The 71,720-nt window shown below is 46.3% G+C and overlaps 4 protein-coding genes across 16 annotated transcripts; 2 read left to right on the forward strand and 2 right to left on the reverse strand.

Annotated features, from left to right (window-relative positions):
• The first annotated feature begins 16,213 nt into the window (after positions 1-16,213).
• Positions 16,214-29,899, forward strand: LOC119960915 (gastrula zinc finger protein XlCGF57.1-like). 6 transcript variants are annotated; one of them, XM_038788492.1, is made up of 2 exons: positions 16,214-16,277; positions 22,149-24,136. In XM_038788492.1, the coding sequence occupies exon 2, from the start codon at positions 22,501-22,503 to the stop codon at positions 23,422-23,424; it is 924 nt and encodes a 307-aa protein (XP_038644420.1). In that variant the 5' UTR covers positions 16,214-16,277; positions 22,149-22,500; the 3' UTR covers positions 23,425-24,136. The 6 variants fall into 6 exon arrangements, 2 of the variants coding, with proteins under 2 accessions (XP_038644420.1, XP_038644421.1); XM_038788493.1 differs by having other exon boundaries at positions 16,216-16,277; positions 22,157-24,136; XR_005459552.1 differs by lacking the exon at positions 22,149-24,136 and adding an exon at positions 28,872-29,899 and having other exon boundaries at positions 16,228-16,277.
• LOC119960916 (zinc finger protein 239-like) lies at positions 25,744-38,494 on the reverse strand. Of its 4 annotated transcripts, XR_005459553.1 has the most exons (3): positions 38,258-38,494; positions 35,631-37,087; positions 25,744-25,771 (listed from the first exon to the last, which is right to left on the reverse strand). XR_005459553.1 is itself a non-coding variant. In XM_038788494.1 (2 exons), exon 2 carries the CDS (start codon positions 36,681-36,683, stop codon positions 35,772-35,774), a length of 912 nt encoding a protein of 303 aa, XP_038644422.1. In that variant the 5' UTR covers positions 36,684-37,087; positions 38,258-38,493; the 3' UTR covers positions 33,490-35,771. The 4 variants fall into 4 exon arrangements, 3 of the variants coding, with proteins under 3 accessions (XP_038644422.1, XP_038644425.1, XP_038644423.1); XM_038788494.1 differs by lacking the exon at positions 25,744-25,771 and having other exon boundaries at positions 33,490-37,087; positions 38,258-38,493; XM_038788497.1 differs by lacking the exon at positions 25,744-25,771 and having other exon boundaries at positions 33,490-37,087; positions 38,374-38,390.
• Positions 38,495-45,447: 6,953 nt separating this feature from the next.
• On the reverse strand, positions 45,448-53,949 carry LOC119960921 (zinc finger protein 774-like). Of its 5 annotated transcripts, XM_038788508.1 has the most exons (4): positions 49,458-49,479; positions 48,449-48,606; positions 48,271-48,348; positions 45,448-48,102 (listed from the first exon to the last, which is right to left on the reverse strand). In XM_038788508.1, exon 4 carries the CDS (start codon positions 47,787-47,789, stop codon positions 46,956-46,958), a length of 834 nt encoding a protein of 277 aa, XP_038644436.1. In that variant the 5' UTR covers positions 47,790-48,102; positions 48,271-48,348; positions 48,449-48,606; positions 49,458-49,479; the 3' UTR covers positions 45,448-46,955. The 5 variants fall into 5 exon arrangements, with proteins under 5 accessions (XP_038644436.1, XP_038644437.1, XP_038644433.1 ...); XM_038788509.1 differs by lacking the exons at positions 48,449-48,606; positions 49,458-49,479 and adding an exon at positions 53,934-53,949; XM_038788505.1 differs by lacking the exon at positions 48,449-48,606 and having other exon boundaries at positions 49,324-49,512.
• Positions 53,950-68,022: 14,073 nt separating this feature from the next.
• LOC119960922 (zinc finger protein 229-like) lies at positions 68,023-69,465 on the forward strand (the record flags this gene model as incomplete). The annotated part of the gene is made up of 1 exon (XM_038788510.1): positions 68,023-69,465. A coding segment is annotated over one exon (1,257 nt), but the record flags the coding sequence as incomplete, so codon positions are not given.
• Between the last annotated feature and the right edge of the window lie 2,255 nt (positions 69,466-71,720).

The following is a 71,720-nucleotide window of genomic DNA, read 5'->3' on the forward strand; positions in this document are numbered from 1 at the left end:
TATTTTGCTTCAGTGACCCCCTTGTTCCAGATTCTCCCACAAGAGGAAACAGCCTCTCCACATCCACCCTGTCAAGACCCCTCGGGATCGTGTATCGTTCAATCCAGGTTTTACCCAAAACTTCAGATCTGTGTCCTGACTGCTTGTGCGATCAGTGAATGGAAACAGAGTTTCTTTGTCCACCCGATGGAAATCTGGCATAATCTTGTGTCCCTGAATCAAATCTCCCCTCAACCTCCTTTGCTGGAACCATTCTGGTAAATCTCCTCAGCACCTTCTCCAAGAACCTTCACATCCTTCCTGAAGAGTGGTGACCAGAGCTTTAGAAAGATTCATAGAATAGAATTAGAACCATAGAATTCCTGCAGTGCAGAAAGAGGCCATTCGGCAAATCGACCCTGCACCTATCGTCTGAAAGGGCACCCTGCCGAGGCCCACAGCTCTATCCTCTCCCTGTAACCCCTTAAACCCACATAACCTGAAAATGAAATGAAATGAAAATCACTTATTGTCACGAGTAGGCTTCAATGAAGTCACTGTGAAAAGCCCCTAGTCGCCACATTCCGGCGCCTGTCCGGGGAGACTGGTACGGGAATCGAACCGTACTGCTGGCCTGCTTGGTCTGCTTTAAAAGCCAGCGATTTAGCCCACTGAGCTAAACCAGCCCCTAACCTGCACCTGCCTGGACATTAAGGGACAATTTATCAAGGCAAATCCACCTAACTTTCCCTTCTTTAGACTGTGGGAGGAAACCTGAGCGCCAGGTGGAAACCCACGCAGACATGGGGAGAAAGTGCAAACTCCACAGACAGTCACCAAGGCCGGAATTGAACCCGGGTTCCTGGCGCTGTGAGGCAGCAGTGCTAATCACTGTGCCACAAGAAGCCTCGCTTCCCTGTTTCGGTGTCAATACAGTATTACTGTTTATGAAGCTCAAGATCGAATTTGTTTTGCCAGCTACTCTTAATATGACCTGTAGATATACAAAATACCTCTTCACCTCTTTCTCTCTCCTCCCAAAGACGTCAATTGGGTTTTGAAACAATCCAGCAGTTTTCATGGTCACTTTTCCCAGTGCCGGCCCCACAATTGACCAGATTGATTCAGCTCAATTTCACAACCTGTTTTTGTGGGTTCTCTCTCACTCCCTATTTTCTGTTTTCCAATCAGTTTCACAGGGTGTTCGAAGGGGAGGCTTCAAAGTCCAGAAACTCAAATTTATCACATCCTGAATATCATGGGATTTTGAACATGGAAGGAAAAAGCATTGTTCACAGTGGGGAGAAACCGTACACGTGTTGTGTGTGTGGACGAGGATTCAGTCGATCATCAGGCCTCAGAAGCCACAAATGCAGTAACACTGAGGAGAAACCATGGAAATGTGCGGACTGTGGGAAAGGATTCACTTACCCATCCAAGCTGGAAACTCATCGACGCAGTCACACTGGGGAGAGACCATTCACCTGCTCCAAGTGTGCGATGGGATTCACTGAGTCATCGGCCCTGCAGAAACACCAACGTGTTCACACTGGAGAGAGACCATTCACCTGCACCAAATGTGGGAAGGGATTTAGTTTTTCAGCCAACCTGCAGAGACACCAACGAGTTCACACTGGGAAGCCATTGAGCTGCTCCAAGTGTGGGAAGGGATTCAGTGATTCATCCATCCTGCAGAAACATCAGCGTGTTCACACTAAAGAGAGACCATTCACCTGCTCCAAATGTGGGAAGGGATTCAGTCAGTCATCCAACTTGCTGATTCACCAGCGAGTTCACACTGATGAGAGACCGTTTCAATGTTCAGATTGCGGGAAATGCTATAAAAGTTCTGGGGAACTGATGCGCCATCAAAGTGTTCACACTGACGAGAGACCGTTCAGATGCTCTCACTGCGGGACTGGGTTCAGACGATCATCTCAGCTCACTGAACATCAGCGAATCCACACTGGGGAGAGGCCATTTGCCTGCGCCAAGTGTGGGAAGGGATTCACTCAGTCATCCAACCTGCAGAAGCACCAGCGAATTCACACTGGGGCGAGGCCGTTTGCCTGCACCCAGTGTGGGAAGAGATTCACTCAGTCATCTGCCCTGCTGAGTCACCAGCGAATTCACACTGGGGAGAGACCATTCACCTGCTCCAAGTGTGGGACGGGATTCACTCAGTCATCCAACCTGCTGAGACACCAACGAGGCCATAAGTAACCACAGTGATTGGATTTTTCTGTTCCTCACATTCAGGACTGAACCATGTTCATTTGGATCTTCCTGCTGATAACAAACTCCAGCCCATTTACAGGGACTAATATTTTGGCGAAAAGGCAAATTAAGTTGATTTGTGTTAAATATACCGAGTGCTGAAACGTTTTAATATCTCTGACACAAGTTAGCTCCTTTTGAAGTACTCTCGCTCTCCCCTGTCTCTTCGATCCTCACCTCCAACAAGAAGTGTGAGGAGCTTGTGGAGCTTCTTTGTGACTGAGATTGAGTCAATCCGATCAGCTGCCTCTGCTGCTTCCCTCCCTTCCATGAGCCCACCAGACCAAACTGTATCTAAGTTTCATCCTTTCCCGAGCCCTGAACCCACATCTTTCTCCAGTTTCTCTCCCATCTCCCCTCGTGCCCTCTCAGAGCTCATTTTGTCCATGAGACCCAGCTCCTGCTTCATCGACCCTATTCCCACTGAGCTACTGATCAGCCAACTCCCCTGTGTCCATGGATATTGTCAACATTTCTCTCTCTTCAGGTACTTTGTTATGGGCCAGAGTTTACCTGAGATCACCTGACATATAACTGTTTATTGATTTTGGTTACAAGAGCTTGCCTATCAGGTGTTATTCAACAGAGTCCTGAGGCGCTTTTTTTTTTTTTTTTTTTTTTTTTTATAAATTTAGAGTACCCAATTATTTTTTCCAATTAAGGGGCAATTTAGCACGGCCAATCCACCTACCCTGCACATCTTTTGGGTTGTGGGGGTGAAACCCACGCAGACACGGGGAGAATGTGCAAACTCCACACGGACAGTGACCCAGGGCCGGGATTCGAACCCGGGTCCTCAGCGCCGTAGGCAGCAATGCTAACCACTGTGCCACCGTGCTGCCCCTGAGGCGCTTTTAATCAAAAACACAAGCTTTATTCTAAGAAGTTAGTTAACATTTGTATAAACACACACAGTAAGAATTATTATCAATACAAACAAAGACCCCACACAGCTACAGTAATCTATGTATAACTCTTAATGAATTCCCCCTTAACGGTTCCAATTCAATAACGTAAGATCACATAAACCAAAAACCCCTTTGTACAAAATCAGCAGGTAACTATAATCATTACGTTTCTTCCTTGGAATAACTCTTTAAAATTGAAAATAGAGAGACAGGCCAAAATATTTCTCAGTCTGAGTCTACAGCAGCCACATGTGAAAAGGAAAGTAAAAATTCACAGAGCCACAAACCATCTCCAAAACCCAAAGCGAAAGTCAAACCCAGAGCCACAGCCTAGCTCCATCCATACAATGACATTACTGAAGCCATGTAATAAGACAAAATCATTTCTTAAAGGGACACTCACATGAGAACTGTCCTTCAAATCTGCCATCATCACCCCCTCCTCAGTAAAACAAACCCTTGACCCTGCCATCCTTACAAATTATGGCCCCACCCTCAACCCCCCTCTCCTCTCCAAACTCTTTGAACATGTTGTCACCTCCCAAATCCTTGCCCATCTTTCTCCAAACTCCCATGTTTGAATCTTTCAATCAGGTCTCTGCCCTGTCACAGTGAAGTACAAGAGACAAACAGAATCTCACCCGGAGAGAAAGACAGACAATCCGGGAGCTTGGATCCAACACGGATATGTCCATAAGATCAGAAGACAAGGGTAGCAGCACAGTCATTATCGAGAGACAATACCTGCTGGTGACAGACAGACAACTAAACAACACGAATCACAACAAACTACCTAGACCCATATACCCGAGACAGGAAGGAGAATTGGTGACAGACTGGAAGAACTCAGACTCCAGACACATTAACCAAAAACAGATGGAATATCTGAGGGGGCAACTGGTTGAACCAAGGAAGTTCTACCTGCTCCTTAATATACCAAACACCCCAACACATAAAGATTATTATTATTATCACAAAAGGCTTACATTAACTCTGCTATGAAGTTACTGTGAAAAGCCCATCGTCGCCACACTCTGGTGCCTGTTTAGGTACAGAGGGAGAATTCAGATTGTCCAATTCACCTAACAAATACGTCTTTCGGGACTGGTGGGAGGAAACCGGAGGAAACCCAAGCAGACACGGGGAGAATCCGCACAGACAGTGACCCAAGCGGGATTGGAACTCGGGATCCTGGCGCTATGAAGAGTGCTAACCACTGTGATACCGTCAGGGAAATATTACCAGACAGACCCATTGGATCAGACTGAGAGAGAAAATCATATTGAGTCATAGAATTTATAGTGCAGAAGGAGGCCATTTGGCCCATCGAGCCTGCACTGGCCCTTGGAAAGAGTACCCTAATTAAGCCCACGCCTCCACCCAATCCCCGTAACCCAGTAACTCCACCTAACTTTTTTTTGGACACAAAGGGGCAATTTAGCACAGCCAATCCACCAAGATCCCACAAACAGAAATATGACTGTGACCAGAGAATCTGGTCAGTGATGTTTGTTGAGGGATGAATATTAAGCAGTAAACCAGGGAGATCTCCCCTGTTCTTTGGAATAACATCATGGGAACCTTTACACCCAACCGAGGGCAGATGGGACCAGAGTTGAAGGTCAGATCTGGAAGATGGGACCTCTGACAGTGCAGTGCTCCCTCAGGACTGCATCAGAATATCAACCTGGATTTGATGCTCATGTTTCTGGAGGTGGATTTGAACCCACAACCTCCTGACTCAGGGATAAGAATGTAACCACTGAGCCACAACTAACACATGCAAAATAAAATGGGAAGAATGTCATTTGAAACATGAAGGTCTGATGATCAACCTGAAGGAATATGAGAAAATGCAATGCTTAAAATGATAAAGAGAAGTTAAAGCAGAAGCCTCTCAAAGGGTTAACAGCAGCAGAAAGTTTCAGACTGCAGACAGTTATTATCACACAGGCTTTGAGATAACACTTCCAAACAACTCCTGCTGTAACCCAATACCTTTCTTTCAATTAGAGAAATTCTAGCAAAGTTAAGTTTTAAGTTACATAAAGGGAACAAGTTCTCCACCGTTTGATAGAAGTTAATTATTTTAGCCAGCAATTGATTGGAGTTGCCAGAATGTTAAGTTTGAATTACTTGAAATAATGTTTATTTGTGAATGATAGAAACTTAATGACACCAGTTAAATGACAACAGTTGCCTTTGCTACGGTACAATTCATCGCAGCTAACTGCTTCTTCCCAAAAAGCAGTGAAAACTTCACTTTTGTAAAACTGTAAAATGGGAAGAATGTCATTCGAAACATTTGAAAGATATATGAGAAAATGGAATGCTTAAAAATGATAAAGGATTAAAAGGCTGAAATACAACAAAATAATTAGCAGGAAGCTTCCCTGTCAGTGTTCTGACAAGCTAAGGTCATGTTAACATTAAAGCATTATCATGTTAGACACCACGGCAACCAGATGTGTCATTCTTTAAGTAAAAGTCTGACAAGCTAAGGTCATGTTAACACATTAAAAAGAGTTGTACTTACGCTTTCGCAGAATTTTTATTTATTTATTTATTTTTCCTTTTTTATTTTTTATGAATGTTTTTTTATTGGGTTTTTGAATAAAGTATATTCACCATTATGTACACAGGATAAGAAACATATATAGATATATATATACACATATATTGAAGAGAAGGGCACACCCAAACATACCAAAGAAAAGAAAATAGTAAATAATAAAAAAAATACAATAAAAAATAAAATAGAATAACTGGTAGGGTATTGTGCACCAGCTCAACAGCAGCAACTCTGTACAACTGGCAAAATTATTTACAATACATAAGTGGGCGACTGTGGGGAGGAGGGAGGGAGGGAGGGGGGGGGGGGGGGGGGCAGTGTGGAGACTGGGGAGGTAAATATACATTCGGGTGCCGGAGAAACAATTACAGTGGACGATACTCGAATGGGTTTGGTGTTGCTGTTGTCGCTTGCTTCACCCAGACGGATCTTGCTGCCGTCTCGCGCTCACCTCCGCTTTTGCCGTTCCTCCCGTCTTTCATCTTTATTCTCCTCGTTCCCTACTCCAGGAGATACCATGTTCGTTATTGTATCCCGTGCCTTCCTTCTGGCTCTCACTTCCCTGCCTCCCGCCCCACCTCCCTGGTTCTCCTCTCTTGTTCCCTGTCTCTTCCCCCCCCCCCCCCACTCCTGTGGTTTGCCTTTCTTTCCAGTTAGGTTTAGCTGCCCCCCCCCCCCCTCTCCCGGTATATCCCTCTCTCTCATGCTTTGGCTACTTTCCCCTGATTCTTGGCTACCCGGCTATTCTTCCGCTTGTTCGTTGGCCACAAACAGGTCCCGGAACAATTGCATGAATGGCTCCCACGTTCTGTGGAAGCCGTCATCCGACCCTCGGATGGCGAATTTGATTTTCTCCATTTGGAGAGATTCCGAGAGGTCGGACAGCCAGTCTGCAGCTCTGGGTGGTGCTGCTGACCGCCAGCTGAACAGGATTCTATGGTGGGTGATCAGGGAGGCAAAGGCAAGGGCGTCCGCCCTCCCCAGGAATAGGTCTGGTTGGTCTGAAACCCCGAAGACCGCCACTATCGGGCATGGCTCCACCCTCACCCCCACCACTTTGGACATTGCCTCAAAGAAGGCTGTCCAGTACTCCACTAGTTTGGGGCAAGACCAGAACATGTGGGCATGGTTGGCCGGGCCTCCTTGGGGCTTTAGCAGAATTAAACATATGAAATGAAAATGAAAATGAAAATCGCTTATTGTCACGAGTAGGCTTCAATGAAGTTACTGTGAAAAGCCCCTAGTCGCCACATTCCGGCGCCTGTCCGGGGAGGCTGGTACGGGAATCGAAACGTGCTGCTGGCCTGCTTGGTCTGCTTTATAAGCCAGCGATTTAGCCTTGTGAGCTAAACCAGCCCCTAGATGCATATGTTAACAAATGGACAAAATATATACGTCAATAAGCAGAAGATATTACTTCAGTAGAAGGCCATGTAAACAGTAAGGCTGCTAGAAGGGTAATAAATATCCTGAATCACTAGTTGCCAGCATGAGCTTTTACAGCTACTTCGGTGCATGGGGACTGCAGTACTGAGGAGCCGATCAGAGAATCAAAACTACTGAGAACATCCACAGATAAAAATGGAGATTGTGAAGGGGGTCACGAAGGTCTGATCAACTCAAACGGAACATCAGAAGCAAGATCTTTTACTTGTTGTAAAAACTGTGATTTTATCTTTTGAAACAAAATAAAGTAAGTTAAAAATGTACTCTAACCTGAAATAGTGGTTATTACAAAATAGTCAAAATCTACTTTACTATACCTCAGCAAAGCAGGACCCAGGATCGAAGCTACTGAGTAGTAAGTATACAATATCTTTGTAGATATAGGTTACACCAGGAATAACTTGAAATATTAGTTTGACCCTGAATAGCACCGACTTCAGTCTGCATTAAGGAGTCAAGGAGTGAAAACCTTGTTCACTATTTAAAGAATCTTTTTGACCCTTTTTGGTTTAGGGGGAGATTTCTAAGAAAAGTGGTGATAACAATGCCCACCTGATCATTACTCTGGATTATTTCAGTTCTCAGACCTTTCTTTACTCTCATGGACAAGTGTCCAGGGTAACAGATTATCCAAAAAGGGGGTCGAAATCATAGATGATTTTGAAGCAGTTGATTAAGAAGCAACAGTTTAGATATAATGCATCAGCTGAATAGACAGAAAAGACGTATGATCCTGGATCAGGTGGGAACAGTTTACTGGACCCACATCAGGGAGATGCTGATCTCTGTGGCTGGAGGTGAGATTCCTCGGAATGGTTTACTGATCCCGAATCAGGGAGATGCTGATCTCTGGGGCTGGGGGTGAGATTCCTCGGAATGGTTTACTGATCCCGAATCAGGGAGATGCTGATCTCTGGGGCTGGAGGTGAGATTCCTCGGAATGGTTTACTGATCCCGGATCAGGGGGATGCTGCTGTTTGGGGCTGGAGGTGAATTTCCTCAGAATGGTTTACTGATCCCAAATCAGGGAGATGCTGATCTCCGGGACTGGAGGTGAGATTCCTCGGAATGGTTTACTGGTCCTGGATTGGGCGGTACCTTTATGAATAATCTCAGCTGGGACATGAATTGAACCCACGCTGTTGGCCTCCCCACACACGGAGCAGGTTAACAGTCTCAGCCCAGTATGAACTCGCTGGTGTGTCCACAGATTGGATGAATTAATGAATCAATCTTAAGTCAGGTCACTGCCCAGCCTTTCCCCAGTTTGAACAAGTTGGTGATTCATCAGGTCAGTTGAAACATTTCCACACACAGGGCAAGTGAAAGACAGTCCAACAGGAGACTGTGTAACTGACTGAATCCCTACACACACGGCCGTCCCTATTATGAACTCACCGGTGACTCAGCACCTGAATGGTCTCTCGTCAGTGTGAACACGTTGATGGCACATCAGTTCCTCAGAACATTTATAGAACTTCTCACAGTCTGGACATTTAAAAGGTCTGTCCTCACTGTGAACCCACTGGTATCTCAGCAGGTTGGACGAATGAGCAAATCCCTTCTCTCACTTGGAGCAGATAAACGCCTTCTCTAGTGTGAATGTGCTGGGTGTGTGAATGAGAGAAGCGCTTCCCACATTTGGAGCAGGTGAATGTGCTCCCCAGTGTGAACCCGCTGGTGTTTCCGTAAGTAGGCTGTACAAATGAATCCTTTCCCACACTCAGAGCAGGTGAATGGTTTATCCCCAGAGTGAATGCGTTGGTGTGTCACCAAGTTGGACGACTGAGTGAATCCCTTCCCATGTTTGGAGCAGATGAACGGTCTCTCTCCAGTGTGAACTCGTTGATGTGTCTGCAGGTGGGATGACTGAGTGACTCCCTTCCTACACACAGAGTAGGTGAATGGCCTCTCCCCAGTGTGAATGCACCGGTGTGTTAGCAGGTAGGATGATGTAATGAATCAGTGTGAACAAGTTGTTGGGACATCAGTTCCCCAGAACCTCCACAATGTTTCCCGCAGTCTGGGTATTTAAAAGGTCTCTCGTGAACGTGAACTCGCTGGTGTCTCAGCGGGTTGGCTGAGTGAGCTAATCCCACACTCGGAGCAGCTGAACGGTCTCTTCCCAGTGTGGACTCATTGGGGTCAATCGGTGGGATGAGGTAGTGAATGTCTTCGAATCTCCGATTGTCTGTAATCAGCTCCAGCCTCACAACCTCCAATGTCTCTGCACTCCTCTCATTCCAGCTTCCTGACCATTCCTAGTGTTATTCACTCCATGTTTGGTATCCATGCCTCGAGCTGAGGTCACAAACTCTGAAATTTCCTCCCCAAACCTCTTGACTTCTCTATCTTCCTATTCTCTTTTAAGATACTCGTTAAATCCTACCTCTAACCATCTGCCCTGCCCTCTTAACTCCTTACATCACTGCGTCAAATATTGCTTTTTAACCCACCTATGGAGCACTCAGAATGATCCATTGCATGAAAGGCGCTATATAAATACACAGTGTTAGTGATTTGTTAGTGTGGGTGGAGCTGGGCTGTCTGTCTTCACTGCAGCTATTTGATAAACACTCATTTCTTAAAAGTAGATCCACTGCAGCTATTTGATAAACACCCATTTCTTAAAGGTACTCTCACGTGACAATTCTGAATTCTCCCTCTGTGTACCTGAACAGGCACCGGAATGTGCTGACTGGGGGCTTTTCACAGTAACTTCATTGCAGTGTGAATGTAAGACTACTTGTGACAATAAAAATTAGAATTATATAAACAATGTTCCGGCAAATTTCCATCCCACCCGCGATGATTCGCACAGCCGGAAATATGACCCCAACAAATGGGATGAAGCCAAATCTTTAAAAGTCAAAGTCTTTATTTCAAATTGTTGCCGTGCTGTCAGGGAAAGGGTTAACTTCGCTGCTTGTTTACAAAAGGGAAGAGGAAACATTCACAAAGCTTCCCACAGCTTGTGAGCTCCGAAACATAACTTCAAGGCTGAAGTTTATCTTCAGAGATTGAAACATTTTGGTGCCTTTTCCAATTGTCCCAGTAAATTGTGATTCACACTGAAAGGTTTACTTTCACTCAGTAATTAGAACATTTCACTTTCTCAGCACACTTTAGATCAAATCCCAATTGTTCTCTTCCCTTGTAGCTGGTGTGTGGAGAAGATCATGTTCACTGTAGATCTGTCAGCACAGAAACCGCACTGTGCTTCTGGATAAACTCAGTCTGCAAGTAGATTAATCTTTTAAACATCACCCAAGTGAAGGTCTTCCCCTGACTCTAAGGAGTGAGATGTCCCTGTAGTTGATGCTGTCTCCTCTGTCACTGCTGTTTTTATTGCATCACACATGTTCCGTGGACCAGTCTCACTGCCAGTCTCACTCTCTCAGCATGACTGACACTGAGCATGCTCAAAGCACACACCCACACTGCACCTGCACACTGGCCTCGTACACTCACTGATGGGGAACTTTCTGCAGCACGGGGGATTCTGGGTAACACAGCCGCCACAGAGCAATTAGTAAACAGGAAGATTCTTTTTCCCAGTCAGCAAAACAGAAGATCCACAGTTAGTCAAGATGCTGGGCATGAAGCACAATGAGAGGTTGGATACTTTATTTAATACAGAAGCACATTATTCTGATAAGATATGACTTAGACATGGGCAGCAAGCAGGCTGATCTACAGTATGTGCAGTATTTACAACACCTGGGACATGGTATATCATCTCATCAAATCAGTGATAGGTTTGTTTACTGTTCATAATTGTGACTGGCTCACACTCACACAAACCTGCCTCCCATCCATTGACTCTATCTACACCTCCCGCTGCCTGGGGAAAGCGGGCAGCATAATTAAAGACCCCTCCCACCCAGCTTACTCACTCTTCCAACTTCTTCCATTGGGCAGGAGATACAAAAGTCTGAGACCATGCACGATCAGATTCAAAACAGCTTCTTCCCCACTATTACCAGACTCCTAAACAACCCTCTTATGGACTGACCTGATTAATACTACACTCCTGTATGCTTCACCCAATGCCATTGTCTATATATTTACATTGTGTACCTTGTCTTGCCCTATTATATATTTTCTTTTTAGTTTAATTTCTTTTCATGTACAAAATGATCTGTTTGAGCTGCTCGCAGAATAATAATTTTCACTGTACCTCGGTACACGTGACAATAAACAAATCCAATCCATATCAAGGGAGCAATCTGCTTCTCTTGCATTGGTGCACTGCATTTCCCTCATAACACTGATAAGTGCGAGGTGATTCATTTTGGTAGGAGAAATTTGTATGCAGATTACAGGGTCAATAGCAGGGTTCTGAGGAATGTGGAGGAACAGAGAGATCTTGGGGTTCATGTCCACAGATCTCTGAAGGTTGCCACTCAAGTGGATAGAACCGTGAAGAAGGCTTATAGTGTGTTTGCATTTATTAACGGGGGGCTTGAGTTTAAGAGCCGCAACTATACATGACCCTGTTGAGACCACATTTGGAGTATTGTGTGCAGTTCTGGTCACCTCATTATAGGAAGCATGTTGAAGCATTGGAAAGGGTGCAAAGGAGATTTACCAGGATGCTGCCTGGTTTGCAGGATAGGTCTTCTGAGGAAAGGTTGAGCGAGCTACGGCTTTTCTCTTTGGAGCGGAGGCGGATGAGAGGCGACTTAATAGTGGTTTATAAGTTGGTGAGGGGGATAGATAGAGTGGACGTTCAGAGACTATTTCCTCAGGTGGATGTAGCTGTTACAAGGGGGCATAACTATAAGATACAGGGTGGGAGATGTAGATATAGAATTTACAGCGCAGAAGGAGGCCATTCAGCACATTGAGTCTGCACCGGCTCTTGGAAACTGCACCCTACCCAAGCCCACACCCCCACCTTATCCCCATAACCCAGTAACCCCACCCTACACTAAAGGCAATTTTGAACTAAGGGCAATTTAGCCTAGCCAATCCACCTAACCTGCACATCTTTGGACTGTGGGAGGAAACCGGAGCACCAGGAGGAGACCCACGCACACACGGGGAGAACGTGCAGACTCCACACAGACAGTGACCCAGCGGGGAATCGAACCTGGGACCATGGAGCTGTGAAGCAATTGTGCTAACAACTATGCTACCGTGCTGCCCTCGAAATATAGGAGGGATATCCGAGGTAGGTTCTTTACTCAGAGAGTGGTTAGAGTGCGGAATGGACTGCCTGCTGAGATAGTGGAGTCAGACACTTTAAGAACTTTCAAGCGGTTATTGGAGAGGCACATGGATCACACCAGAATGACAGGGAGTGGGATATCTTGATCTTGGTTTCGGACAATACTCGGCACAACATCGAGGGCCGAAGGGCCTGTTCTGTGCTGTACTGTTCTATGTTCTATGTAACACAGCGGCATAGAAAGGTGACAGCACAAAACAAAGGCACTCAACAAATTGTATCTGTGCCAACTTTCTGCAACAGTCACAATCCCCTGTCATTGGCCCTGAACTCTGTAGATATTTTTCTTCTCAAAAGATACGAACAGATGAGCAAGGAGCTGGAGTTGGCTATTCAGCCCAGTCTGCTCCACCATTTAATATGGTCATGGCTGATCTGATAGCAACAGATAGTTGTCCAATTCTGTTTTCAAGGCATCAATTGAATCTGCCTCTACCACATTTTCGAGCAGTGCAATCATGATCCCACATGCAGCACAGAATGTTTTTCTTCAAATCATAAGACATAGGGGCAGAATTAGGCCACTCGGCCCATCGAATTTGCTCCTCCATTCAATCATGGCTGATATTTTCTCATCTCCATTCACCTGCCTTCTCCCCATAACCCCTGATCCCCTTCTTAATCAAGAACCTATCTATCTCTATCTTAAAGACACTCAGTGATTTTGCCTCCATGACATTCTGTGGCAAAGAGTTCCGCAGATTCACCACCCTCTGAAGAAACTCCTCCTCATCACCTGAGGAAGGAACTGTGCCGCTAAAGATAGTGATGCGAAACAAACCTGTTGGACTTTAACCTGGTGTTGTAAGACTTCTTACTCTGTTTTAAAGGATCGCCCATTTAGTCTGAGATTGTGACCTCTGCTTCTAGTTTTTCCTACAAGTGGAAACATCTTCTGCATGTCTACTCTACCCAGACCTAACAGTATCCGATAAGTTTTAATAAGATCCCCCCATATCCTTCTAAACTCCAATGAGTACAGACCCAGAGTCCTCAACCGTTCCTCACACGACAAGCTCTTCATTCCAGGGATCATTCTTGTAAAATTCCTATGGACCCTTTCCAAGGCCAACACATCCTTCCTTAGATACGGAGCCCAAAACTGCTCATAATACTCCAAATGGGGTCTGATAAGGGCCTTATGTAGCCTCAGAAGTACATGTATTCTAGCCATGGATACGTTGCATTTGCCTTCCTAACTGCCGACCGAACCTGCACATTAACCTTTTGTTTTTACATTAAAACATTTTCTTTTAGAGAACCCAATTCATTTTTCGAATTAAGGGGCAATTTAGCATGGCCAATCTACGTACCCTGCACATCTTTGGGTTGTGGGGGCGAAACCCACCCAAACACGGGGAGAATGTGCAAACTCCACATGGACAGTGACCCGGAGCTGGGATCGAACCTGGGACCTCGGCGCCGTGAGGCTGCAGTGCACCTGCACGTTAACCTGAAGAGAATCTTGAACAAGGATTCCCAAGTCCCTTTCTGCTTCTGATTTCCTCAGCATTTTCCCATTTAGAAAATAGTCTATGCCTCGATTTCTCCTTCCAAAGTGCATAACCTCACACTTTTCCACATTGTATTCCATCTGCCACTTCTTTGCCCACTCTCCTAGCCTTGCTCAGCATTGCTTCTTTTTCTAATCCCTTTTCAATGAATGCGATCTGTTTGTAATGTCCTCAATATGACTTGCTCGATCAAACGTCTATTGCAGATCCTTAGTTTTAATGTGGTCAAGTGCCTTTCCATTTGAGAACTGTTCAATAAAGTTATTAGAATTATTTGTAGCTGGGGCAACACGTGGAGCAGTGGTTAGCACTGGGACTACAGCACGGAGGACCCGGGTTTGAATCCCGGCCCTGGAACATTTTTTCCTCTCTTGTTCCCCCAAAGCTGTAAATCCCTGTCCCACACACTCTCCCTCTCCCTGGGCTGAAATCCAAACCCATCTCACCATCTGCACCATTTCTTTCCTCCACTCCCAGTTTTCTCCCTCCCTCTCCTCTGCCTGGGTTCAGTTCTCCAGCTCCTGTCTGCAGTCTGACAATAAAATCAATGGGTCTTATTGGGGGTTTGGGGCCTCCAGCGGGTGTTTGTGAATCCTCCCCGCCCACCTGCCAGGGTTTCCTTCCTTGCCAGATTTCTCATTGATTTGAGTGCAAAGTGTAAGCTCTTATTTATTATCCCCCCACCCCGTCCTGTTATGTGAACCACCCTCCAGTGTGTGAAGCAGGATGGTGCCCGTTAACCTGGGCCTGTTCCCGGGAGTTATCCCGGATAACTGAGTGAATCCTTTCCCACACTTAGAGCAGGTGAACGGCCTCTCCCCAGTGTGAATGCGTTGATGAATCTTCAGCTTAGATGGGACTCTGAATCTCTTCCCACATTTCCACGGTTTCTCCATGTTTTGGGTTTCCTCGTGTCTCTCCAGATTGAACAATCAGTGGAAGCCTTGTCTACACAAAGAACATGTTCACTGTCTCTCACTGTGAATGTTGTGATGTTTTTTCAGGGTGTATATCTGGTTGAAGCTCTTTCCATAATCAATTCACTGGAACACTCTCACTCGGGTGTGTGTTGTGTGGGTCTCGGTGCATTTCCAGTTACACTCACGTTTAAAATCTCCTTCTCGCCGATGATATTCAGAGCCCGATGATATTCAGATCAGAAGGAATCAAGTGAGTTTGTCACATCAAGACGTGATGTTTGAGATTCTGTCTATAATCCCACCGAATCTGCTCAACCATTCAATGAGATCCTTGGCCGATCTACCTCAGCACCATTTTCCCACACGATCCCCATATCCCTCGATATCTTCAATATCTAGAAACCTATCAATATTTGTCTTGAACATACTTGATGACTCAGGTTCCACATTCTTCTGGGATAGAGAATTCCAAAGCTTCACCACATCCTTGAGTGAAGAAATCCCTCCTCATCTCAGCTTTCTCTCTATTTTCCTGCCTGAACCCCATAACCCTGAACTCCATTTTCCATCAAATATCTGTCGAACCTGTGTTTGAATATAATCAATGACCCCCAGACTTCGCTGCTCCCCGTGGCAGAGAAATCCAAAGACTAACCTTCAGTGTTTCCATGAGTGACTCTGTGGTGAGGTTCCCGTACCAGCCTCCCCGGACAGGCGCCAGAATGTGGCGACTAGAGACTTTTCACAGTAACTTCATTGAAGCCTACTCGTGACAATAAGCCATTTTCATTTAATTTTTTCATTTCATATTCTTTTTTATTGTCACAAGTAGGCTCACATTAACACTGCAATGAAGTTACTGTGAAAAGCCGCTAGTCGCCACATTCCGGCGCCTGTTTGGGTACACAGGGAGAATTCTGAATGTCCAGATTACCTAACAGCACGTGTTTCGGGACTTGTGGGCGGAAACCGGAGCACCGGGAGGAAACCACGCAGACACGGGGAGAACGTGCAGACTCCACACAGAGTTAACCATGTGGGAATCAAACCCAGGTCCCTGGCGATGTGAAGTAACAGTGCTAACCACTGTGCGACCATGCCGCTACATTAGATATACCTCTGCCCAATATTAATTTACTGTCCCTGAAACGTCAGCCATCTCCTGCGGAAACCAGCCCTTTAGTTGGGAACATTAGGAAAGAGACCATCCTTTTAACTTAACAAATAAATGAATCAAGCTGAGGGACACTGCAGCCTCGGTATTAGTTGCCTTGGGCACTAGGACCTGGCCTGGAATAGACTATGAAGCCCCGCCCATTAATGACGTCACCGCGCATGCGCATTGCTCCATCTGAATCAAGATGGCGGCCGTTAAACTGGGCCTGTTATCGGGAAAAAGACCCGAAGCTGGAAATGCAGGACCTACAGGTACGTATTCCTGGTTTAGGACCTTCACGCGGTGTTTAAAAATTCTCTCCCTCCAGAGCTGGCTCTATCGCTTCGTTCGGATTTCCACATCCTTACCCTCTGCCCAGGAGACAAAGAAGCGTCTCTTTCCCAGGCGCCATCACACACTGCGAATGCTCTAACTACTCCCACGCAATGCGCCTGCGCACTGCTGTCCTGCGGTGTCGATCGGGGAGATTCACCACCGCGGGGAATGCCGGGTAATAAACACGCCATTCATCATCCCAATTAGTGAATAGTGATTTTTGTTTGCTATGATGTGAAAATTGGATGGATGGGATGAAAATTATACAGAAACCCAAATGTGCAGGCCCTCAATTATAAACCAGAACGAAGGGGAACATAAATTAATTTTCATTGAGGTACAATGATAAGTATTGGGCTGGACCAAGTTCCCACACCAGTGTGCAAGTGTTGGCGTTTTACGCCAGGAAAATTGGCACAAAACAGCCACCGATTCCCTGCTCCGGGGGAGGGGGGCTGGGGGCTGGCAGCGTATTGGTCCCATCTCTAGTTTTTGATACGGCCTGGAGGATTGCAAGATCTGTGGCCACGCATGCGCAGGGTGAGGCCAGCAGCGGCCTCGCCGTGCTTCAAGGCAGACGATGCCCGCGGACCCGGACCGCAAAAGTAGTATCCACTTTGGCTGCTCGCATGCTGCAGACCCCCCCCCCCCCCCCCCCCCAGTGCTCCCAATCCCAATTGAAGCCCCCCCTGCCCGCGGATCGGCCCTCCCCTGACTGAATAGGATGCAAGGTTCCCGAGCGGCTGGAACCATGAGAATCCGACGTTGTTGGGAACTCGGCCAGTCGGAGACGGAGCATCGCGGGGCGGTCCTCAGGCAATGGCCTCAGGCCATGCGGCATACTCCGAGAATACACCGATTTTCAGGGGCAGAGCATCAGAAAACCGGTGCCGACCCCGAATTCGGCGTCAAAAGAGATTCTCCTCCCTGTCGCCGAACGCGATTTCGGTGTCAGGGATCGGAGAATCCAACCCCTTGTTCTGCGTACAATCCAGACAGATCATTCCTTAGTTGAAAAACAGAGGATATACAACAGATACACAATGTAAATACATAGACACAAACATCGGGTGAAGCATACGGAGTGCAGCACTACTCAGTCGAGAAGTTCGTGGAGAGATCAGATCAGTCCATAAGAGGGTCATTTAGGAGTGTGATCACAGCGTTCAAGAAGCTGTTTTTGGATCTGTTAATACGTGATCTCAGACCTTTGTATCTCTTGCCCAAAGGGAGTAATCTTTGATGATGCTGCCCACTTTCCCCGGGCAGCGGGGGATGTAGACAGAGTCAATGGATTGGAGGCTTGTTTGCATGATGGACTGGGTTGTGGTCATGGCTCTCTGTAGTTTCTGGTGGTGTGCTGAGCAGTTGTCACAGCAGGCTGTGATGCAGCCAGAAGGATGTTTTCTATGCTGCATCTGTAAAAACCAGTGAGAGTCAACGTGGACATGCTGAATTTCCATAGTTGAGAGAGCTGAGATTCTCCAGTATTATCTGTTTTGTATTAAACACAGTGTGAGTGCGTTGTGTCTTTTTAAATATGTGAAGACAAGTTAGTTCCTTTCAAAAAGCTCTCTGTTGTTTCACAGCAACTAGTGTGTGCACAACAAGATCCAAACAGCAAGGAGACAAGCGACCGATTGATCCAGTTTTATTGGTGCTGTCAGATATGAATGTTGGTCCCACTGGACCAGGAGATCTCCCCTGTGGACAGTGTGTGGAGCTGCTGAGCTCTCCTGAGATGAGAGTGGAGCTGATTGAGCTGTCAGGCTGCAGTGAACCTGGGAGACCCGCTGTCTGGGATCTTTCCTCTTCATTCAGACTCCCAGCTGAAGATGTTTCCGCAGTAAAAACGTTAACTTTGAATATCAATCCCAATTTAATCTTTGGAGCAAATTTATAACTTTTTAAACAATGTACAGTGTTACAGGGGAAGGCAGGAGAACGGCACTGGGTGAAAGGCTCATTCAGAGAGACAGTGCAGACACGAGGGGCCGAATGGCTTCCTTCTGTGCTGTAACAGTCTGTGATTCTGTTGTGCTCATGCAGAACCTTTCACACCCTCAGAATATCCGATTTGGTTCACAGCCAATGATGGATTCTGGAAAGAATAATAAGGAGAGACAGTATAAACTGAACAGTAGAATTTTAAACAGAGCAGGAACAGAGTGGCCTGGAGTTTATGGACACATATGTTAGAAGGTGGCAGGACAAGTGGATGAGGTGTCAAAAATGTGCAACGGATCCTTGTTGTCATTAAAATGGGCAGGAGTACAAAGGACGTTATTGTAAACGTTTATTAAACCACTGATGGGACTTCAGCTGGGTCTCGGGACCAGTTGTGGGCAGCACGATTTAGAAAGGAGGCCAATGTCTCAGAGACGGAGCAGGGGAGAATCACCAGAACGGTACCAAGGTTGAGGGGTTTCAGTTTTGTAGACAGACTGGAGACGTTGGGATTTCCTTCCTCACAGCAGAGAAGGTTAGAGGGAAAGTTATTGCTGGTGATCAAAATGATGAGAGGTTTCTGCGGGTAGATCGGAAGAAAACGTTTCCACTGTGAGGAGAGTCAGTAAACTCTGGAATTCCTTCCCTAAATACCTCCACCTCATTTTCCTCCTTTGGATACTCCTTAATTCCTACTTCTTTGACCAGGTTTTTGGTCACATTTGCTCTATAAAATCCTTCCAGTGTTAAATGATAGCCTCTCCCATGAAATGTTTTGGGATGTCAGACAAAATATACAGGCTTGGACTGACTAGTGCCGAGTAAATGTGTGCCACACAAGTGCCATCTCCAATCAGAGACAATCTAACCATCATGCCTTGACATGCAATGGCATTACCATCACTGAATCCCCCACTATCAACATCCTGGGGGTGGGTGACCATTGACCTGAAACTGAACTGGACTAGCCATATAAATACTGTGGCTACAAGAGCAGATCAGAAGATAGGAATTCAGTGGCGAGTAACTCACCTCCTGACTCCCCAAAGCCTGTCCACCATCGACAAGGTATAAGTCAGGAGTGTGATGGAATGCTCACCACTTACCTGGATGAGTGCAGCTCCAACAACACTCAAGAAGCTCAACACCATCCAGGACAAGGCAGCATACTTGGTTGGCACCCCTTCCACAAACATTCACTCCCTCCACCACTGATGCTCAGTAGGGGCAGTGGATGTACAATCTACAAGATGCACTGCGGGAACTCACTAAGACTCCTGAGACAGCACCTTCCAAATCAACAACTATCTAGAAGAACAGAATCAGCAGACACCCTGACATCAAGAACACACCAGACACTCCCACACACACTGACTGACACACCCACACAGACACACACACTCAGGCATGCAGCTACAGGGACAGGAGCAGACTGACTGACACACCCACACAGACACACACACTCAGACATGCAGCCACTACCATCTAGAGGGACAGGAGCAGACTGACTGACACACCCACACAGACACACACGCTCAGGCATGTAGCCGCTACCATCTAGAGGGACAGGGTCAGACTGACTGACACACACACACACACACACACACTCAGGCATGTAGCCGCTACCATCTAGAGGGACAGGAGCAGACTGACTGACACACACACACACACTCAGGCATGTAGCCGCTACCATCTAGAGGGACAGGAGCAAACTGACTGACACACACACACACTCAGGCATGTAGCCGCTACTATCTAGAGGGACAGGAGCAGACTGACTGACACACACGCACAGACACACACACTCAGGCATGTAGCCGCTACCATCTAGAGGGACAGGAGCAGACTGACTGACACACACACACACACTCAGGCATGTAGCCGCTACCATCTAGAGGGACAGGAGCAAACTGACTGACACACACACACACTCAGGCATGTAGCCGCTACTATCTAGAGGGACAGGAGCAAACTGACTGATACACACACACACTCAGGCATGTAGCCGCTACTATCTAGAGGGACAGGAGCAAACTGACTGACACACACAAACACTCAGGCATGTAGCCGCTACTATCTAGAGGGACAGGAGCAGACTGACTGACACACACACACACACTCAGGCATGTAGCCGCTACCATCTAGAGGGACAGGGTCAGACTGACTGACACACCCACACAGACACACACACTCAGGCATGTAGCCGCTACCATCTAGAGGGACAGGAGCAGACTGACTGACACACACACACACACTCAGGCATGTAGCCGCTACCATCTAGAGGGACAGGGTCAGACTGACTGACACACCCACACAGACACACACACTCAGGCATGTAGCCGCTACCATCTAGAGGGACAGGAGCAAACTGACTGACACACACACACACTCAGGCATGTAGCCGCTACTATCTAGAGGGACAGGAGCAGACTCACTGACACACACACACAGACACACACACTCAGGCATGTAGCCGCTACCATCTAGAGGGACAGGAGCAGACTGACTGACACACACACACACACTCAGGCATGTAGCCGCTACCATCTAGAGGGACAGGAGCAAACTGACTGACACACACACACACTCAGGCATGTAGCCGCTACTATCTAGAGGGACAGGAGCAAACTGACTGATACACACACACACTCAGGCATGTAGCCGCTACTATCTAGAGGGACAGGAGCAAACTGACTGACACACACAAACACTCAGGCATGTAGCCGCTACTATCTAGAGGGACAGGAGCAGACTGACTGACACACACACACAGACACACACACTCAGGCATGTAGCCGCTACCATCTAGAGGGACAGGAGCAGACTGACTGACACACACACACACACTCAGGCATGTAGCCGCTACCATCTAGAGGGACAGGGTCAGACTGACTGACACACCCACACAGACACACACACTCAGGCATGTAGCCGCTACCATCTAGAGGGACAGGAACAGACTGACTGACACACCCACACAGACACACACACTCAGGCATGTAGCCGCTACCATCTAGACTGACAGGAGCAGACTGACTGACACACACACACACACACACTCAGGCATGCAGCCACTACCATCTAGAAGGACAGGAGCAGCGGATATATATTTTTTATTACATTTTTATGGGATGTGGGCGTCGCTGGCTAGGCCAGCTTTTATTACCCATTCCTAGTTGCCCATCAGACGGTGATGGTGAGTTGCCTTCTTGAACCGCTGCTGTCAATTTGGTGTAGGTACACCCACTGTGCTGTCAGGGAGGTAGTTCCATGATGTTGCTCCAGCGACAGTGAAGGAGCGGTGATATATTTCAATATCAAGGCACTGAATGACTTGGTGAACCTCCAGGTGATGGGTTTCCCAGTGTCTGTTGCTCATGTCCTTCTAGAATCTAGATGGTAGTGGTTGTGGGTTTGGAAGGTGCTGTCTAAGGAACCTTGGTGAGTTACTGCAATGCATCTTGTTGATCGTACACACGGCTGATGGATTGATCGATTGATTCTCACATGTCACAAAGTACAGTCAAAAGTATATTTCTGTGTCCAAGAGAACATACATAGTGAGTACACAGTAGACAAGAAGAATAATTGACAAAGAAAATAATTGATTTTATTGTCCGTCTGCAGACAGGAGCTGGAGAACTGAACCCAGACTGAGGAGAGGGAGGGAGAAAACTGGGAGTGGGGGAAAGAGATGGTGAGATGGGTTTGGATTTCAGCCCAGGGAGGAGGGTGTGTGGGTCGGGGATTTACAGCTTTGGGGGAACAAGAGAGGAAAAAATGTTCCAGAGGAACTCGAATTGTCTGTTCAGAATTTCTATCCTAGACTGCCCGATGGCTTTTGTAAACTCCTTTTACAGGATATTAGAAAGGAGGATTTACAGATGTGAGACTGAAACCAAATGTCATCTGACAGTCACTCAATTCATCAAGACCTGAAAATCCTCAGACTTTGAATGTTGAAGGAGAAATGTTTGTCTCTTCTGTCTGTGAGAAACAATGTTAAACATCAGTGAGACTGGAAAGATATCGAGACAAACACACCTGAGTGAGAGCGTTCCAGTGAATTGATGAGGAAAGAGCTCTAACCATTTACACAGCCTGAAGAAATATCACACCATTCACAGCGAGGAGAACCCATACACATGTCCTGTATGTGGAGAAGACTTCAACTGATCTTCCAACTTGGAGAGACACAAGGACACAGGCACCATGGAGAAACAGTGGAAATGTGAGGACTGTGGGAAGGGATTCAGTTATCCTTGCCTGCTGGAAAACCATCGGCACAGTCACACTGAGGAGAGACCGTTCACCTGCTCTGTGTGTGGGGAGGGATTCATTCAGTCATCTGGCCTTTGGTCTCACCAGCGGATTCACACTGAGGAAAAGCTATTCATCTGCACCTCCTGTGGAAAGAGGTTCAGGCATTCTTCAGCACTCACTGTGCATCAACGCACTCACACTGGGGAGAGGCCGTTCGTCTGCTCCGAGTGTGGGAAGGGATTCACTCAGTCGTTTCACCTGCTGTCGCACCAGCGTGTTCATAGAGGTGAGAGGCCGTTCACCTGCTCTGTGTGTGGGAAGGGATTCACTGGATCATCCCACTTGCTGTCACACCAGCGAGTTCACATTCAGGAGAAACCATTCACCTGCACTTCCTGTGGAAAGAGTTTCAGACAGGCATCCTCCCTCATTGCACACCAGCGGCTCCATACTGGGGAAAGACCGTTTACTTGCTTTGTGTGTGGGAAGGGATTCACAGTTTTACCCACCCTTCTGAGACGCCAGCAAATTCACACTGAAGAGAAACCATTCAGCTGCACCTCCTGTGGAAAGAGTTTCAGGCAGTCATCCAACCTCACTGCTCACCGACGCACTCACACTGCGGAGAGACCATTCACATGCTCCGTGTGTGGGAAGGGATTCAATCGGTCGTCCAACCTCACTGCTCACCAGCGCGTTCACACTGGGGAGAAACCGTTTCCCTGCTTAGTGTGTGGAAAGGGATTCGCGAAGTCTTTCAACTTGCTGGCACACCAACGCACTCACACTGAGAGACCATTCAACTGCTGTGTGTGTGGGAAGGGATTCGCTCAGTCACGATGCCTCCAGAGACATCAGCAAGTTCATCAATGACTGCAGGGGTTGGATTCTGCTGTTGTTGCTGTTGTTTAGTTTTGATCGTCTGACAATATTTTCTGCTGATATTAACCTCATAACTGCTGAAACTTAATACGCTGAAAATTGCATGTATTTTTGGGGCTAGTGTCTATTTTTAAAAGCACCATCTGTGATCTTTCCCCTTAATCCAGGAACTCTCAATAGAAACATGTTTAGAATAAATTTCTGAACTTTTGCTTCAATTCTGAATCAATCTTTGGTGCATAATCTACAATTCAGTGTCTGAAAGATCTGACTGCAGAGTTTAAAATATATTTTTTTCAATGCCTTTTCTTCAGATTTTCTCGCGAGATGCTTAATGAAATGAAAATCGCTTTTTGTCACAAGTAGGCTTCCAATGAAGTTACTGTGAAAAGCCCCTAGTCGCCACATACCGCGCCTGTTCGGGGAGGCTGGTATGGGAATTGAACCGTGCTGCTTGGCCTGCTGTGGTCTGTTTTAAAAGCCAGCGATTTAGCCCTGTGTGCTAACCTGATTTTCAGGTGTTAAATTTAGGTTTCCAGGATCTCCTTTTCCACTCTGACACCTTTATTAAGTGATGTAGTCACGTAATCACATTACCGTCTGTATTTGTGTTGAATATTTTTTGAGTTTACTTATTTTTGTGGATAAGATAGCACAAATATCAAAGACTGTGTACATATTAAATCTTTTAAATTGGAATCTGTAAATAAGATGTTTTTGTTAATTTATTTAAAAAGGAAAACCCCCTTACTCCATTTCCAAAATGAGAATTCAAACTATTTGACTCAAGGTAACTGAACAGGTGCCGAGTGTTTATTGGATCAGACGGTGGAGCAGGAAAAACTCACCCGATTCTGATCTTCATTGTGTGGATTTACATTCAAAACCCATCAATAACCTCACTCCACCCACTGAGATCAGCTCAGACCGGGGGTTCTGTATATTGTCTGTGAGCGTTCAACTGCAAATAACAGCAGTGAAGAATGAAACCTGGATCTCAACTTCTAATTTGACAGATGTGATCAGTGAGTAAGTTCACAATCCCCGATAACTCCAATTCCTGAGCTGTGCACCCCACCTCCTGGGATATATAAAAATAATGAAATCTTGCTCAGCAGAATGGGGAAAGCTCTACACGTCTGCGATGGTTGGATCATGACGAGACTCCCACTGCTATGAAATCCTTCAGTTCTGTCCCAGAGAGACACGGCTCCTCCACACAGCACTGACTCAGGCAGCACGTCAGGCAGCTTCCTTCCTCAAAATGGGTGACAAAGCTGTTCCTCCAATCACAGATTCTGTCTCTGCAGAAGCAACGGCATTGGGAGAGACAGAATCTGAGATTGGAGGAGCTGTTCCTCACAGAGTCTGTCGTTCCCACATACAGAGGGGCAAATATTCTTCCAGTGGATGCTCTCATGATAGAACTTTTGTGGTCCTTTTGAGGATGAAATCATGCTTCACACCTGGTTCTGAAATACTATCACTCTGGGTGTAAGGCTTCCTGGGATAAAATATGGATCTACATCTTGTCACCTAACACAAATTCATATCGTCACCTGAGTCCCAGGTTTAAATGTGATTGTCCAGTCCAGAAAACATCTAGAAATTGACCCCGTTAAATCTGATTCAACAAGCTACAAGAGATAGTTTGTGTTGTTCACAATGATGACAGTATCAACCTTCTCCCTAACCTAGCCTAACCCTTCTGCTGACCAGGGAGACTCCTTGTTCAGATGGTGACATTTCCTGTCAGCCCAGTTAGAGAATCATAGAATTTACAGTGCAGAAGGAGACCATTCGGTCCATTGAGTCTGCACTGGCCCTTGGACAGAGCACTCTACTTAAGCCCACACCTCCACCCCATCCCAGTAACCCCACCTACCCTTTTTCTGGACACTAAGGGCAATTTATCATGGCCAGTCCACCTAACCTGTACATCTTTGGACTGTGGGAGGAAACCAGAGCACCCGGAGGAAACCCACGCAGACACAGCGAGTACGTGCAAACTCCACACAGACAGTGACCCAAGTCGGGAATCGAACCTGGGACCCTGGAGTTGTGAAGTGACAGTGCTAACCACTGTGCTACGTGCTGCCCATATTCCTTTAAGCCCTTGAACCGTTTATGAATTGTGTCACATGTAGACCTGACTGGGTAAGGACGCCACTTTTCCTTCCCAAAAGGACATGAAAACCAGATGTGTTTTTACGACAATTGATCCATGATCACAATATTTTGATTGAAATTAAATTCAGCCATGGTAGGATTCAAACTCCGGTACCATTATAATAAAAAAAGATGATTCGTGGCATTAACTCAGCGGGTCTGGCAGTATCTGTGGAGAGAGAAAAATAATGAACGTTTTGAATCTCCTTCGGTACTTTCTGATTTTATTAGATTTCTAGCATCTGCAGTATTTTGCTTTTATTATCCCAAAATCATATCCCTGGCTGTGTGGATTGCTTGTCCACTGCCTCCCCGGGGAGGCTGCTCCCGAAGAGTCTGCTGCCCTTGTCTTTCACCTGAGGAGGGAGCAGTGCTGTAAAAGCTAGTGATTTGAAACAAACCTGTTGGACTTTAACCTGGTGTTGTCAGACTCCTTACTGTGCTCATCCCAGTCCAAGTCCGTCACATCTTGTCTTTACAGACGGTGGTGGCCTGGGGTTGGAAGCTCCTGCTTGGTGACTTGCCTCATTTCAGTGACAAATGTTGAAACGTTTTCTCCAGACCCACAGGGTGTCATCTGTTTAAAGCCACAAACAGAAAGGTCCAGTTTTCTCCTGGAGTTTGAGACAAATCAGATTCAAAATGATGCAGAGTGTCAGCCAATGAGAGAGATCCGAGCTCAGCCCCGCCCCTCATTCACTTTGATTGATTGGAGGGTCAGCCGCTCCCGTTCAGTCTTCCAGACTCGCCCCCTCTTCCCATTGGTCCAGAGCTGCCGTCAATCACTTACCGACATTGTGATCTGGCGTATGGGCATCGCAGTTGCTTGAATTTAGTGCGCAGGTGCAGTTTGGAGCAAAGGTGACGTCGGCGCTTGTTTGTCCCGGAGAAGCGTCAGGCGGTGGATTGACCAATAAGAGTAGAGGCTGTACTGGAGGACCGACCGAGAGCGGCTGGTCCTCCAACCAATCGGAGTGAATGCGGGGCCGGACTGTGATTGAAGCATGCGCAGTGTGGGTAATGGTGATGATCATCTGAAATCGGTCAGAGGCGATTGACGGGGCGGAGGGAGCGAAGAAGCCGCGCGGTGGGCGGAAACGCTCCGTGAAAATGTTGTTTGAGCCGCAAATCTAGGAAAAGAGGTTACCGGACCCAATTTGTACCGAGCGGAGTTGCAGCTCCTCATGTTCGGTCTCGGCGAACGGCGGGGTGTAGCGCACCAGGGCGCATGCGGAGCCACCATCTTTGTAGGGGGTGCCATCCAGAATGCTACCGTGCTGCCCCTTTTGGGATGTTTTGAAGAAGGAGAATGTTTTGAAGAAGGAGAATGTTTTGGGAGGAGCCAAAAAGAAAATGCTGGAAACTCTCAGCAGGTCTGGCAGCATCTGTAGGGAGAGAAGAGGGCAGCATGGTAGCACAAGTGGATAGCACTGTGGCTTCACAACACCCGGATCCCAGGTTTGATTCCCTGCTGGGTCACTGTTCGGAGTCTGCACGTTCTCCCCATATCTGTGTGGGTTTCCTCCGGGTGCTCCGGTTTCCTCCCACAGTCTAAAGACGCGCAGGTTAGGTGGATTGGCCATGAAAAATTGCCTTTAGTGACCAAAAAGGTTCAGAGGGGTTATTGGGTTACGGGAATAGGGTGGAAGTGAGGGTTTAAGTGGGTCGGTGCAGACTCGATTGGCTGAATGGCATCCTCCTGAACTGTATGTTCTATGTTCTAAACGAGCTAATGTTTTGAGTGGTAATCTGGACTCAAAACGTCAGCTCTTTGCTCCCCTACAGATGCTGCCAGATATGCTGAGATTTTCCAGCATTTTCTTTTTGGTTTCAAATTCCAGCATCCACAGTAATTTGATTTTATCCAATGGTTTGGGAAGGGTTTGTTACCCAAGACAACCATCAAACCTTTGAGTCCCAATGTCTTATTGTTGAGGTAGAGATGGAAAAGAAGAGAAAGACGTTCTGCTTTTCAGTTCTCACTACCTCTTGGAACATCCTCCTCCATGTGTCTAAAGATCTACTACCGTGTCCAGTCATATCAAGAACCACCTCAGAAACTCACAACCTTGAGTAAAGGTCATCCTGAAATTGAGGTATGGCTGATGACAACGAGGGTAAAGTGCAGCTGGGAGTAAGAGCTGTCATCCTGGCCCAGGGAGCAGGAGGGGAGAATGTAGTGAATTTCTATCCTGGACTGACAATGATGAATTTTGAAAACTCCTTTTACAGGGGGTTAGAAAGGGAGGATTTACACAAAGCAAACTCAAACCAACAATAGGTTTATTTTTTTCCTGAATTTTGATTTTCGGGGTATTAGAAAAGGATTTGCAGGCAGGAAACGTAAAGAAAGCCTGACATCAAACTCTGACAGCATCACTCGATTCATCAGGTCCTGGATATTATCGCACTTTCAGCGTAAGCATTGAGTTCCAAGTCATTACCACTCACTGTAAAATTTCTTCCTCATATCGCTCTGTAGATCTTGCTCCAAATCTTAAATCTGTGTCCTGAAATCCTTTTTACAATCAGCTAGTAGGAGCAACGTTTCTTTAGCTACTTTACTGAGACCAATCAGAAACTTGAACACCTCTATCATTCTCCTTTGCTCCAAGAAGAACAACTGCAGTTTCTCCAAACTAACATTGCAACCAAAACCCCTCATTCCTGGAACTACTCTGGTAAGTCTCGCCTGCACTCTCTCTCGAGGGCCATCACATCCTCGATAATGTGTGGTGAACACTGGTTTGCACAGATCCAGATGCTGTGTCTTCCTGTCTGTGATGTCATCACGCACCTCCAATTCTCTCTCTCTCGCTCTCTCCTCCTCCCCACCCCACTCTGGAAAACCAAGATTAACATCAAAATCTGGCAGTCACTCAGTTCATCGGGACCTGAATGTAAGTATTTATGTTTGATCTGTGGTTCAAGAATTAAACACCTGTGTAGCTGGAAATAGTGAAGAGCAAGATTTGCAAACAGGGATGTGAATGTTCCATTCAGATGTTGCTTAGCTGAGTCCCAATGTAGGTCAGTGAGCACAGGGGTGATGAGTGAGTGAGTGGGACTCAAGTTTGGCAGCTTCCCTCCCCTGAAGGACATCCGTGAACCAGTTGAGTTTTTACAACAATCCAGCAGTTTTCATGGTCACTTTTCCCAGTGTCGGCCCCACAAATGACCAGATTCATACAGCTCAATTTCACAACCTGCCTTTGTGTTTTTGTGGTTCTCTCTCACTCCTTATTTTCTGTTTTCAATCAATTTCACAGGACGTTCAAAGGATTTGCATTTGGGAAACTCAAACCAACATCACATCAAGATCACACGGAGCCTCACAATTTACCATCGCCCGTATATCATCGGAACATCAACAAAGTTTAAAAATGAAAGGAAAAAGTATCATTCACGGTGGGGAAAAACCGTACACGTGTTCTGTGTGTGTGGACGTGGATTCAGCCGATCATCTGACCTGTCAAAACACAAGTGTAGTCAGACTGGGGAGAAATCGTGGAAATGTGAGGACTGTGGGAAGGGATTCAGTTACCCATCTCGCCTGAAACTTCATCGGCGCCATCACACAGGAGAGAGGCCGTTCACCTGCACTGTGTGTGCAAAGGGATTTGCTGATTCATCCAACTTACGGCAACACCAGCGGGTTCACAATGGGGAGAGACCGTCCACCTGCACTGCGCCTAAATAGGGATTTGCTGATTCATTCACACTCCGGAAACAACAGCGGAGTCACACCAGGGCGAGACCATTTACCTGCTCCGAGTGTGGGAAGGAATTCACTCAGTCATTAAACCAACAGAAACACCAGCGGATTCACACTGAGGAGAGACCATTCACCTGCTCTGTGTGTAAAATAGGATTTGCTAATTCATAAACTCAGAAACACTAGCGTGTTCACACAGTGGAAAAAACGTGGAAATATCGGGAATGTGGGCAAGGTTTCAGTCAACCATCTGAGTTGGAAATTCATCAGCGCATTCAGACTTGGGTAGACCATTTTTATGTTCTGTGTGTGGGAAGGGATTCACTCGTTATCCACCCGGCTGACACACTGGTGAGTTCACTCTGGGGAGAGACCATTCACCTGTTCCGAGTGTGGCCAAGGATTCCGTCAACAATTGAACCTGCGGAAACACCAGCGAGTTCACAAATAATAATGACTGGATTTTGTTAGGAATGACATTCATCACTGTCCGTGTGGAGTTTGCACATTCTCCCCGTGTCTGCGTGGGTTTCGCCCCCACAACCCAAAAATGTGCAGAGTAGGTGGATTGGCCACGCTAAATTGCCCCTTAATTGGAAAAAATAATTGGCTAATCTAAATTTAAAAAAAAAAAGGAATGACATTCATGTCTAAACCATGTTCATTGGAGTCTGTTTTGCTGATGTTAAACTTCAGCTTAGTTATATATTCTGGATTAAAAAACAAACATCTGTTTTTGTGTTAAGTGCAGTCTGTTGAGTCTTTTTTTATATCTTTGATATGTGAGTTTCTTTGAAGGTCTCCCTCAAGCTCTTGACCGTTTCCACCTCTTAGCACTGATTAAAGATATTTGTTAAAATCTCCCTCTCCAATCAAGATTTTATCCATTTAAGGGTAGCACGGTGGCACAGTGGTTAGCACTCTGCCTCAGGGTGCCAAGGACTCAGGTTTGATCCCAGCTCTGGGTCACTGTCCGTGTGGAGTTTGCATCCGTGTTTGCGTGGGTTTCGCCCCCGCAACACAAAGATGTGCAGGGTAGGTGGATTCGACACGCTAAACTGCCCCTTATTTGGAAAAAATGAATTGGGTGCTCTAAATTTATATATTAAAAAAAATTTTTTTGTCCATTTACCCTAATTATTACCCGAATATCAGCCGATGTGACTCAATGTCATTTTCTTCTTTCTGAAACCCCTGAAGCACCGAGGGATGTTTTATTATATTAAGACCATAAAATATAGGACAGTAAGATGTCTTACAACACCAGGTTAAAGTGCAACATGTTTCTTTCAAACACTAGCTTTCCGAGCACTGCTCCTTCCTCAGGTGAATGAAGAGGTATATATATGTTTCTGGAACCTACCTCTTCATTCACCTGAGGAAGGAGCTGCGCTCCGAAAGCTTGTGTTTGAAACAAACCTGTTGGACTTTAACCTGGTGTTGTAAGACTTCTTACTGTGCTCACCCCAGTCCAACGCCGGAATCTCCACATCATAAAATATAGGAGCAGAATTAGGCCATTCAGCCCATCGAGTCGGCTCTGCCATTCAATCATGGCTGATATTTTTCTCATCCCCATTCTCCTGCCTTTTCCCCATAATCCCTGATCCCCTTATTAATCACGAACATTGCATTTGCCTTCCTCACCGCCAAGTGAACCTGCATGTTAACCTAGAGAATCCTGAACTAGACCTTCCAACTCCCTTTGTGCTTCTGATTTCGAAGCCTTTGTAGAAAATAGTCTAAGCCCCTATTCTTCCTTAAAAAGTGCATAACCTCACACTTCCGCAGCCTCCCTGCTTCCTCAACACTACCTAGCCCTCTAATTGGATTATGAGGAGAATGGGGATAATAAACATATCTACCATAAGACAGAGGAGCAGAATTAGGCCACTTGACCCATCGAGTCTGCTCTGCTATTCAATCATGGCTGATATTTTCTCACCTCCATTCTCCTGCCTTCTCCCCATAACCCCTGATCCCTTTATTAATCAAGAACCTATCTATCTCTGTCTTAAAGACACTCAGTGATATGGCCTCCACAGCCTTCTGCGGCAAAGAGTACCACCGATTCACCACCCTCAGGCTGAAGAAATTCCTCCTCATCTCTGTTTTAAAGGATTGTCCCTTTAATCTGAGATGGTGTCCTCTGGTTCTAGTTTTTCCTACAAGTGGAAACATCCTCTCCACGTCCACTCTATCCAGGCCTCGCAATGTCTTGTAATAACATGCCCTCTCATCCTTCTAAACTCCAACGAGTACAGACCCAGAGTCCTCAACCGTTCCAGATACGACAAGTTCTTCATTCCAGGGATCATTCTTGGGGAAACCCCTCTGGACCCTTTCCAAGGCCAACACATCCTTCCTTAGATATGGGGCCCAAAACTGCTCACAATACTCCAAATCAGGTCTGACCAGAGCTGAATACAGCCTCAGAAGTACATCCCTGGTCTTGTATTCTAGCCCTCTTCACATGAATGCTAACATTGCATTTACCTTCTTAACTGCTGACTGAACCTGCACATTAACCTTAAGAGAATCGTGAACAAGGACTCCCAAGTCCCTTTGTGCTTCTGCTTTCCGAAGCATTTCCTCATTGAGAAAATAGTCTATGCCTAGATTCCTCCTTCCAAAGTTCATAAACTCACACTTTTCCACATTGTATTTCATTTGCCACTTCATTGCCCACTCTCCTAGCTTGTCCAAGTCCTTCTGCAGCCCTTTGCTTCCTCGACACTACCTTCCCTTTACAGATCTTTGTATCATCTGCAAACTTAGCAACAGTGCCTTCAGTACCTTCTTCCAGATCATTAATGTATGTTGTAAAAAGTTGTGGTCCCAGCACAGACCCCTGAGGCACACCACTAGTCACTGGCTGCCACCCTGAAAAAGACCCCTTTATCCCCACTCTCTGCCTTCTGCTGGTCAGCCAATCCTCTATCCATGCCAGGATATTACCCTGAACACCATGAGCTCTTAACTTATTTAACAGTCTCCTGTACGGCATCTTGTCAAAGGCCTTCTGGAAATCTAAATGAATCACATCAACTGGATCTCTTTTGTCTAACTTGCTTGTTACCTCCGCAAATAACTCTTGACAGATTTGTCAGACACAACCTCCCTTTGACAAAGCCGTGCTGACTCAGTCCTATTTTATGATTCAATGGTGGAGCAGACCCAATGGATTAAATGGCTTAAATAGCCTAATTCTGCTCCTATATCTTATGGTCTGTATCGCCACCAGTGTTATCTTCACTTATTTTCTGCTTCTGGGTCCAGGCTCCTCAACCTGCCTGTACTGCACCACTGAACCCACAATCTGTGACTGAGCTCTGAGGGCTCTCTTTGTCCTTTTATACGATTCTACTCAGTTTCAGTCTTAGATTCCTTGGCAGCTGAGAGTCAGTTTCTTTTCTCCGTTTCCCTTTTCAATGTGCATCTGTCTCTAGAAATACAAGCTTTAACCACAGTTTCCACAACACACCTCTTGGCTTGAACCATCACATCAACACTTGGAGCAAATGACTGGGCCGAGGTCTGTCTTGGATAAAAACACAAGGACCACTTGTCATCACAGAATCCTAAAATTTTCCAGCACAGTGGAGGCCATTCAGCCCACTATGTTTGTACTGGCTGAGAATGAGCTATTCCCTATAACGTGGTGGCCAGAACTGTACTTCGTGCTCTAGATGTGATCTAACTGGTGTTGTTTAGTTTCAGAATAACCACCCTCCCACCTCTCACTGACTTCAATGTGATGGAAATCGACAGTTGGAACCTGCCAACATTTGACAGATATTTACAAATTATTTGCAGGTTTCTTACAATCGGGATTTTTCTCTGTTCAATTCCCTCAATGTGTTGGATAACAGACTGACTTTCTCCTGTGAATATCCAGCTAGAGAATTGGGCCCTGATGAACACATCCTTGTTCATCTTGGTGACTCTAAATATTGAATCCTGTGGTTTCAGACACCAGATAATATGGAGCTTGGGGCGAAAGGGATAAAAGGATATGAGGGAAAATCAGGAATAGGTTACTGAGTTGGGAGATCAGCCATGATCATCATGAATGAGGCGCAGGCTCGAAGGGCCATGTTTCTATAATCAAGCTCCCAACAACAGATTGTCTTTCACTGACTTCATTAATAGCTCTGCAATAATTCAGACAGAGTACAGTGATCCCATCCGGAGAACAGGGATAATGCTGGAGTCAACTCCTCATTGTTCGAGTATGTCCAAGCTGACATTAATTACATTGGTTTCTGTGGGTCCTATTGTGACTGAGGGTCTGATGTGGGACGACATGGACGTCCACAGAACTGGCAGTTTATGTTGTTGGCGCTCAGGGGGAACTTCTGCAGCTTCTCTGGTCTTTCTCTGGGAATGTCAGATGTTATGAGTTTGCTGTTGATGGTCCTTGAAACAAACTGAACCGATTTCAGTCTTGCTTCCACATGGACCGGTCGATTGCAGTCTTTTCCCAGAGAGGTGGTCTGCAGTGCAGACGTTTGTAAGGATCCTATTTTGGATATCCTTGTATCATTTGTACTGACCACTGTGATGTTGTTTGTCCTGAGACAATCCCCATTGAAGGTCTGCTTGGTGATTTTATAGTCATCCATGTGGGAGATATGGCCTGGCTGCCAAGTTCAATGTTCTGGAGGATGGTCTCTATGCTGTTGAGCCCAGCACAATGGGGAACCTGGTTTTTTTGAGATTTTCGTTCTGCTATTGAATTTTCATGATGGTCCTCAGGAGTCTTTACTGGAAGAGTTCCAGAGCTGTAGCTCCTATAGCATCCCCAGGATTCTGCTCCACACAGCAGGGTGGGAAGGACAGTGGCCTGGGAGATTTTGATTATAGTCCACAGTTTAACGTCATGCTGCTTCCCGACACAAACAGAAATAACGCAGTGGATTCAGAGCTCGATTATACAGAATATACAGCACAGCAACCGACCATTCAGCCCATCCAGTCCCTGCTGGAGTTTCTGCTCCACTCGAGCTGCTCCCATCTTCCCACATCTAAATCTCTCATTGTAATCCTCTATTCCCTTCTCCATCTTGTGTTTGTCTAGTTTCCCCTTCAATACATCTGTACTATTCACTTCACCCACTCGCTGTGGTAGTGAGCTGATTCTCACCATTAGTAGAATGAATCCTGAGAGATAGGATTAACTGTCACATAGAAAGGCATCGACTGTTCAGGGATAGGCAGCATGGATTTGTTAAAGGAAGTTCTTGCCTCACAAATTTGATCAAATTCTTTGAGGAAGTGACAAGAAGTGTTGATAAAGGTAGTGCAGTGAGATGTTGTGCACATAGATTTTAGCAAGGCGTTTGACAAAGTCCCACTGGCAAAAGGTGAAAGCCCATGGGACACAGGGCAATGTGGCAAACTGGATAAAACGTTGGCTCAGTAACCGGGGACAAAGGATAATGTTCATTGGCTGCCCTTGCAATTGGAAAAGTTGTTTCAAGTGGTGTGCCACAGGGCTCGGTGTTGGCACCATTACTATGTGGGCTATATAGTAACAATTTGGACGTGAACGTAGGGAACAATGGTTAGGAAATTTGCAGACGACACAAAGATTGGCCGAATTCTGGACATTGTGGAGGATAGCTATCATCTCCAAAACAATAGAGATGGATTGGTGCAGTGGGCAATACAGGGGCAATAGGTAATTTAACACAGAAACGTGTAAGGTCATGCATTTAGGGAGATCAACCAGTTCTGGGAGTGCACAAAAAAATTGGACAGATCTAGATCAAAACTGGGCATTCATGAGGTGCTGTGAGCCATCAGCAGCACAGTATTTAAACACAATCTGTAACCTCACAGGCTGGCATATCCCTCACTCTACCATTGCCATCAAGCCAAGGGACCAACCCTGATTCACCATGCAGTGGAGGAGAACATGTCAGGAGCAGCACCAGGTATCATTTGTACTGACCACTTTCATGTGACTCTTCCCAGTGCGAGTTTGTTCATGTTCAATTAGATTCTGTAATCATTTAAACAGCTTCCCAGAGTGAGAACAACTGAACTGTCGCTCAGTGCGAACAACCTGGTGCTTGACCAGGTCCCCAGTACAAATGACTGGGTTTTGTGTTAAGTGATCCTGGGTTTGCTACCAATACCTCCCCTGGATGCCAAAGCTAAGACAGACACACTGGAAGCGATAGGGAGCTGGGACATGGCTTTGAGAGTAACTGAAGGTGTAAAAACTGAAATAGTCTGGAGTTAGAAAGGAGGAAAGGCCACAAAAATGCAACATTCAGTAACAGGACATCAATTAATCGCCTCTTACCCCAGTGAAATGAAGGTTTCGATAGTGTGTCTGAAATAATATTAGTTCACTTGACATATGTTCAGAGGATTAAACTCCAGCCCAGTTACAGAGATCAAAACATCAGCAAAAACAAACTCCAACAGTCAGAATGACCATGGTTCAGTCCTGGATGTGATTAACAGCAGCAACAACAGCAGAATCCAAACCCTGCAGACATTTATCAACCTGTTGCTGTGTCAGATGAGTTGTCCACGTAAATCCCTTCTCACACTCAGAGAAGGTGAACGGTCTCTCCCCGGTGTGAGTGTGCTGGTGTGTCAGCAGGTGGGATGAGCGAGTGAATCCCTTCCCACAGTCCGAGCAGGTGAACGGTCTCTCCCCAGTGTGAACCCGCTGGTGTCTCAGCAAAACACTTGTGGTTTTAAAACTCTTCTCACATTCAGAACATTTGAAAGGTTTCTTATCCGAGTGAACAAGTTGGTGTGATCTGAGGCTGGTTAAATAAATGAATCCCTTTCCACATAAGGAGCAGGTGAATGACCTCTCCCCAGTGTGAACTCGCTGGTGTTTCTGGAGGCCAGATAACTGAGTAAATCCCTTCCCACACACTGTACATCTGAACGGCCTCTCCTCATTGTGAACTCGCTGGTGTATCAGCAGATCACTTGTGGTTTTATAACTCTTCTCACATTCAGTACATTTGAAAGGTCTGTTATCACTGTGAACCAGTCTGTGAGTAGCGAGGTGGGATGATCGTGTGAATCCTTTCCCACACACAGAGCAGGTGAATGGTCTCTCCCCAGTGTGAGTGCGCTCGTGTTCAATGAGATTCTGTGATCGTTTGAATAGTTTCCCACAGTGAGAGCAGCTGAACTGTCTCTCAGTGCGAACAACCTGCTGCGTGACCAGGTCCTCGGAGCTTTTAGAGTTGTTATCACAGTCTGACTGGTTAAACAGCCCCTCATCAATGTGAACTTGCTGGTGGGTCCGCAGGTGGGATGACTGAATGAATCCCTTCCCACACACAGAGCAGGTGAACGGCCTCTCTCCAGTGTGACTGCGTCGATGCATTTCCAGCAGGGATGGGTAATTGAATCCCTTCCCACAGTCCCCACATTTCCACGGTTTCTCCGTGGTGTCGGTGTGTCTGTCCAGTTTGGATGGTCAGTGGAAGCCTCGTCCACACACAGAACACGACAGTGAATGGGGTGATGTTTTTTCAGGCTGTGTAACTGGTTAAAGCTCTTTCCACAGTCAGTTCACTGAAACTCTCTCTCGGGTGTGTGTGTGTCTCGGTGCTTTTCCAGTCACACTGATGTTTGAAATCTTTTCCCACAGACAGAACAGACAAACATTTCTCCTTCCACATTCAAAGACCGATGGTATTCAGGTGCTCATGAATTGAGTGACTCTGTCAGATCTCGATATGATGTTTGATTTGAGTTTCCCATCTGCAAATCATCGTCCTCTTGTACCTTGTAAAAGACATCGACAGTGTCAGGATTACCATTAGTGCAGGATAGAAATTTAGAACCGACAATTCCAGTTTCTATGATTTTTTTCCTCTCTTGTTTCCCCAAACTTGTGGTCCAATCAAACGTCCTTCTCAACTAAACCAGAATGTTGTTTCCAGTGTCTATGAGACATTCTGTACCCTGAGGTGTCCACCGGTGTGGAAGGTCTCACGAGTTCCGGTAGACACCGTACGCCCCCTCTCCAGGACCACCCGCGGAATGACAAGACCACAGAAGAGGGACTGACAGCCAGAGTTAACCCCCCGCCGCTCTGTAAATTGCTGCTTTATTCAGGCCCAAGAGCAGGTCCAGGAGCCGATCCTCTGACTTATTCAGTCCCCTCCACACTGGGCAGGCAGTGATTAGGAGTGTGGGGTTGAAGTGTAAACCAAATGGAGAAGCAGTTCCTTCAGATAACTATCCAGTGGCTATCTAGCTGGTTTAACTCAGCGAGCTAGATAGCTGGTTTGTGATGCAGAATAAGGCCAATAGCGTGGGTTCAATTCCCGTACCAGCTTACACAAACAGACGCCGGAATGTGGCGACTAGGGGCTTTTCACAGAAACCTCATACTTGTGACAATAAAAGGTTATTATTAGGGGCTGTAACCTATGATTGAAAATAAATATGAGGCTCAAATTGGGAAGCATTGCTGTCTCACAGTGCCAAAGACCCAAAGTCACTGTCCGTGCGGCGTTTACACATACTCTCCGTGTCTGTCTCCCCCACAGCCCAAAAGAAAGGGCAGCTGAATTGGCCACGGTATATTGCCCCATAATTGGAATAAAAGAACTGGATGCTTTAAATTCATTTTAACAAATTAAAATTATATGATACAAATACCCCTCGAGGCCGCGAACATCATGCCCAACCCGAAAGTGGGGACTATGTTTTAAAACGTGCTGTCCTGGATGGTGTCTGACGCGTACACTAGTACCCGGACACTAGGACCCGGTGAGAACAGAAACCTGAAGCTCCGCCTACTCTCTATAACGTCTAAAGGCCACAGCGCATGCGCTCCGCGCTGAACCAGAATGGCGACCGTTATCCATAAGCTGTGTCTGGGGAAAAAAAACCCAGAAACGGAAACGCGGGACTTGCAGAGTCACATTCGGGGTTTGAGGCCCTCACCAGGTGTTTAGAAACCCTCCCTATCCAGATCCGTCCCCATCGATCCCTCAGAGTTTCCTCACCCTTCCCGCTGCAGAGACGACAAAAGAGCAACTCTGCCCATCGCCATTACTTACACTGCGCATGCTCCCATACTGGGCGATACTGCGCCTGCGCAGTACATTACTCTGGTGTGAATAGGGGACATTCACTACCGCGGGGAATGCTGGGTAAAACAATTGCCATCGAAAATACTAAAACCAAAGTGAAAGTGCTGGAAAATGTCAGCAGGTCTGGCAGCATGTGGAGAGGAAAGAACTAACGTTTTCATTTTTTCATTTCACGTTTGGAGTCCAGATGACCCTTTGTCAAAGCTGTAAATACTAATCGAAAATACTAATTAGTTGTGATCTTTTTTGCTGTGATATGGATATTGGGGGAAAATGGGAAATTTATAAAATTAGGAATCAAGTAATACATAAACCCATGTGTACAGACCCTCCATTATCCATCAGAAAGATGGAGTGATGATGTGGAGATGTGGGACTGGGATGAGCACAGTAAGAAGTCTGACAACACCAGGTTAAAGTCCAACAGGTTTCAAACACTAGCTTTTGGAGCACTGCTCCTTCCTCAGGTGATTATACAGGGGCTATATAACTGGTTCAGCTCAGTGTGCTAGATAGCTGGTTTGTGGTGCACAATAAGGCCAACAGCGTGGGTTCAATTCCCGTAAGATGGAGTGGTCATTGGTGGAGAATTTCAAATGCCCCAAAGTTTTCCAAAGCAGCAGCAATGACAGAGTTCAATGCAAACACAGAAGGTGGGGTGACTTGAGTGAAGCATTTCGGTGGTGCAATGGTTAGCACTATTGCCTCACCGTGCCAGAGACTAGAATTCAATGCTGGCATTGGGTGACTGTGTGGAATTTGCACTTTCTGCCCATGTCTGCGTGCCTTTCCTCTGGGTGCTGAGGTTTGCTCCCACAGTCCAAAGATGTGCAGGTTAGGTGGACTGGCTGTTCAAAACTGCCCCTTTGTGTCCAGGGATGTTCAAGTTATTTGGGGTTACGGGGATAGGGCAGGGAAGTGAGCCTAGGTAGTGTGCTCTTGCAGAGGGCAGGTGCAGACTTGATGGGTCGAGTTCCTTCTGCACTGTAGGAATTCTTGGTTCTATTGCACCTAGTAACTGTCAGGATTGTATTTGCGTGGATATTCCAGGTCAGTTTTAAAAATTCATCCATGGGAGGTGGGTGTGGCTGGTTTCATCAGCATTTATTGCCAATCCCTGGTTGCCCTTGAGAAGTTGCTGGTGAGTTGCCTTCTTGAACTGCTGCAGTCAATGTGGTGCTGGAGAGGGCAGCACGGTGGCACAGTGGGTTAGCCCTGTTGCCTCACGACGATGAGTTCCCAGGTTCGATCCCGGCTCTGGGTCACTGACTGTGTGGAGTTTGCACATTCTCCCCGTGTTTGCGTGGGTTTTGCCCCCACAACCCAAAGATGTGCAGGCTAGGTGGATTGGCCACGATCAATTGCCCCTTAATTGGAAAAACTGAATTGGGACTCTAAATTTATTTTTTTTTAAATTTTAAATGTGGTGTAGGAGCACTCACAGTACTGTTAGGGAGAATTCCAGGAATTTCCTGGAGGAATGGCAATATATCTCCTTGTCAGGGTGGTGAGTGGCTTGGAGGGAAATTTCCAGGTGGTGTTTTTACCCAAGTGTCTGCTGCCCTTATCCTCGGTGGCAGCGGTTGTGGATTTTATTTTATTGCAGGTTTAATATAGATTTTAAATATAAAATCTTTGGAAGGACGTTAGTGAACATTTGGAACAATTCCAGCAACTTTCTTACTACTTCACCTTAGTTCCAACCCCACAATTTACCAGATGTGTTCAGCTGAATTTCACAACTTGCCTTTGTGTTTTTGTGGCTTGTCTCTCATGTTTCCCTCTTTCTGTTTTCAATTCATTTTTCAGGGTATTAGAAGATGAGAAATTTCAGACAATCATAAATCAAAGACCACGTCAAGATCTGACCCAGTCACTCGATTCTTCAGGATGAAAAAAATGAAATGAAAATCGCTTACTGTCACAAGTAGGCTTCAAATGAAGTTACTGTGAAAAGCCCCTAGTCGCCACATTCCGGCGCCTGTTCGGGGAGGCTCGTACGGGAATTGAACCGTGCTGCTGGCCTGCCTTGGTCTGCTTCAAAAGCCAGCTATTTAGCCCAGTGTGCTAAACAAGCCCCTAAACAACACTAAAGGGCACTTCCGGGATTTGAACCCGGGACCTCTCGCAAGCTTCAACACTGAAAAGCCCGAAGCAGAAATCATATCCCTAAACCAATGAGCCACTTTCTGAATATCATCAGCTTTTGAACATGGAAGGAAAAAGCACCATTCACAGTGGGGTAAAACTGCATCTGTGTTGTGTGTGTGGACAAGGTTTCAACCGTTCATCTTGCCTGATGAGACACAGGCGCAGTCACAACGGGGAAAGACCGTATAAATGTGGAGACTGTGGGAGAGGATTCAATTATCCAGTTGGCCTGGAAAGTCACCGACACACTCACGCTGGAGAGAGACCTTTCACCTGCTCAGTGTGTGGGAAGGGATTCACTCAGTTGGCTGGCCTGTTGATACACCAGCGCATTCACAGCAGGGAGAGGCAGTTCACCTGCTCCTAATGTGGAAAGGGATTTACTCAGTCATCGGCCCTGCTGATACATCGGCACATTCACACAGGGGAGAGGCCGGTCACCTGCTCTGTGTGTGGGAAGGGAAGCACTGATTTCTCTGCTCTGCAGAAACACCAGCGAGTTCACACCAACAAGAGAGAGTTTAATTGATTAAACTGATTGTGGAAAGTTTTAAAAGACCACGCACACTGAGGGAGCACCAGTACATTCACACCGGTTCCACACCGTTCAGCTGCTCTCACTGCCGGAAGGGGTTCAGGACATCTTTCCACCTTGTGGCACATGAGCACATTCACACTGGAGACAGGCCATTCACCTGCTCTGAATGTGGGAAGGGATTTAATCGATCATCCAACCTGCAGAAACATCAACGTGCTCACAGTGATGAGAGACCGTTTAAATGCCCAGACTGCAGGAAGTGTTATAAAAGTTCTGAGGAATTGCGGCGTCATCAACGTGTTCACTGACGAGAGAACGTTCACGTGTTCTCACTGCGGGACTGGGTTCAGGAGAAAAGGCGACCTAACTGTACACCAGCGAATCCATACTGGGGAGAGACTGTTCACCTGCCATGTGTGTGGGAAAGGATTCACTTGTTTATCCCATCTCGCTGCACAGCAACATGTTCACATGACTGAGAGACGATTTAAATGTTCTGACTGTGAGAAGAGCTTTAAAAGCAGAAAACTTCTGCTCACACACCAGCATAATCACTCGGGAGAGAGACCATTCACCTGCACTGAGTGTGGGAAAGGATTCACCCAGTCATCCACTTTGCTGAGGCACCAGCAGGTTCACAGCAAAGAAAAGCCATTCACTTGTTCCACCTGCCAGAAGGGATTTACCCAGTCATACAACCTGCTGAGACACCAGCGAGTTCGCCAGTGATTACAGGGGTGTGATTCTGCTGTTATTGCTGCTGTTAATCACATCCAGGACTGTTTATTCTGATAGTTAGGAATTTATTTCTGATGTAAAGCAGCCTTATTGGACTTGATGTGTGCCCCACAGCATGTCTCATTCATGCGTGAATAGAACATCATCTCTGCAAACCTTGTTTTAAATTTGCATTGAACTGAACATGAACAATAAACAGATCTCAACCCAATCCTGCAGCAGTATATTGACAGGGGAAAGCCTGTTCTGAAACTCGAGGATAAGGCTGTGTAAGCTCTGAATGTAATCATCAGGTTCGAGCTATTTGATAGACGCCTAACTTGTCAGATATTGAAGGAATTACTCTGAAAGTAAACTCACCAATTTCTAACCTCAGACTCTGGTCCTGCTGTAATGAACACTCAGCATCCATTAGTGCTGATTTACAGTGAATTACTGGATGTTACTTGTTTTGTGAAATATCTCTCCCCATTAGTGCTGAACTGCCGGATAACTCGGATTGCACTTGGACATGATTTGGATTTAGTTCAAAGATGTGCAGGTTAGCTGGATTGGCTATGCTAAATTATCCCTTAGTGTCCAAAGGTGTGCAGGTTAGCTGGATTGGCTGTGCTAAATTATCCCTTAGTGTCCAAAGATGTGCAGGTTAGCTGGATTGGCTATGCTAAATTATCCCTTAGTGTCCAAGGATGTGAAGGTTGGGTGGGATTACAGGAATAAGGCAGGGTAGTGGGACCAGGTCAGATGCTCTTTTGGAGGATCGGTACAGACTGATGGGCTGAATGGCCTCCTTCTGATTCTGTGTCAATTAAGGGTCTGTGTGCCGAGATAAATTGGTAATTTGTAGCCGATAAACAATGTTTATGTCCTGACTTGTCATCTGGCGCCTTTGTGATTTGTGAGGAAAGATTTAATTCACTCACTCAGCAGCTTGAGGGGAACCAGACTGAGGTTTAATGAACATAATGAGCAGGAATAGGCCATTTGGTCCTTCGAGCCTGTCCTGCTATTCTTGTTTTATTTGTCCAGGGGATGTGTCCATCACTGGCTGAGCCAGAATTTATTGCCCATTCCTAAATTGTCCTTGAACTGATTTGCCATTTCAGAGGTAATTTCTGTGGGTCTGGAGTCACATGTAGGCCAGACCAGATAAGGGTGGTATATTTACTTCCCTGAAGGGCATTAGATAGTTTTTACAACAATTGATAATTGTTTTCATGGTCATCATAAGATATTTAATTTAAGATTTTTATTGAATTCAAATTTGACCGTCTGCCATGGTGGGATTCAAACCCAGATCCCAGGAGGAGTCCCCTGGGTCTCTGGATTACTGACCCTGTGACAATACCATGACATCACCGCCTCCTCGATCATCACTGATTGTCTACTCCAACTCCACCTCCCTGTACTCTCCCCGTAGCTCTCAATTCCCTTTATACACAAAAATATATCAATTTGTCTTAATTACACTCACTGACTGAGCATCCATTGCTCTCTGGGAGAGAGAATTCCAGAAATTCACAACCTTGGTGAAGAAATTGCTCATCACAATCTGAAATGGGCAACCCTTTATTCTGAGACTGAGAGTCGGTGTCTCAGATTCCCCAGTCAGGAAAATAAAACATCTTCACAGCGTCTAACCACTCCAGACCTTTATGAATCATATGTTTTAATGGGATCACCTCTCATTTTTCTAACCACCACAAAATTTAGGCCTAGTCTGATTTTATCAGCACCCAGTCACGAAGTCACGAATAATAAGGATAGATTCTAGCATTTCGCCTACACTTGATGTTTGGCTAACTGGACGGTAGGTTCCCATTTTATCTCTCTCTACTTTCTGGAATAGTGAGTGTAGGATTCGTAGGTTTTCTACTTTTCAGTCCTTGGAAAGTAAGGAAGTAGGGTGTCTGGACCAGAGGATATAGTCACCATTTAGTCCCATTAATGTCTCCATTCTCTATTGTTATGGGCCAAGGTTTAGAGACACAAAAGTGTATCATGGCGTTCACCTGACCCACAACTTTTAATAGATTGTGGTATGGGGAGCACACGGCCCACTCTACAGGTACAGCAGAAATGGAAAAGTATTTTTTTAAAGCAAAACAATGTTTATTCTATGAACTCAAGTTAACCTTTTTGAAACATACAGTGAACATCTTAGCAACCATTAATTCAAATACAACACTAAGTAATGCTTGCCCTATCCTTTTAACATCCAGAAGACTTACAAAAGAAACACCTGTTAAAAGAAGATCAGGTTAAAGTCACTACTGACAAAAAATTATAATTCTGAATTCACCAAATGATCAAGAGGTAGTCTTTTGATGGCAGAAAGAACAGCAGTACGCCTACTTGGTCTGGCTTTAGCTCCAACACTGAAAATGAAACTAAAACACACCCTGCAGCCTGCTCAAAAATGAAAGTAAAAAGCTGACAGACAGCCCAGCTCCACCCACTCTCTGACATCACTGGAGTAGTTATCACTCATTTCTTAAAGGTACTCTCACATGACACTATTTCTATAGGTTCCTCATTCGGACTGGATAAGGGAATCTGTAACCTGCATCTGCAAAGCTGTCTGCAGTTCAGTCAGGATTCATGCAGCTTCCACTCTTCATCAATCAAGCACGTTTTAAATGGGAATTAAATGGTCTTTTTCATTTTTTAAACTTTTATTCACATAATTGTCAGAAAGCACAATTCAATCAACAACTTTTCTGTAAAATTCTATAAAATGATGTTGAAATGTGTGTCTGACTGTTTTTTCATTATTACTGGCATTTTATTAACATATTTGTATTGTTGACCAATTTTAAAAAAGTTGACTCTTCCTTGTATTAAGGTTGCCGTCCGCCCCCTGCACTGAACCCTTAGTTCCTCCTTGTAATTAGAACGTTTCTGTTTCCTACGATGATGACAGATAAAAAGTATTTGTTTTGTGTCTGTTATTTCCTTGTTTCAATTATAATTTCCCCTTTATCTGTCTCTGAAGGGGGCATGATTACTTTCACTTATCTCTTCCTATGTACACGCCTACAGAAATATCTACTTCGTAAACTCCACGAGTCCAGACTCAAATTCTCCATTTACATTTAATTCAGGCTGTTGTTTCTCAAGTCGATGATCCCGACCACTGTGATCCCACTCCTTTTTTAAAATTGTTTTCTTTTTATTACTTTATCAGAGTTACAATGCCAGATCTCAGAGTGTGGACAGGGGCAAACCCCTAATCCAGCTCCTTGGCTGCTCCAAAAACCAATTCAAATTGAATCCAATTCATGGTCCCCACGAGAGAGACATCCCAGATCCAGGCACTAGAAGAATGAGGGGGGATCTTATTGTAACTTACGTGATACTGTAAGGTCTGGATAGAGTGGATGTGGAGAGGATGTTTCCACTTGTAGGAAAAACTAGAAGCAGAGGACACCATCACAGGCTAAAGGGACGATCCTTTAAAACAGATGAGGAGGAATTTCTGCAGCCAGAGGATAGCGAATCTGTAGAACTCATTGCTGTGGAGGCTGATTCACTGAGTGTCTTTAAGACAGAGATACATAGGTTCTTGATTAATAAGGGGATCAGGGAATATGGGGAGAAGGCAGGAGAATGGGGATGAGAAAAATATCATCCATGATTGAATGGCGGAGCAGATTCGATGGGCCGAGTGGCTCCTATGTCTTATGGGCTTATTACACCTGACCTCACGCTGACCTTAGCCAAAAGGCCGAGAGGCGATGTGATTCCACTCTTAACACCACTTGAAAGATCCAGAGTGAGGAATCATTACCTGAAAAGAGGATTGAGCTCAGGAGTGATTTTAAAACAGTTTATTGGGAAGCAACAAACTTGAGTTAAATGGACAGAAATAGTGAACACTTATTTAGGTGAGGATGGTTTCTGGCTCCTGGAGAACAAACAGAAGGATGGTGCCGAGTGAGTGTTGGTGTCCATGGCTGGTGGCTGCCGTCTCCTCTGAACGGTTCACTGGTGTCGGTGTCCATGGCTGGTGGCTGCCGCCTCCTCTGAACGGTTCACTGGTGTCGGTGTCCATGGCTGGTGGCTGCAGTGTCCACTGAACGGTTCACTGGTGTCGGTGTCCATGGCTGGTGGCTGCAGTGTCCTCTGAACGGTTCACTGGTGTCGGTGTCCATGGCTGGTGGCTGCCGCCTCCTCTGAACGGTTCACTGGTGTCGGTGTCCATGGCTGGTGGCTGCAGTGTCCTCTGAACGGTTCACTGGTGTTGGTGTCCATGGCTGGTGGCTGCAGTGTCCTCTGAACGGTTCACTGGTGTGAGTCAGATTTTGGTGTTTGGGTGAAGCCAATCACTTTGAAATCTTGTTCTTGAGAGCCATTGTTAATTGTTGCACACAGTTGGGTTACGATTGGCTCATAATATCCAATTGTATCAGGGTTAAAAATGTCTTCTTTCTGGGGCTATGCTCAAGACATTGTCCTTGGCTGAGATAACAGGTCTGTCCCGTGTTTGTCAGTCAGCAAGTTGACATAGAAGCTTTCTTCAGAATGCAGAGGGAGAGCTATTTCTAGAATATTCCATAGATTTCTGATGATTTTACATAGTCAATTTCTTACAATCTATTACTTGGATTGAACTTGTCTCCATTCCCGGTCTGAGGGGATTTCTGGACAAGATGGGAGATGGGAAGGATAACATTCTGGACTCTCAATTCTCCACCAATTCCCATTCCCTTTCTGGGCGATAACAGAGGCTTCACTGTGTGTAATGTACAAATCAGTGAGAATTGGCAGCAAGGGCTGATCAGCACTTTCTAATTGGAAATGTTAATCAGTGGAACAAATCAGACACTGAATTGCAGATTTTGTACCAAAGGTCATTTTGTGATTGAAGGAAAAGTCCAGAACATTGTTGTGAACTAATTTCCAATGAGAGTTTCTGAATTATGGGGAAAGATCACAGATAGCGTTTCCAGAATTCTGCAGCCCCGAGAACACAATCAGCTATAGATCCAGAATAATTAATTCCAGCTCAGTTAAACAGTGGATTAACATTAGCAGAAACAAACCCCATCTGTCAGAACAAATGTTATTCGGGCCTGGTTGTCAGTAACAGCGGCAATAACAGCAGAATCCAATCCCTGAGTCACTTGTGACGTCGCTGGTGTTTCAGCAATTGGGATGAATCAATGAACCCCTTCCCACACTCGGGGCAGGTGAACGGCCTCTCCCCAGTGTGAACCCGTTCATGTCTCAGCAGTTGGGATGAATCAGTGAATCCCTTCCCACACTCGGAGCAGGTGAATGGCCTTTCCCCAGTGTGAACTTGTTCATGTCTCAGCAACTGGCATGAATCAGTGAATCCCTTCCCACACTCGGAGCAGGTGAACGGCCTCTCCCCACTGTGAACCCGCTGGTGTAATGCTAGGTTAGATGACTGAGTGAATCCCCTCCCACACAAAGAGCAGGTGAATGGTCGCTCCCCTCTGTGAATTCGCTGGTGTACGATGAAGCTGCTAGAATGCCTGAAGCTCTTTCCACAGTCAGTGCAGCTGAATGGTTTCTCCCCAGTGTGAACTCGCTGGTGTTTCTGCAGGGTGGATGAAAGCCTAAAGCTCATTCCACAGTCAGTGCAGCTGAATGGTTTCTCCCCAGTGTGAATTCGCTGGTGTGACACTAGGTTGGATGAGTTAATGAATCCCTTCCCACACACAGAGCAGGTGAATGGCCTCTCCCCTGTGTGAACCCGCTTGTGTAATGCTAAGTGTGTTGACCGAGCAAATCCCTTCCCACACACAGAGCAGGTGAATGGCCTCTCCCCAGTATGAACCCGCTGGTGTATTGCTAAGTTTGATGACCGAGTGAATCCCTTCTCACACACGGAGCAGGTGAACGGTCTGTCCCCACTGTGAGTGCGTCGATGAGTTACCAGCTGGGAGGGGAAAGTGAATACCTCCCCACATTTCCACAGTTTCTCCATGGTGCCAGTGTCCTTGTGTCTCTCCACACAGAACAAGTGTACAGTTTCTTCCCAGAGCAATTAAGTTATATTTTTTCAAGCTGTGTAAGTGCTACAGTCAGTTTGCAGGGACACACATTCGGGTGTTAGTGTTTCTCGGTGTTCTTCCAGTCACACTGATATTTTAAATCTTTTTCCAAATGAGAACCTTCTTCTTTCCACATTCAGAAGCTGATGATATTCAGGTCCTGAAGAATAGAGTTATTCTGTTGAATGTTGATCTGATGTTTTGTTTGAGATTTCCGATGGCAAATTCTCCTCACCTTCTAATATCCTGTAAAAGATGTTACAAAAGTCATCACTGTCAGTCCAGGATAGAAATTCTAAACAGACAATTTTAATTTCTCAGGCATATTTTTTCCTCTCTTGTTCCACCAAAGCAGTAAATCCCCGCCCCACACACTCTCCCTCCTCCTTGGGATGAAATCCAAACCCATCTCACCATCGTCTCCGTTTCTTTCCTCAACTCCAAGTTTTCTCCCTCTCTCTCCTCTGCCTGAGTTCAGTTCTCCAAAACACCCTGAAAAAGGAAGTTCTGTCAGTCCCAGATAGACATTCAGAAGAGACCAAAATTCTTCTTGGTTTCAGTTTGCTGCGTGCACATCTTTTCCCCTTCTCACCCTGTATAGGAGTTTCCAGAATCCATGTTAGTCAATGGCAGTGGTGGCGTTGTCACTGGACTAATTAACCAGAGACCCAGTTCCAGAACAATGCTCTGTGGGGTTCCCAGGTTCAAATCCTGCCACTTCAGATGGTGAAATTTGAATTCAATAAAAATCTGGAATTAAAAGACTAATGGTGACCATGAAACCACTGATAATTGTTCTAAAAAAAAATCTGGTACACGAATGCCATTTAAGGAAGGAAATCTTCCATCTTTGTCTGGCCTATATGTGACTCCAGACCCACAGCAATATGGTTGACATAGAACATAGAACAGTACAGCACAGAACAGGCCCTTCGGCCCTCTATGTTGTGCCGAGCAATGATCACCCTACTCAAACCCACGTATCCACCCTATACCCATAACCCAACAACCCCCCCCTTAACCTTACTTTTTAGGACACTACGGGCAATTTAGCATGGCCAGTCCACCTAACCCGCACATCTTTGGACTGTGGGAGGAAACCGGAGCACCCGGAGGAAACCCACGCACACACGGGGAGGACGTGCCGACTCCGCACAGACAGTGACCCAGCCGGGAATCGAACCTGGGACCCTGGAGCTGTGAAGCATTCATGCTAACCACCATGCTACCCCTTTAAATGCCCCCCCAAAGGCAATTAGGGACGGGCAATAAATGCTGGCACAGACTGCGACGTCCACATGCCATCAACAAATTTAAAATATGTCCAGGAATCAATTCACAAATTTCTCTCTTTCTGATTTCTGAGCCTGAATGGTGGCGCATGCGCCCTCATGTACACCGTTCAATAGAAAGATGGCGAATGCGCATGCGCCTTTCTGATGGCCCCCAGACAATGGCAGCCGTTACCTGGGATACTCAGCAGGAAAGGTCGCTCAGCCGCAAGCACGGGTCTACTAACTGTTTATTCTGGCTTTCAATCTTCCACGAAGCGGTTATGAATTCTCTCAGGTTATTCTGCAGACTTCATTCCTCCCACTTACTCAGCGGCGGCATTATCCAAAGCGCTGGCGATCATCTCCCATCCACTCTGTCCAGTTCCAGCATCAGCACTGCGCATGCTCGTCACAGCTGCGCGCTGCATGGAAGTCCCCACGAAGAGGTGCAGGGGGCGGGGCAACTATGGGGCGCTGTCTGCGGGGGGCGGGGCCGCTGTCTGCGGGGGGCGGGGCTCCTGGCTCCGAGTGGCGACGCCACTGTCTCAGAGGGGCGGGGCTCCTATCTCCGAGTACCGGGCCTGCGCTCTGCAAGCCGCAGACGTCACCGCGGAACAGGGTGATTCCTATTGGCTGATTCAGGAAGGTTACATTATGACGCCACAATATGGAAATTGTATCGGAGGAAATCCATTCTTACATAGAACATAGAACGATACAGCGCAGTACAGGCCCTTCGGCCCTCGATGTTGCACCGACATGGAAAAAAAAAACTAAAGGCCATCTAACCTACACTATGCCCTTATCATCCATATGCTTATCCAATAAATTTTTAAATGCCCTCAATGTTGGCGAGTTCACTACTGTTGCAGGTAGGGCATTCCACGGCCTCACCACTCTTTGCGTAAAAAACCCACCTCTGACCTCTGTCCTATATCTATTACCCCTCAATTTAAGGCTATGTCCCCTCGTGCTAGCCACCTCCATCCGCGGGAGAAGGCTCTCGCTGTCCACCCTATCTAACCCTCTGATCATTTTGTATGCCTCTATTAAGTCACCTCTTAACCTTCTTCTCTCTAACGAAAACAACCTCAAGTCCATCAGCCTTTCCTCATAAGATTTTCCCTCCATACCAGGCAACATCCTGGTAAATCTCCTCTGCACCCGTTCCAAAGCTTCCACGTCCTTCCTATAATGAGGCGACCAGAACTGTACGCAATACTCCAAATGCGGCCGTACCAGAGTTTGGTACAGCTGCATCATGACCTCATGGCTCCGGAACTCAATCCCTCTACCAATAAAGGCCAACACACCATAGGCCTTCTTCACAACCCTATCAACCTGGGTGGCAACTTTCAGGGATCTATGTACATGGACACCGAGATCCCTCTGCTCATCCACACTACCAAGAATTTTACCATTAGCCAAATATTCCGCATTCCTGTTATTCTTTCCAAAGTGAATCACCTCACACTTCTCCACATTAAACTCCATTTGCCACCTCTCAGCCCAGCTCTGCAGCTTATCTATGTCCCTCTGTAACCTGCAACATCCTTCCGCACTGTCTACAACTCCACCGACTTTAGTGTCGTCTGCAAATTTACTCACCCATCCTTCTGCGCCCTCCTCTAGGTCATTTATAAAAATGACAAACAGCAACGGCCCCAGAACAGATCCTTGTGGTACGCCACTCGTAACTGAACTCCATTCTGAACATTTCCCATCAACTACCACTCTCTGTCTTCTTTCAACTAGCCAATTTCTGATCCACATCTCTAAATCACCCTCAATCCCCAGCCTCCGTATTTTCTGCAATAGCCGACCGTGGGGAACCTTATCAAACGCTTTACTGAAATCCATATACACCACATCAACTGCTCTACCCTCGTCTACCTGTTCAGTCACCTTCTCAAAGAACTCGATAAGGTTTGTGAGGCATGACCTACCCTTCACAAAACCATGCTGACTATCCCTAATCATATTATTCCTATCTAGATGATTATAAATCGTATCTTTTATAATCCTCTCCAAGACTTTACCCACCACAGACGTTAGGCTCACCGGCCTATAGTTACCGGGGTTATCTCTACTCCCCTTCTTGAACAAAGGGACCACATTTGCTATCCTCCAGTCCTCTGGCACTATTCCTGTAGCCAATGATGACCTAAAAATCAAAGCCAAAGGCTCAGCAATCTCTTCCCTGGCTTCCCAGAGAATCCTAGGATAAATCCCATCCGGCCCCGGGGACTTATCTATTTTCACCTTGTCCAGAATTGCCAACACTTCTTCCCTACGCACCTCAATGCCATCTATTCTAATAGCCTGGGTCTCAGCATTCTCCTCCACAATATTATCTTTTTCTTGAGTGAATACTGACGAAGTCACAACAGCAGCTTAAAGTACCACAGGTTTATTTCAAATCAGAAGCTTTTGAAGGAGCAGCGCTCCGAAAGCTTGAGAGTTAAAATAAACCTGTTGGACTGTTGTGAGACTTTTGACTTTGCCCACCCCAGTCCAGCAGAGGGATCTCCATATAATTTCTTTTCTCGTTCTGGGATAAATTTGTGACTTACAGGAACGGAAGGGAAAGGAAGTGAATCCAGGGAGGGTGCAGACTCTGGAAAGGTTGGACAAGGGCTCTCCCTCTCTCTTAAAGACAATGCCATTCAAGATTCTCTTCAGGTTAACGTGCAGGTTCAACGGGCAGTTAGGAAGGCAAATGCAATGTTAGCATTCATGTCGAGAGGGCCAGAATACAAGAGCAAGGATGTACTTCTGAGGCTGTACAAGGCTCTGGTCAGACAACATTTGGAATTTTGGACCCCGTATCGAAGGAACAATGTGCTGGCCTTGGGAAAGGGTCCATAGGAGGTTCACAAGAATGATCCCTGGAATGAAGAACTTGAGGACACTGGGTCTGTACTGGTTGGGAGTTCAGAAGGTTCAGGGGGGATCTTATTGAAACTTACAGGATATTGTGAGGCCTGGATAGAGTGGATGTGGAGAGGATGTTTCCACTTGTTGGAAAACTGGAACCAGAGGACACAATCTCAGACTAAAGGGACAATTCTTTAAAACAGAGATAGAACATAGAACATAGAACAGTACAGCACAGAACAGGCTCTTCGGCCCTCGATGTTGTGCCGAACAATGATCACCCCACTTAAACCCACGTAACCCGTATACCCATAACCCAACAATCCCCCCATTAACCTTACACTACGGGCAATTTAGCATGGCCAATCCACCTAACCCGCACATCTTTGGACTGTGGGAGGAAACCGGAGCACCCGGAGGAAACCCACGCACACACGGGGAGGACGTGCAGACTCCACACAGACAGTGACCCAGCCGGGAATCGAACCTGGGACCCTGGAGCTGTGAAGCATTGATGCTAACCACCATGCTACCGTAAGGCCCCTCACGGTTGAATTTGAATGAGGTTGAATTTCTTCAGCCCGAGGGTGGTGAATCTGTGGCACTCTTTGCCGCAGAAGGCTGTGGAGGCCAAATCACTGAGTGTCTTTAAGACAGAGATAGATAGGATTCTTGATTAATAAGGGGATCAGTGGTTATGGGCAGAAGGGAGAAGATGGGGCGAGTGGCCTAATTCTGCTCCTATATCTTATGGTGTTAGATCCTGAGTTTTTATTTTCTACAATAGGGGCTGTTTAGCACAGGGCTAAATCACTGGCGTTGAAAGCAGACCAAGCAGGCCAGCAGCACGGTCCAATTTGCGTAACAGCCTCCCTGAACAGGTGCCGGAATATTGCGACTAGGGGCTTTTCACAGTAACTTCATTTGAAGCCTATTTGTGACAATAAGTGATTTTCATTTCATTTCATTTTGTCAAATGCCTTCTGGAAATCTAAGGACAGTGCATTCACCTGTTCCCTTTTAGCCACAGTACATGTGACTCCATCAAATAACTGATAAATTGGTTAAACATGATTTGCCTTTCACAAAACCATGTAGACTCTGCCTGATTACCTTCAATTTTTCTAACATGTTCCCTATGACAGATGTTTAGTTAACTGGCCTGTTGTTTCCAGCTATCTGCCCCCCCCCCCTTTTACTTTTTTTATTTTCCAATTTAATGGATTCATCCCTATATCGAGCAAATTTTGAAAAATGAAACGGGTGCATCAACTCTCTCATTAGCTGCTTCTTTCAAGATCTTATGGTGAAGTCGACCCGAATTAGGGGTTTTGTCGGCCTGCAGACTCAAACATTGCTCATTAACACTTCCCTGGTGATTGTAATTTTTCTGAGTTCCTCTGTCCCTTGCATTTGCTGATTTACAGATATTTCTGAAATGTTACTTGATTCCTCTACAGTGAAGACTGATGCAAATACCTGTTCAATTCAGCCCCACCTCAACCCATTTGTTTTCATTTCATTTTAACTGTCTTTTACCATTTCTTTCTTTCCTGCACCTTTCTCCTCTTTGCTTCCCCCTTCCCCTCCCCCCACACCTACAGATCATCCTCTGATGTTAGTTTCCCTGCTGTTTGACCTTTCACATCTTTTGTCCTCTCTGGGGACTGCCATTAGCACTCTTTCTCATTGGTATCTGTGGCCATTAGCACCCGGTTTCCCTGGGTTTCTGTGGCTATGACTTCAATTCTCACTCCACAGTCTAAATATTTCCCACTCTGTCTGTTAGCTTTGACAAAGAGTCATCGGACTCCCTACAGATGCTGCCAGAATTGCTGCGATTTTCCAGCATTTTCCCTTTGTTTCAGATTCCAGCATCCGCAGTAATTTGCTTTTACCTGTTCAATTCATTTGTCATAACCTTACCTTCCATTGTTAATTTCCCAGATTGCTTGCGAGAGCATCAGCACTCACTTGAAGAAAGAAGGAAGAAAGAAGAATTGAATTATTTACTATCACAAATATCTATTGAAACTCTATCTGTCTTTATATTTCTAGCCAGCTTTCTCTGGTACTCTAATTATTTCCTCCTTATTAATATTTTTGTGTTTATATTTGATGCTTTATATTCTGCCCAATGTTCTGACCTGCTATCTGCCTTTGCGCTGTTGCATGCTTTGTAAAAAAACATTGATATGTCTTTAACTTTTTTAGTTAAAGACAGATGCTGTGTCCTCCCCTTGTAATTTTCCATTCTCATGAGAATGTATCTATTCTGTTTATACTGAAATATCTCTTTCAATGTCTTCTACTGAATCTCTATTGACCTGACACACAAGCTCATTTTAAAGTTCATTTTAGCTAGCTCTGCTTTGATGCCCACATAATTGCTCTTATTGAAGCTAAACTTATTGTCTTGGACTCAATCTTCTTCCCCTCAAACTGCATGTCAAATTCAATCATATTATGATCACTGTCACCTGGGGATGCCTTCACCATGAGGTTATCAATTAATCCTTGTTGCACTGAATGGCCATCAGATCATACTTACTTATTTCGAAAGGTGCTGCCAATTCATCAGTTTTGTTTCAAATGCTACTTGTGTTTTGCTGCAGAGCCTTTGGTTTTGTTCTTTTATTATTTTTGTAGCGTTTAACTGATGTAATTTTAAATGTGTTCTCTCCGTCTCTTCCTGCCACAGTCTGTTTATCATTTCCCATATTCTTACCTTTCTCTCTGGTCTTACTCTTTACTTTACCACATCATACAGAACAAATCAGAAAAGACACAACAATGCAACAATCGGTAACAGTTCATCAATCAGTCTCCTCCTATCTGAAAATGAAAATCGCTTATTGTCACAAATAGGCTTCAAATTAAGTTACTGTGAAAAGCCCCTAGTCGCCACATTATGGCGCCTGTTCGGGGAGGCTGGTACAGGAATTGAACCGTGCTGCTGGCCTGCCTTGGTCTGCTTTCAAAGCCAGCAATGTGTTAATCCAGCCCCGATCTTAGAGAAATCAAGGACTCGAACACTGTCGTTAACATAAGGCTAATTTTATTAATCTATATCCAGAATATTAAACTTCGGCTGAGTCACAGGAATGATTAACATCAACTGAAACAAACTCCAACTGTCCGAATGAACATGGTTCAGTCCTGGATGTGATTAACAGCAGCAATAACAGAATCCAACCTCTTGTGAACTCGCTGGTGTTTCTGCAGGGTGAATGAACGAGTGAATCCTTTCCCACACACAGAGCAGATGAATAATGTCTCCCTGGTGTGAATGCGCTGGTGTTTCAGCCGGAGGGAATGCTGAGTGAATCCCTTCCCACACACGGAGCAGGTGAATGGCCACTCTCCAGTGTGACTGCGCTGGTGAATCAGCAGATCCATTTTGCCTTTAAAGCTCTTCTCACAGGCGGAACATTTAAAAGGTGTCGTGTCAGAGTGAACACGTTGGTGTGAGGCGAGTTGGGCAGACTGAGTGAATCCCTTCCCACAATCAGAGCAGATGAACTGTCTCACCCCAGTGTGAATGCGCTGGTGTCTCAGCAGGGTGGATGACTGAGTGAATCCCTTCCCACACACACAGCAGGTGAATGGTCTCTCCCCAGTGTGAACCCGCTGATGGTCCAAAAGTTTGCATAACTGAGCGAATGTCACCCCACACTCAGGACAGGTGAATGGTTTCTCTCCAGTGTGAATTCTCTGGTGTGTCAGAAGGTTGGATAACTGAGCGAATCCCTTCCCACACTCAGTGCACGTGAATGGTTTATCCCCGCTGTGCATTCGCTGGTGTGTCAAAAGGCTGGATAACTGAGTGAATCTCTTCCCACATTCAGAGCAAGTGAATGGCCTCTCCCCAGTGTGAACCCGCTGGTGTGTCAGAAGATTAAATTTGTTTTTAAAGCTCTTCTCACAATCGGAACATTTAAAAGGTCTCCTGTCAGAGTGAATAAGTTGGTGTGCAGTCAGATGTGTTAGTCGAGTGAATCCCTTTCCACACTCGGAACAGGTGAATGGTCTCTCCCCGGTGTGACTGCGGTGATGAGTTTCCAGCTCAGATGGGTAACTGAATCCCTTCCCACAATCCACACATTCAGTGGCGTGCAGAGGTCTGGTGATGCCCGGGGCAAATCTTGATTGTATGCCCCAAAGCCCCACGTAAATATTTCATTAAATATCACCAAAAAACCTATAGAAAACGTAGTTGCACACGTTCTAGAGCTATTCACTGACCTCTTTATCTTTAGAACATAGAACGATACAGCGCAGTACAGGCCCTTCGGCCCTCGATGTTGCACCGACATGGAAAAAAACTAAAGGCCATCTAACCTACACTATGCCCTCATCCAATAAACTTTTAAATGCCCTCAATGTTGGCGAGTTCACTACTGTTGCAGGTAGGGCATTCCACGGCCTCACCACTCTTTGCGTAAAAAACCCACCTCTGACCTCTGTCCTATATCTATTACCCCTCAATTTAAGGCTATGTCCCCTCGTGCTAGCCACCTCCATCCGCGGGAGAAGGCTCTCGCTGTCCACCCTATCTAACCCTCTGATCATTTTGTATGCCTCTATTAAGTCACCTCTTAACCTTCTTCTCTCTAACGAAAACAACCTCAAGTCCATCAGCCTTTCCTCATAAGATTTTCCCTCCATACCAGGCAACATCCTGGTAAATCTCCTCTGCACCCGTTCCAAAGCTTCCACGTCCTTCCTATAATGAGGCGACCAGAACTGTGCGCAATACTCCAAACGCGGCCGTACTAGAGTTTTGTACAACTGCAACATGACCTCATGGCTCCGGAACTCAATCCCTCTACCAATAAAGGCCAACACACCATAGGCCTTCTTCACAACCCTATCAACCTGGGTGGCAACTTTCAGGGATCTATGTTCATGGACACCGAGAGCCCTCTGCTCATCCATACTACCAAGAATTTTACCATTAGCCAAATATTCCGCATTCCTGTTATTCTTTCCAAAGTGAATCACCTCACACTTCTCCACATTAAACTCCATTTGCCACCTCTCAGCCCAGCTCTGCAGCTTATCTATGTCCCTCTGTAACCTGCAACATCCTTCCGCACTGTCTACAGCTCCACCGACTTTAGTGTCGTCTGCAAATTTACTCACCCATCCTTCTGCGCCCTCCTCTAGGTCATTTATAAAAATGACAAACAGCAACGGCCCCAGAACAGATCCTTGTGGTACGCCACTCGTAACTGAACTCCATTCTGAACATTTCCCATCAATTACCACTCTCTGTCTTCTTTCAACTAGCCAATTTCTGATCCACATCTCTAAATCACCCTCAATCCCCAGCCTCTGTATTTTCTGCAATAGCCGACCGTGGGGAACCTTATCAAACGCTTTACTGAAATCCAATACACCACATCAACTGCTCTACCCTCGTCTACCTGTTCAGTCACCTTCTCAAAGAACTCGATAAGGTTTGTGAGGCATGACCTACCCTTCACAAAACCATGCTGACCATCCCTAATCATATTATTCTTATCTGGATGATTATAAATTGTATCTTTTATAATCCTCTCCAAGACTTTACCCACCACAGACGTTAGGCTCACTGGCCTATAGTTACCGGGGTTATCTCTACTCCCCTTCTTGAACAAAGGGACCACATTTGCTATCCTCCAGTCCTCTGGCACTATTCCTGTAGCCAATGATGACCTAAAAATCAAAGCCAAAGGCTCAGCAATCTCTTCCCTGGCTTCCCAGAGAATTCTAGGATAAATCCCATCAGGCCCCGGGGACTTATCTATTTTCACCTTGTCCAGAATTGCCAACACTTCTTCCCTACGCACCTCAATGCCATCTATTCTAATAGCCTGGGTCTCAGCATTCTCCTCCACAATATTATCTTTTTCCTGAGTGAATACTGACGAAAAGTATTCATTTAGTATCTCGCTTATCTCCTCAGCCTCCACACACAACTTCCCACCACTGTCCTTGACTGGCCCTACTCTTACCCTAGTCATTCTTTTATTCCTGACATACCTATAGAAAGCTTTTGGGTTTTCCTTGATCCTACCTGCCAAAGACTTCTCATGTCCCCTCCTTGCTCGTCTTAGCTCTCTCTTTAGATCCTTCCTCGCTTCCTTGTAACTATCAAGCGCCCCAACTGAAACTTCACGCCTCATCTTCACATAGGCCTCCTTCTTCCTCTTAACAAGAGATTCCACTTCTTTGGTAAACTACGGTTCCCTCGCTCGACCCCTTCCTCCCTGCCTGACTGGTACGTACTTATCAAGAACATGCAATAGCTGTTCCTTGAACAAGCTCCACATATCCAGTGTGCCCAACCCTTGCAGCCTACTTCTCCAACCTACACATCCTAAGTCATGTCTAATGGCATCATAATTGCCCTTCCCCCAGCTATAACTCTTGCCCTGCGGGGTATACTTATCCCTTTCCATCACTAACGTAAAGGTCACCGAATTGTGGTCACTGTTTCCAAAGTGCTCACCTACCTCCAGATCTAACACCTGGCCTGGTTCATTACCCAAAACCAAATCCAATGTGGCCTCGCCTCTTGTTGGCCTGTCAACATATTGTGTCAGGAAACCCTCCTGCACACATTGTACAAAGAACGACCCATCTAATGTACTCGAACTATATAATTTCCAGTCAATATTTGGAAAGTTAAAGTCTCCCATAACAACTACCCTGTTACTTTCGCTCTTTTCCAGAATCATCTTCGCCATCCTTTCCTCTACATCCCTAGAACTATTAGGTGGCCTATAGAAAACTCCCAACAGGGTGACCTCTCCTTTCCTGTTTCTAACCTCAGCCCATATTACCTCGGAAGAAGAGTCCCCATCTAGCATCCTTTCCGCCACTGTAATACTGTCCTTGACAAGCAGCGCCACACCTCCCCCTCTTTTGCCCCCTTCTCTGACCTTACTAAAACACCTAAACCCCGGAACCTGCAACAACCATTCCTGTCACTGCTCTATCCATGTCTCTGAAATGGCCACAACATCAAAGTCCCAGGTACCAACCAATGCTGCCAGTTCCCCTACCTTATTTCGTATACTCCTGGCATTGAAGTAGACACACTTCAAACCACCTACCTGAACACTGGCACCCTCCTGCGAAGTCAAATCTGTGCTCCTGACCTCTATACTCTCAATCTCCCGTACCCCAAAACTACAATCCAGGTTCCCATGCCCCTGCTGAATTAGTTTAAACCCCCCCAAAGAGTACTAACAAATCTCCCCCCCAGGATATTGGTGCCCCTCAGGTTCAGATGTAGACCATCCTGTCTATAGAGGTCCCACCTTCCCCAGAAAGAGCCCCAGTTATCCAGAAATCTGAATCCCTCCCGCCTGCATCATCCCTGTCGCCACGTGTTTAATTGCTCTCTCTCCCTATTCCTCATCTCACTATCACGTGGCACGGGCAACAACCCAGAGATAATAACTCTGTTTGTTCTCGCTCTGAGCTTCCATCCTAGCTCCCTAAAGGCCTGCCTGACATCCTTGTCCCCTTTCCTACCTATGTCGTTAGTGCCAATGTGGACTACGACTTGGGGCTGCTCCCCCTCCCCCTTAAGGACCCGGAAAACACGATCCGAGACATCACGTACCCTTGCACCTGGGAGGCAACATACCAAACGTGAGTCTCTCTCGCTCCCACAAAATCTCCTATCTGTGCCCCTGACTATTGAGTCCCCAATTACTAATGTTCTACTCCTTTCCCCCCTTCCCTTCTGAGCAACAGGGACAGACTCCGTGCCAGAGGTCCGTACCCCATGGCTTAGGGTCCCTGCACAGACTGCTTCTTCCCAGTCCCTCTTACAGTTACCCATCTATCTCCAGTCTTTGGTGTAACTACTTCCCTGAAGCTCCTATCTATGACCCCCTCTGCCTCCCGAATGATCCGAAGTTCATCCAGTTCAAGCTCCAGGTCCCTAACACGGTTTTTGAGGAGCTGGAGTTGGGTGCACTTCCCACAGATGAAATCAGCAGGGACACTGACGGCGTCCCTCACCTCAAACATTCTGCAGGAGAAGCATTGTACTGCCTTCACTGACATCACCTCTATATTTAAAAAAAACAAGAAGAAAAAGAAACGAAGAGCTTACCTGATATTCCCTCAAACCCTGCTCCCGGTGAAAGGTAAGCAAATTTAAAGGCACTCACTCACCTTCATGACAGGCCCCAAGCTGCCTCTAGGTCAGGGGTGGGCAAACTTTTCCGTGCAAGGGCCACATTCAGAAATTCACAATTCACAAAGGGCCGCATAGTATATTAAGTAAAATAATTACTTCACCCGGTTATGATTCTGGGCGCCTCATACAGAACATAGAACAGTACAGCACAGTACAGGCCCTTCGGCCCTCGACGTTGTGCCGAGCAATGATCATCCTACTCAAGTCAACGTATCCACCCTATACCAGTAAGTAACCCAACAGCCCCCCCATTAACCTTAAACAAAATTAAAAAAAAAAATTTTTTTTTAATGACTTGGAGGGCCGCAGAAATACCTTTGGCGGGCCGCATGCGGCCCGCGGGCCGTAGTTTGCCCACCCCTGCTCTAGGTCATCTCTAAGGTATAGGACGGCTGCCTAAGGTTAAATTGCGCTGTAAGAGTTAGTCAATTTCCCCTTAGCGCTGGGATTCTAGGGATATTGTTCTCTTCTTCAGTCATTTTGCTTTGCAGCAATGGGTGAGATGTTATGTCTCGAAAGTTGTGCCTCCCTCCTCTGCAACCCCCATGGAGAAGGATAAGAGCAGCAACGTCATGGAAATACTGTTATGACCCTTGTGGAAACAAACTACAAACAACCCAACTAAGACCAATATACAAAACTTCACTTTTATATTAGCAATCACACCAAAATCAATGTAAATTAAACATGAATTAACAGGAAAATTGCAATAATATGACCGATAAATTACACATAGCAGATACAAAGACATATCTCACACATTTCTCAGTCAGCCCATTCAGCACGTATCACATTCATTTCAGCCACAATATCCTTCAAAACGTTGAACTTCTTCAAATCAAATTCCATCTTCATTTCTCTAAAGCTTTAGCACCAAGTCTCATCAAACAACGGCATTACTTCACCCAATTTCCACAAATATAATTTTCACAGTCGACACATTTCCAGATCCCTTCTTCTTCACAAAACCCTGGTCATGTGGGGCCTGTTTGTGCACTATGCCAGTGCATAAAGGGTCCCCAAATCCAGATATAAAGCTTTGTTTAAGATTTGAGCTCCAGCAGCTTGCAGTCAAGTAGAACGTAGAACATAGACCAGTACAGCACAGAACAGGCCCTTCAGCCCTCGATGTTGTGCCGAGCAATGATCACCCTACTCAAACCCACGTATCCACCCTATACCCGTAACCCAACAGCCCCCCCCCCCCCCCCCCTTAACCTTACTTTTTTAGGACACTACGGGCAATTTAGCATGGCCAATCCACCTAACCCGCACATCTTTGGACTGTGGGAGGAAACCGGAGCACCCGGAGGAAACCCACGCACACACGGGGAGGACGTGCAGACTCCGCACAGACAGTGACCCAGCCGGGAACCGAACCTGGGACCCTGGAGCTGTGAAGCATTTATGCTAACCGCCATGTTACCGTGCTGCCCCTGTCTCTGAGAATCTCCCATTTATAGGACCCTGGGCTTTAAGTATAAAGGGTAAGAGGTCAAAAGTTAAGAGGCCATGATGAATCTTCATAAAATACTGGTTCTGTCCCAAATGGGTGCCCCTGGCCCAAATGTCAAATTCTGGGCACGACAGTTTAGTAAATTGACAACTATAGAGAGGGTGCAGAGAAGAGTTTAAAAATGGATCAAAAGATAAAGATAAAGAATAAATAAAACTCACCCATGGTGGCATTGATTGACGTTGATTCGGGAGATTTCGCGCCCTTTTTGTTCACCAGGCGCGCAGGGCGCGCTCCGGCCGACCGCGGTGCGCAGGTGCGCTCCGGCCGCCCGCGGTGCGCAGGCGCGCTCCGGCCGACCGCGGTGCGCAGGCGCGCTCCGGCCGCCCGCGGTGCGCAGGCGCGCTCTGGCCGACCGCGGTGCGTGCTCCCTTCTCTTCACGCTGCTGCCCCCATCCAATCGATGCCCGGGGCCAGCGCACCGTCGGCCCCCCCCTCTGCACGCCACTGCGCACATTTCCATGGTTTCTCAATGGTGCCGGCATCCTTGTGTCTCTCCATTTTGGACGATTAGTTGAAGCTTCTTCGACACACAGAACATGTGTACAGTTTCCCCTCGCTGTGAATGGTGTGGTGTTTTCAAGGCTGTGTAACTGGTTGAAGCTCTTTCCACAGTCAGTTCACTAGAACACTCTCACGCGGGTGTGTGTCTTTGTGCTTTTCCAGTCACACTTATGTTTGAAATCTTTTCCCACAGACAGAACAAACATTTCTCCTTCCACATTCAAAAGTTCATGACATTCAGATCCTAATCAGAGTGACTGTCAGATCTTGATGTGATGATTGATTTGAATTTCCAGTGTCGATCCACTCCTTGTAACCCTGTAAAATCAGTTTACACAGGTCAGAAATTCATAGAACATAGAACAGTACAGCACAGAACAAGCCCTTCGGCCCTCGATGTTGTGCCGAGCAATGATCACCCTACTCAAACCCACGTATCCACCCTATACCCGTAACCCAACAACTCCCCCCCTTAACCTTACTATTAGGACACTACGGGCAATTTAGCATGGCCAATCCACCTAACCCGCACTGTGGGAGGAAACCGGAGCACCCGGAGGAAACCCACGCACACACGGGGAGGACGTGCAGACTCCACACAGACAGTGACCCAGCCGGGAATCAAACCTGGGACCCTGGAGCTGTGAAGCATTTATGCTAACCACCATGCTACCGTGCTGCCCCTTCAGAACAGATAATTCTAGTTTCTGGGGAATAATTGTTTCTCTCGTTTCCTAAAGCTGCAAATCCCAGTCCCACACTTTCCCCTTCCCACACACTCACCACAATGGTTTCCAGGTCATTAATACTGAGTGCAGCTTTGAATTCCAGATTATCCCTTGAATTTAAATTCTACCATCTGCATTAACAAATCCATCAGTGTGAGAGCAGGATAGAAATCCCCCCCATTCTCTCCCCCTGCTCCAGGATCAGTAAAGTGAGTTAAAGATAATTTCTCCTGAACAAATCCATTGCTGCATTTCCTTCCTGAAGCCACATTTGTCCACTGGGGCCTGGCACCGGGTGAAAGCGGCAGCTGCCGTTGTGTTAGGTGTTGAGGCGGTGCGGCTAGTTTGTTATTGGGGGTGTTGAGGCCCCCACTGGGTGTTTGTGAAGCCTCCCCTCCCACCCACTGCCCCTAACGCTGCCTCCGCTTATCCGCCTCCTTCCCGCCTGAAGATGAGACAAACAAGCGTCTGTCCCTGGACCTGAGCCGCACTGCGCATGCCCCACATCACAATGCCTGGGGAGTGATTGACAGCAGCTCCAGACCAATAGTAGGAGGGAGTGGGGCTGGAAGACCTGGAGGGGAGGTTGGTCCTCCAACCAATCGGAGTGAGTGAGGGTGGGTGGGACTTCGACTGAAGCATGCGCAGTGCGGGTAATGGCGACGGAGAGAAGCTGTTCTTTCGGATTCACAAAGGGTAAGAGGAATATTATGGAACGCGGGAGCGGTGGACCTGGCTGGTGGGTGGAGACGTTTTCTAAACATGTTGTGAAAGTCCATACCCGGAAAAATCACTTTCTAGTTCCCCCATTTCATGGAGCGGGGCCGCGAGGGTCCAGTGAACGGTTCGGGGTAACGACCGCCATCTTTACTCGGGACAATGAGCAACAGAGCGCATGTGCGGCCGCCATGTTTGTTGGGGGCAACATTTTCAATGACTGGGAGAAGCTTGTTCCACATTGTTCAGAATGGAGACAGACTGGCCAGCAAACTGCATTAACCTTTGTCCTGGGTACTTGACCTCCCATTACCCCGGTTTGCACAGACGCAGATATCTAATTGTTGATCAGAGTAGCAACAGAGAAGTAAAGAAACAAGCAAATTGTGCCCCATGGATCCCACTAACTCAATGGATATCTGACCCCATGTGCGGCTCTGTTCAGTCACGCAGAGACCCATGTCAGGAGAACTTTAGCAGTCTTGCCTATGGCGCTGAGGAACTGGTATCGATGCCGGCCCCAGGTCACTGTGGAGTTGCACATTCTTACCGTGTCTGTGTGGGTCTCGCCTCCACAACCCAAAGATGTTCAGGGTAGGTGGATTAGAACATAGAACGATACAGCGCAGTACAGGCCCTTCGGCCCACGATGTTGCACCAACATGGGAAGTCAAAAACTAAAGGCCATCTAACCTACACTATGCCATTATCATCCATGTGCTTATCCAATAAACTTTTATTGGATTGGTCACGCTAAATTTCCCAGGCTACATTGCCCCAGAATTGGAAAAAAAATTGGGCACTCTAAATTTATTTTTTTCAAAAGAAAATCTTTTCCTACAGACAGAACAGACAAACATTTCTTCTTCCACATTCACAGGCCAATGATATTCAGGTCCTGATGAATGGAGTGACTGTTAAATCTTGATGTGAAGTTTGATTTGAGTTTCCATCTGTAAATCCTCCCCTTGTAACATCCTGTAAAATAAATTTATAAAACTCATCACGAGGAGCAGGTACGGTGGCTCAGTCGTTAGCCAAGGACCCGGGTTCGATCCCGGCCCCGGGTCACTGTCTGTATGGAGTTTGCACATAATCCCCGTGTCTGTGTGGGACTCAGCCCCAGAATCCAAAACGATGCGCAGGGTCGGTGAATTGGCCTCGCTAAAATTACGCTTCAATTGGGAGAAAGAGAATTGGGTAATCTAAAAAAAAAATGAAAAATTAAAAATAAGCAAAAGCCAGCAGGGTAGCATGGTGGTTAGCATAAATGCTTCACAGCTCCAGGGTCCCAGGTTCGATTCCCGGCTGGGTCACTGTCTGTGTGGAGTCTGCACGTCCTCCCCGTGTGCGTGGGTTTCCTCCGGGTGCTCCGGTTTCCTCCCACAGTCCAAAGATGTGCGGGTTAGGTGGATTGGCCATGCTAAATTGCCCGTAGTGTCCTTAAAAAAGTAAGGTTAAGGGGGGGGGGTTGTTGGGTTACGGGTATAGGGTGGATTCGTGGGTTTGAGTAGGGTGATCATGGCTCGGCACAACATTGAGGGCCGAAGGGCCTGTTCTGTGCTGTACTGTTCTATGTTCTATGTTCTATAACTGCCAATCCAGGATAGAAATTCTGAACCGAGAATTCTAGTTTCTCCGGAACATTTTTCCCTGTCCCACACACTCCCTCCTCCCTGGGCTGAAATCCAAACCCATCTCACCATCTCTTTCATCCACTCCCAGTCTGCCTGGGTTCAGTTCTCCAGCTCCTGCCTGCAGACTGACAATAAAACCAATGGGTCTTATTGGGGGTTTGGGACCTCCAGCGGGTGTTTGTGAATCCTCCCCGCCCACCTGCCAGGGTTTCCTTCTTTACCAGAGATCAGAGTCCTCATTGATGATTTTAGCCCAAACTAGAACCACATTAATTGGAAAACAAATATTTTCATGTAGGTTAGGAGCTCCACAAAGTGTTTCCAACCCCTCCGACCCATCTCCTGAACAGGTTGACACATTTATTTGTCTGACTAAAAGAATGATCTTTGATCGCACCGTGGTTAGCACTGCTGCCTCATGGTACCAAGGACCCGTGTTCGATCCCATTTCTGGGTCACTGTCTGTGTGGAGTTTGCACATTCTCCCCATGTCTGTGTGCGTCTCACATCCACAACCCAAAGATGTGCAGGGTAGGTGGTTTGGCCACGCTAAATTGCACCTTAATGGAAAAAAATAATTGGTCACTCGAAATTTATTTTAAAAAAGGATTGTCTCTTTCCTAATGTTCACAATTAAAGGGATGGGTTCCCCAGCAGATGGCTGACATTTCAGGGGAAAGTAAATTGATAATGGATAGAGATATGTCTCGTGTTGTTATATGGTACAGATTAGATATATTATTTATCGTTCTGTAATAAAGTAAACATATTATTTTTTCTCTTCTTGTAATATAAGAATATAGCTACGTTGTAGATTTCCAGTCATCTCTTCCCTCAGAGGGTTGTTAGTCTTTGGATTTCTCTTCCACAGGGACCAGTTGTATCTGGGGGCCATTGAATATATTGAAGCACAAGTTGGACAGATATTTTATTGACATTGGAGTTCAGGGTTATGGGGAACAGGTAGGAAAATAGAGTGAAAGCTGAGATCATGGATTTCTTCACTCGAGGATGTGGTGAAGCTTTTGAATTCTCTATCCCAGAAGAATGTGGAGCCTCAGTCATCAGGTATGTTCAAGACAAATATTGACAGGTTTCTAGATATTGAAGATATCGAGGGATATGGGGATCGTGTGGGAAAATGGTGCTGAGGTAGATCGGCCAAGGATCTCATTGAATGGTTGAGCAGACTCGGTGGGCCGAATGGCCTACTCTTGCTCCTATTCTAATCTCTGTGTCCTGGTCAGGAAGCAGTGAGCTGAGCTTGGATCTGTCAATCAACATGAATCCGCACCTTCAGGAGAATTGGGAGGGTGAATATTAGATACAGCAGAGTTAGAATGGAGGGGGGATTGTGGAGATTTACAGTTTTTAGAGAACAAGAGAAAATTATGTTCCATAAGAACTAGAATTGTCCTGAATTTTAATAATAATGATCTTGATTGTCACAGGTAGGCATACTTTGCAATGACGTTCCTGTGAATTTCTATCCTGTACTAACTGATGACTTTTGTGAATTTAAATGAATCAGCACCTTCAGGAGAATTGGGAGAGTGAACAGTAGATACAGCAGAGTGAGAATGGAGGGAGATTGTGTGGGATGGAGATTTACAGACTTTGGAGAACAAGATGATAGGAATGGACTTTCCAATTAAACACTAATTTGATGTCAATTATCCAAATGAAGTCACTGAGACAAAAAGGGTTACAGGTGGCACTATTTGTTCATGGAGATTTGTGTGTGAAGTTGGATCAAAGAAACAAAGGTGTTTGTGGAGAAACAGAGCTCTTGCCTCCTTTATTCTACAGCAACGGGCAGCACGGTAATTCAAGTGGGTAGCACTGTGGCTTCACAGCGCTAGGGTCCCAGGTTCGATTCCCCGCTGGGTCACTGTCTGTGCGGAGTCTGCACATTCTCCCCGTATCTGTGTGAGTTTCCTCCGGGTGCTCCGGTTTCCTCCCACAGTCCAAAGACGTGCAGGTGAAGTGGATTGGCCATGATAAATTGCCCTGAATGACCAAAAAGGTTAGGAGGGGTTCTTCAGATGTGGGGATAAGATGGAAGTGAGGGCTTAAATGGGTTGGTGCAGACTCGATGGGCCGAATGGCCTCCTTCTTCACTGTATGTTCTATGTTCTAACTCAGAAGCTCGAACACAAGAGAGGAAATGATGTTCCATAGAAACTAGAATTTTCTTCTCCGAATTTCTATCCTGTGCCAACAATGATAACTTTTATAAATTGTTTTTAAAGGATATTGGAAGAGGAGGAATCGCAGACAAACGTCTCAAACATCACGTCAAACTCAAACGATTCCTTTTGATCTGAATATCATCGGCGAGGAGGAGAAATGTTTGTCCGATCTGTCGGCTTCAAAAGGTTTTAAACGTGAGTGACGGGAAAAGTACCGAGACCCACACAACACACACCCGAGTGAGAGTGTTCCAGTGAACTGACTGTGAAAAGAGCTTCAACTATGACACAGTCTGAGAAAACGTCACACCATTCACAGTGAGGAGCGACAGTGCACATGTTCTGTGTGTGGACAAGGCTTCCGCTGATTGTCCAATCTGGAGAGACACGGCGAGACCCAAAACATGGAGAAACCGTGGAAATGTGGGGACTGTGGGAAGGAATACAGATTCCCATCTGAGCTGGAGACTCATCGATGCAGTCACACTGGGGAGAGGCCATTCACCTGCTCTCAGTGTGGGCAGGGGTTCACTCGGTTATCGCACCTGCAGGCACACCAGCGAGTTCACACTGGGGAGAAACCATTCACCTGCTCTCAGTGTGGAAAAGGATTAATTGATTTATCCAGCCTGCAGTCACACCAGCGAGTTCACACTGGGGAGAGGCCGTTCACCTGCTCTCAGTGTGGGCAGAGATTCCGTGCTTTATCCAACCTGCGGAGACATCAGCGACTTCACACTGGGGAGAAGCCATTCACCTGCTCTCAGTGTGGGAAGGGATTCCATACTTTATCCAACCTGCAGTCACACCAGCGAGTTCACACTAGGGAGAGACCATTCACCTGTTCTCAGTGTGGGAAGGGATTTATTGATTCATCCTCCCTGCGGAAACACCGGCGAGTTCACACTGGGGAGAGGCCATTCACCTGCTCTCAGTGTGGGAAGGGATTCATTGATTCATCTACCCTGAGGAGACATCAGCGAGTTCACACTGGGGAGAGGCCATTCACCTGCTCTCAGTGTGGGAAGGGATTCATTGATTCATCTACCCTGAGGAGACATCAGCGAGTTCACACTACGGAGAGGCCGTTCACCTGCTCTCAGTGTGGGAAGGGATTCATTGATTCATTCACCCTGCAGAGACATCAGCAAATTCACACTGGGGAGAGGCCATTCACCTGCTCTCAGTGTGGGAAAGGTTTTACTCAGTTATCCATCCTGCAGACACACCAGCGAGTTCACACTGGGGAGAAGCCATTCAGCTGCTCTCAGTGTGGGAAGGGATTCCGTGATTTACCCAACCTGCGGATCCATCAGCGAGTTCACACTGGTGAGCGCCCGTTCATCTGCTCTAACTGTGGGAAGGGATTCACTCAGTCATCCAGTCTGCAGACACACCAGAGAGTTCACACTGGGGAGAAGCCATTCACCTGCTCTCAGTGTGGGAAGGGATTCCGAGCTTCATCCAACCTAAGGAACCATCTGCGAGTTCACACTGGGGAGAAGCTGTTCACCTGCTGTCAGTGTGGGAACGCATTCAGTGATTTATCCAGTCTGCAGACACACCAACGAATTCACACTGGGGAGAAGCCATTCACCTGCTCTCAGTGTGGGAAGGGATTTATTGATTCATCCATCCTGCAGAGACATCAGCGAGTTCACACTGGGGAGAAGCCATTCACCTGCTCCCTCTGTGGGAATGGATTCACACAGTTATCCAGTCTGCAGACACACCAGCGAGTTCACACTGGGGAGAGTCCATTCATCTGCTCTTAGTGTGGGAAGGGATTACATAGAAACATAAAAATATAGGAGCAGGAACAGATCATTTGGCTCTTTGCGCCTGCTCTGCCATTCATTATGATAATGGCTTATCATTCATAGCCTAATTCTGCTTTCCCTTCCATATCTTTAATTAATTAATAAACTTGATTGTCACAAGTACACTTACATTGAAATGAAGTTACTGTGAAAAGCCCCTAGTCGCCACATTCCGGCGCCTATTCAGGTACACAGTGGGAGAATCTCTGTCCTAAATGGTCTACCCCGTATCCTCAGACTGCGACCTCTAGTTCTGTACACTCCCACCATCAGGAAAATCTTTCCTGCATCTATCCTGTTAGGATAATATAGGTTTCTATGAGATCCCCCATTCTTCTGAACTCCAGTGGATACAATCCTAACTGATTCAATCTCTCAAACGTCAGTCCCACCATCCCAGGAATCAGTCTCGTAAACCTTCGCTGCACTTCCACCTGAGCAAGAACATCCTTCCTCAGATAAGGAGCCCAATACTGCTCACAATATTCCAGGTATGGCCTCACCAAGGCCCTGTGTAATAACAGCAAGATATTCCTGCTCCTGTACTTGAATCCGCTCGCAATGAAGGCTAGCACAGCATTTGCCTTCTTTACCGCCTGCTGTAGCTGCATGCTTACCTTCAGTGACTGGTGTACAAGGATACCCAGGTCTCGTTGCACATTCCCCTCTCCTAATTTATGGCCGTTCAGATAATAGCCCGCCGTCTCGTTTTTGTTGTCAAAGTGGACAACCTCGCATTTCTACAAATTATACTGCATCTGCCATTCATTTGCCCACTTTCCCAACTTGTCCAAATCACAATGAAGGATCTCTGCATCCTCCTCACAGGACCCCCCCCCCCCCCCCCCCCCCCCCCCCTCACACACACACGCAAAGTGGTGTCATCTGCAAATTTGGAGATATTGGATTTTCCTCCCTCACCAAATCATTAATATATAGGGTGGTTAGCACTGTTGCCTCACTGTGCTGTGGACCAGTGTTTAATCCTGCCCCGGGTCACTGTCCGTGTGGATACAAGTGTCTCCGTGGTCTCACCCCCATAACCCAAAGAAGTGCAGGGTAGGTGAATTGGCCACGCTCAATTGCCCCTCAATTGGTAAAAAGGAATTGGGTACTCCTAAATTTTTCTTAAAATCATAAATATATCTTGTGAATATCTCAGGTCCTAGCACTGATCCCTGTGGTATCCCACTAGTCACTGCCTGCCAGTTTGAAAAAGACCATTAATTCCTACTCTGTTTCCTGCCTGCCAACCAGTTTTTTATCCATATCAATTCACTACCCCTAATTCCAAGTGCTTTAATTTTACACATTAATCTCTTGTGCGGGACTTTGGTCAAAAGCCATCTGAAAGTCCAAATATCACATCCACTGGCTGCCCCTCGTTAACTCTACCAGTTACACCCACGAAGAATTCCAGTAGATTTGTCAAGCCTCTGATACAATCAGCCTGATTTCCTGTTTTATGCCATTCCTAACATCACCACTGCAGTTTGGGGGTCTATATACGATGCCCACTAAGTTTTTTGCCCCTTGGTGTTTCTCAGCTCTACCCATACAGATTCCACATTGTTGGAGCTAATATCCTTCCTGACTATTACATTAATTTCCTCTTTAACCAGCACTGCCGCTCTACTGCCTTTTCCTTTTTGTCTGTCCTTCCTAAATACTGAATAGATTCAATTCCCATCCCTGGTCATCCTGCAGCCATGTCTCCATAATCCTGATGATCTCACTCCCGTTTACATCTATTTTCACAATTCACTCGGTATGCCATCTGCAGTCACACCAGGGAGTTCATACTGGGAAGAGGCCGTTCGCCTGCTCTCAATGTGCGATGGGATTTAGTAATTTATTGCACTTTCTGAGACAACAACATGTTCACAACAGATTACAGGGATTGGATTCTGCTGTTATTCTTTCTGTTCTCAATTACATCCAGGACTGCGTTTTGTTCATTCTGTTGGTCAATGGGGATGGTCAGAGGGTTTCTTTCTGCTGGACTGGCTGGTCTCACGGCTTCGCCTCTAGTGGGCTGATTCTCTCTGAGCCTTCTTGCGAATATCTGGTTTCACATTTCACAAGGAGTGAAAGGGGTTTGGCGGTTAAAAGATGTTTCATTGCTATTTCTGTTTGGAAACCCCAAAAATCCTGCTTCATTGCCATGAAGATGGGCTATGGTGGTTACATAATTCTTTTGTTTAATTTATCTTCATGCTTCTCACAGAAGAAAACAATCAGGGTATGAGGGGCAAGTTGTCTGAGGTGCAGTGGGAAACTTCATTAAATAGTATGGTGGGAGACAGGCAATCAGTAATATTGAAGAAATTATTACAGATTTACACGGGGATCGGTTAGCTCAGTTGGCTGGATGGCTGGTTTGTGCTGAGTGACAC

The sequence above is a fragment of the Scyliorhinus canicula genome, unplaced genomic scaffold (genome assembly GCF_902713615.1).
Source record: "Scyliorhinus canicula unplaced genomic scaffold, sScyCan1.1, whole genome shotgun sequence".
NCBI classification, from domain to species: Eukaryota; Metazoa; Chordata; class Chondrichthyes; order Carcharhiniformes; family Scyliorhinidae; genus Scyliorhinus; species Scyliorhinus canicula.

What these genes read in the sequence shown, in the direction of transcription:
- LOC119960921 (XM_038788509.1), bottom strand. Translation starts at nt 47,789, where the DNA reads ATGGAGAAACTGTGGAAATGTGGGGAGGTATTCACTTTCCCCTCCCAG.
- LOC119960916 (XM_038788494.1), bottom strand. Translation starts at nt 36,683, where the DNA reads ATGCATCGACGCAGTCACACTGGAGAGAGGCCGTTCACCTGCTCTGTG.
- LOC119960915 (XM_038788492.1), top strand. Translation starts at nt 22,501, where the DNA reads ATGGAGAAACAGTGGAAATGTGAGGACTGTGGGAAGGGATTCAGTTAT.